This window comes from Syzygium oleosum, unplaced genomic scaffold (genome assembly GCF_021117445.2).
Source record: "Syzygium oleosum isolate NSW1041296 unplaced genomic scaffold, Sole_v2.1 Sole_v2.10, whole genome shotgun sequence".
Lineage (NCBI taxonomy): Eukaryota > Viridiplantae > Streptophyta > Magnoliopsida > Myrtales > Myrtaceae > Syzygium > Syzygium oleosum.
The window spans coordinates 1,095,450-1,156,397 of record NW_026607494.1 but is presented as its reverse complement, the minus strand read 5'-3'; the positions used below and the strand labels follow the sequence as shown (position 1 = coordinate 1,156,397).

Below are 60,948 nucleotides of genomic sequence, written 5' to 3'. Positions count from 1 at the left end.
CAACTTCTCGTAGATAATGATTACTAAATTATAGGAGATAGGAAATCTTGTCTATTGTCTATTGCTTTTAATTTATTATAAGTGCAGATAGGATCAATAAGTTATTCGTAGATTCAAATTCAGTAATTGTTTGTAAGTAGTCGTCGATGGTGGGTTATAAATACCTACGTTATACTCTTTGTAAAGTTTTTCCCGATCAATCACAAAATTCAAATGTTTTTTGCAATTTATCTTTACCTTTAAATTTCCAGTAAATTTATCTTTAATGCGTTTTGATTTCCAACCATTTACTTGCTTGTCCGGGAACCCTATCCGGCCATCTACGCACTGTCACCAAGTTTATTGATCGCGTGCATCATCTGCACGTGTTTTTAATGAGAGTGGACAGCAACTGTAGCATTTTCCAAGAAGCAAATGGTGTATTAGTTAGTTTAGTCAACCACGTTGTATATACTTTACGGACATCACCTGAACAATACTCCCTCTAACTTATTAATGGTGTGCATCACGAGCACGTATCTTCAAAGAGGATGGAGATGGAGAGGGATTGGTTCATGCGTCAGCAGCAGATGTTGCATTTCTCAGGACGCATATGGTGCATCATCTCATTTAGTCAACCGTCTTACATCCATTATGTACATTGGTGAAGTAATGTATCCCCTATGTGCTACATATACGGAAGAAACGGAAGAAGACAAGCTATCGGCCACCGGCCAAAACAGATATTCTCTTCCTAACAACAACGCTTTAGGAAAGAGCGAGCATGGCTTATGCTTTAACTCCGTCTAGAAGGTACTTATATCAGCAAATACAAGCGTGTCTTCATGTAACTCTTTATGTATACATATGTGTATGCGGACGTGCGTTAAGTACGTGTGAGTTAAATGCACATCTTTATCCATTCAAAGCTTTGTTTCGATAACGAGGGTAATTGACATCAAATATCAAATATCGATCGATCATTTATGTTACATGATAGAAGTGCATGAGAAAGTAGATGCTTTTCAACGTGTGATCAAGAGACTACCGTTGACACCTAAATTTTGCCTAGTCATTTAGGATTTAAGTGTATAGAAAATTAGGAATTAAGTTTTAATCCCTATATAAAAATATTTTCATTAAATTACACATTTGCATTAATTGAATTTAGTAGAACGTATTTTCCTTTTTATTTTTTTTTTTTAAAAAAAGGTCATTATAAAAGTTTTAAAAAAGAGAGAAAAAAAAAAGAAAAAAGAAAAGAAAGAAGAAACAAAATAGGGGGGGGGGCTCTCTTCTGGCAAAAAGGAGGCAGGTCCAGAACAAAAACGGAGAAGAGAGGGAAGGCCATCTTTTTCAGAGAGGAGCTGGAAGAGAGAGCGAGAGGGCAAAAGAGAGGATAGCTTTGAAGACTTCCGGAGAGAACAGGCCGGATGGAAGGGGAGCCGAAACCGAGAGAAAATCGAGATAGAGAGTGAGCTTGAGAGAGATCCAGAGAAAGGGAGGAGGGGGTCTCCGAAAAGGAAGAACCTTGCAAACCCCTCATCCTTCATCTCGCCCCACCACCGTCGCCGTTCGACGTCCTCTAGCCGGCAGCACCCTTCTCGCGGCTTCTCACTCCTGGATCCCGACATTCCCGAGGACGAGGACCTGAACGTGAGAGAGGAGCCCCGAAGGAGAGCAAGAGAGACCGAGAAGGAGAACAAGGAAGAGAGAGCAACAGCGAGAGGGGTCGGGGAGAGAGAGAGAGAGAGAGAGAGAGAGAGAGAGAGAGAGAGAGAGAGAGACGTGGGAGGAAGGGAAAAAGTTTCCCGGTAGCCGGCCACGTCAGAACTCCATTCGAAGACCTCCAGGTAACGCCCTCGAGCCCGCGATTTCTTCCACCACGGCGCCAATCTTCCGATGGGTTTTTGGGTTCGATCCATTTCCCCGAGGATCCCGGCTCGGAAATGTTGCGAGGCGACCGGACTAAGTCAGATATATCTCAAGTTCGCCCTCTATTCGCCGTTGCCGAGCCGGGTAGGGCCACTTCCGACAACTGAACTCGTGCTCTTCTTTGCCCCGATTGTTGCTCAGCCTTGCCCTGTCTCGATTCAACCGAGACCGGGATGTGTCGTTCTTTGTTTATGCTCGTGGTGGATGCGAAAGAACCGTTTTCTGAGTTGATGTCGAGCATGGCTTGTTCACTGTATTTTGAGTTTGGGGTCATTTCGTGTGCCGTTTGAGTGGAAGGTTTTCTTTCCAGCACTGCACACCATGGGCTTGCTGAAATGCATCAACTAGATCGGTAAACTTTTTTTTTCTTGAGTCCGGTTTGCTGGGCTGTCGGGATGCATGTTGGTTTGTCATGCTTGAAGATGGTGTTGGGTTATCTGATTTCCTGAACCGTACCGTTTACGGCAGATACTTTCATTGTTCCATATTTGTTCTTCTTTATTCTTCCGTCGTTTGCGTGTTCTCTGATGATATAGCTGCGTATGTTGACGTTTTTGGCTGGTCATTGCGACGGACGATGGTAAGATTTGCTAACTCTGATGGTTGGTTCGGTAGCGAGAAATAGTGTCATTCTTGCCGAGCATGGGATGTTGTTATTGTTCTTGAAGTTATGGCGATTCAGAACAAATGTGCAGCGTTAAAAATTTTCTGGGCAGTGAGAACGCGAAGAAAGTGTTGGAGGAGTTCATTGGAAAATCGGCGGAGGAGGGGTGAAAGTAATTAACTTAATAGGCTTAGCTAATTATGGTGGACTTTAGGGCTCATTTGAGTTTGGTGAACTTTGGGCTTAAATGAAGTTTTGTAGATATGGGATGGATTTAACTTAATTAAGTGATCTTGGACTTAAGTTTTAGTATTTTTGGGCTTGGTTTAGCTAGTCGACCGTGATCTCGGTTAAGTGGGCTAAAATCTGGTTTTGTAGTGGCCGAAATGGACTCATTTTTCAGTAAGCCCTTTCCTTTCTTCAGGCTTTTTGCGTCCGAGGACCCGGATCAGCAAGGCCTGGGTTCGGTCCTGGTCCAAGTCCGGACAGGATCCGCATACCCGACCCGAATCCTTAGTATTATAATATTTTAATATTATTTTAATATTAAAAAATTTCAAAATTTTCAAAAATCGAAAAAATAGTAATTGGGCTTTGGAATTGCCTTTCTTGCCCTTTTTGTGTGATTAGTGTCATGTTTGATTGCATGTTGTTAGATTCACACGTTTTGAATTGCGGGTTTAATTTAATATTGCATGTGGTTGATTAGGCATATTAGGTTCATATATTGGTTGTTAGTTTCCATTTTTAGCGTGACTAGGTGAAATCTTAAGCTTTTTTCGATAGGCTGCTCAGTGCGTTAGTTTGCGAACGTTCAAGTTTATGTACCGAAAGGGCATTAGTTAGATCGCTAGTATAATCAAGTCCCCGATCTTTAGAATGTCTGATTTTCGCGCGTATCGAGACGACACTCCCGCGTCTCGATTAGGGTTTCTAGCCAACCCTTGATCATGGCTAGTGACGACTCCAATCGAATGCATAGTTTAGACAATTCTCATCGTATGAGGTATGATACTTGGGAGTGCCTCGGTCCTTGGATTAATGAACTATTTGGTTTGTCTTTCAAACGAATCAATTAATATTCATATTCATCGACAAATACGTCTCGGCTTAACCGATCGGGACGGGGTAGGTCGCGACAAGTGCTTATTAGAAAGATGTCGCTCTTCATGGGTAGATATCTTAACAATTGATCTAGAGACTGCTTATTAGGGATCTCTACCAAATTATGTTGCATTCTTTCTTTTTTACTCCGTCGTCCTGACACGCACTTTCATCTAACTTATTGATGCGGTGCATCATCTGCACGTATTTTTAATGAGAGTAGACAGTAACTGTAGCGTTTTCCAAGAAGCAAATGGTGTATTATTTAGTTTTTTTTTGTGTATTATTTAGTTTAGTCAACCACGTTGTATATACTTTACGGACATCACCTAAACAATATTCCCTCTAACTTATTGTTGGTGTGCATCACGTGCACGTATTTTCAAAGAGGGTGGAGATGGAGAGGGATTGGTTCATGCGTCAGCAGTAGCAGCAGATGTTGCATTTCTCAAGACGCAAATGGTGCATCATCTCATTTAGTTAACCATTTTACATTCATTTATGTACATTGGTGAAGTAATATTGCTACATATACCGAAGAAACGGAAGAAGACGTGCTTTCGGTCACCGGCCAAAATAGACAACTAGATTTGTCAAACGAATGGGTCGGGTCAAAGATGATTCGATCCAAATTGACCCATTAACTTATTTATGACCCATTTATTCGTAATGTAAATTTATTTACCTATAACTAACCCGACCCATACCCAACCTATACCCGACCCAACCCGACTCATATTGTTAAAACACTTGCATATTTAACTCAATCTAAGAAAACTTGTTTCTTAAGGTTTTTAAATAAATTATACTGCTAAAATATTTTCATGCAATATAAATCTAGTAAAAAAAATTTATAATTATTTTTAAAAATTGAGGCTCCGTTTGTTTCGTGGAAAATATGAAATTTCTAGAAAATGTTTTCCATGAAGTCATTTTCCAAGAAAATTAATGATAGAATTTGACGGAAGCCAACGGAGAGTAAATTTATCACAAGTGTATCAGTTTGGAGTTTTTGGTGATAAAATATTAGTATTGGGTAAATTTATCACAGGTGTGCTAGTTTGGGGGGTTTTTGGTGATTAAAAAATTAGTTTGGGGTAAATTTGTTACAGGTATACCGGTTTGGGATTTTTGGTGGTCAAAATTAATTTGTTGTAAATTTGTTACAGTTGTACCGGTTTAAGATTTTTGGTGGTCAAAATTAATTTGAAGTAAATTTTTCACAAGTATACCAGTTTGGAGTTTTTCATTATATTAACCCTTTATATTAGTTATAGATCCAGTAAATTTAACTTCTAGGTTCCTTACATGTAGATGCAATATTTCGGATTTAAAAATTGACTTGCTGATAATTTAATTTTGCGGTTTCAATATGATAAAACTACTTATCATGTATAAAAGTTCGTGTAATTTTTTTATAATGGGTTATCAACAAACAACGAAATTGTATGAGCAACACAAGGACGCACTAACTTAGCTAGTATCTCTTTCTAAAGTACCATAGTTGAAGGTTATCACATAAATATTTAATTATAGACTAATTAAAAGTAATTATCTGAATGGATTTCCGCCTTGTGCACCTAAATGTTGATTAGTAATATGATATAGTATCCATTCTAAAGTGATAGGATTTTATGAATCGGTTTTATCCATTTCTAGGGAAAATTACCAAAAAAGCCATACACCTATCGTTAATTTAGTTATAAATCTTTCAATTATGTCACTTTTATCCTAAACCTTTCATGTTTGCCAATTGAGTCCATCTGGCCAAATTTTGGCCGCAAATCGCTTACATAGACGCCGGACGTCCTATATGGCATAACTGGCATTAACGTAGACATTTTTTAAAATTATTAATAAATTTTTTTAATATTTTCATTTTTGTTTCTTTTATTTTCTTTGTTTTTTTGACTGAGGGCTAGCAAGGGTTGTCAGTTGTCCCTTGACGGCACTGGACAAGGGAGTTGCAACCCTCACCGGCTTTGGGTGAGGGTGTGGTGGCCCTTGCTTGATGCCCTCACCAGCCACAATAAGGGAGTAGCAGCCCTTACCCTATATGGGCGAGGCCACGAAGCCCAAATCCGGCTATGGCCTGCAAGGGTCGCCAACCAACCCTTGCTGGCTCTCAGTTCAAAAAAAAGGTAAAGAAAATAAAATAAAAATTCAAGAAAATTATTAAAAAATTCAAAAAAATTATTAAGGAATTATAAAAAAAAATATTCACATCAGCACCGGTCAAGTCACGTAGAAGGGCTAGTGTCCACGTTGGCAATTTCTGATTAAAATTGACCGGATGGACTCAATTGGCAAAACTTAGCACAATTGAAATGTTTGCAATAGAATTGACACAAATTCAATAGATTTTGACTTTTTTGATAATTTTCCCTCCAATTCTAAACAATCCTAGTAACTGACCAACTTCTATAAACTTTGAAAAAGAAAGTCTACACTTCATAGTTAGATCAAATTATATAGCTGATCAACCAATGTATACGTAAAAGTACGAGTATTATACTAATACGGGGGTTCGAACCTCTCGTAATAATAAATAGTTATTTTTTTCAAAACTGAAGGCCCTCAACAGTTTTTAGTCCGAGTGATTGGAAGATAAATCATTTCGCTTGAAAAAGTTAGATCCTACACAACAACAAATTTGCTGACGTATTGTCATGCAGACCTTGAGATTTTCGGACGGTCGTTTTCGGAGGAGAGAGCAAAGAACCATTAGCAAGAAACCAAGTCGCATGATGACGGGTGTTGGTTCCCGTCGATGTCACCGAGGATCATTCAACTTCCTTTCGGAAGCGCTACAGATTCTCGTGCACCAAGCAGCTCCAAAGATTCCTAGAACCTGCTCGCGAAAAGCGATGAAACCCCATCACCGTTTCGTCTGGCTACTGGCGGCGGCGGCGGCGGCGACGCTGGCCTACGAGACCACGCGGGCTCTAGGATCCTCGTCGGATGCGGGTTCGGATTTGGAGCTGAGCTCTCTGGGGCGGGAGCTGCTGGCGGCGGCGAGGCAGCCGGAGTTCTTCGGTTGGTTGACGAGCGTCAGGAGGAGGATCCACGAGTGCCCGGAATTGGCTTTCCAAGAAGAAAGGACGAGTGGGCTCGTCCGGTCGGAGCTGGACGCGCTCGGGATCGAGTACAAGTGGCCGGTGGCTGAGACCGGGGTCGTTGCATCGATCGGGTCGGGCGCCCAACCCTGGTTCGGTCTCCGGGCCGACATGGACGCCCTCCCAATTCAGGTTCCTCTCTCTCTCTCTCTCTCTGGTTTCAAAGTCAAACACGGGAGAAGTGACGTCATCGTGAGGGCAAGCCGTTCTCGTTCTCAACAGGTTTTTTAGTTTGGAATTGGCTTGCTACAGTAGAACGATTCCGCCCTGTGGGTCTCGGGTGTCGTCGCATCCAAGACGGCAAAGCATGTTCTTTTAACGCTTGACGACAACCAAAAAGATACCCATCTGTAGCTTTAGAATGCTCTGATCCGATGGATCAGTAAGGGTTCTTCGTCGTGTATGGATCACAACCCTTGAGCAACAGAACTGAAAGAGAAGATGGGGACTGATGAGACCCATTTCTGAAGCCAAGTTTTGTTCCTGGCTTAGTGGGCTGTTGGGTTTGCAGACTCATATTCCTTGCATCAAACAAGGCTAAACGAGACGTAGTCAAATTTGATCATAAGCATTCTAATCTCAGCAAAGAGCACTCTGATTTCTCCTTGATTCCATCATGGTCCTGCAGATATATGGAGTGCTGACCCCTTAAATCTTCGTCTTGTTAAGTAACTGTATCCCAAAATGCGGCAATTTAAATGTCAATAACACCCTTTTCTTTCCCTTGATTGAGCTAAGGAATTGGTCGAGTGGGAACATAAGAGCAAGAACGATGGTAAAATGCATGCTTGTGGTCATGATGCTCATACAACCATGCTTCTAGGAGCAGCCAGATTACTCAGCAGCAAAACGGATTCTTTGAAGGTAAAATTATATTCCCGAGCAACATAGAAGAATTTAGTTACTCGATCCCTAATTCGATCTTTCATGTCTGGTCTCTTTTGGGTATTGTCTTCTGACAGGGCACGATCAAGCTCGTCTTCCAACCTGGAGAAGAAGGCAGTGCCGGTGCGTACCATATGCTACGAGAAGGAGCACTTGATCAGTTCCGTGCCATCTTTGGCTTACATGTCTCGCCACATTTGGAAACCGGCAGCATCGGTTCGAGACCTGGTCCAATGCTAGCGGGGGCTGGTAGATTCTTAGCCACAATACAAGGAAAAGGGGGGCATGCGGCGAGCCCACACGTGACTATCGATCCCATTCTTGCTGCCTCATCTGCAATTACCGCACTCCAGCATATCATTTCGCGCGAAACAGATCCTCTTGAAGCCCGGGTAAATTTAGCATTTTTAAACACATTAACAAAATGACCCCAACCATTCTCTGTTCTTACTTTCTGTAACTTCTATGTCCTTTTGATGTGTTGCTTGAATTCCCCCAATTAGAATTAGTATCTTTGATCTCATGCATAGGTGATCTCGGTGGGCTTCATTGAGGGTGGCCAAGCTTTGAACGTAATACCGGAGTTGGTCCGGTTTGGAGGAACTTTTAGGAGTATGACTTCAGATGGCTTGTATAGTTTGCAACACAGGATCAAAGAGGTGACTGTCGGTCTATACATTTGTTGCTATATTTACCATCAATTTCCAAGTCATCTGGTTTGTATGAGATTGCTCTTTTTTAGATGAGATAAGGGAAAAGGGTCTAAAGCCCATTGTATTGTATGATATTGAAGTTGTTCGACATAGACTGCAACATTCATCTATTGCTTGATTTCTTAATATGAGGATAAGGTTTAACTTCAGCCACCTTGCACTGCAGGTCATAGAGTTGCAAGCAGCTGTGCATCAGTGCAATGCAACGGTCGACTTCATGGAAGAAAAAATGAGGCCTTACCCTGCTACTGTGAATGATGAGACGATGTACATTCATGCAAAAGGCGTTGGTGAAGCCCTGCTGGGGGAATCCCACGTGCACCTTCTGCCCATGAGCATGGGAGCAGAGGATTTCAGCTTCTATTCGGAGAAGATGAAGACCGCATTTTTCATGATCGGCACAAAAAATGGAACCCTGGGATCGGATAAGGGATTGCACTCCCCATACTTTTTCCTCGACGAGGAAGTTCTGCCCATCGGAGCCGCTCTCCATGTGGCGGTCGCTATATCGTACTTGGACGGGCATGCAATTGAGATATGATCCGGTATCGTCTGGCAGTTCTTGTACAGTTCATTTTTCAAGAAAGAAGGACCCGTTTTTTTGGTTTCAGGAAGCTTGGGGCCATGTAATTATGGGGACTGTGTAGTTTTTGCTTTGATGAACCTTGATGTATATGGTATGAAAGTATTCTTCTGCGAAAAATTGTTAGGCAATAAAACGTCAGGAACAAGATCTTGTAATTGGGGATAGGCTAAACCTTCTGGGTGGCACAATGCTCTGGGAGAGAGGCATCAGAAGGTCTGGTGATGGCCATCTATTTGGCCCCCTGCTCAGTAAAATCTCAGCTTGATTAACGTTTGATTCAGACCTTCCTTTGCATGCCAATATCGATGGTTTCGACTGGAGATGGCCAAAGGCAAGACCAGAAGATTTAGCATGTATCCAGTGGCTGTGTTTTGCATGAGGTCATCCATCCGGTCGTTCATGTTTCTGAGATCAGTCGTTATGGTCACCGGTTAAATTCAAATGTTCGTAAGGGTGTTAGGAGAGGGAGAGAAAGGGGGTATTGTTAGAGAGAAGCTCCAAACGCTCACCACGGAACGCCGGAGCATCAATTGGTTGTCCAGCTCGCTAACTCGCACTATCTATCATAACCACAACGCGTCAGTTCAATCGATTGCTTCTCTTGCATCAAGTTTTAGCTTGTCCTGGATTGATTCGTGCATTAATTCTTGGCTGTTTTGCCTCATTCACTTGCTTTCACTGGGTCCTAATTTCTTTCATCGTCCATTGCTTGTGTTGCTTGCATGAAGTACTCATTTATTTCCCGTTCTCAAAGGTTTAAGGTTCTCATCTTGCATCATAGATGAGGAAGCGCACGAGCTTAACCTAGTTAAGCAATAAAGGGTTGAGATAACCCTCGCAGTATAGGTGACAGAACGTAATTAACGTAAAACGCATCGAGCAAATTGGTGCGGAATGGAAAAAATTAACGGGGTAAAGTGTAATTTTCATCTTCGTAAATGCACGACAGTCTCACCTAATGATCGTATCATCCTCCAAAGATTTAAACTGTTTTCTTCTTTCGGGTCCCACCTTCCTTCTTCTCTGTGTTCTCTCTTGACGGTCGCCGTGGCACTTTGATGTGCCATACCTGTTTGAAGGCTTGGCGGCGAAGTTGGGGCTCATAGGCTTTGCTGTCTTGATCTTGGCCTGTTCCTATTAGAAACTCTCTAGGAATTCGAGCAACACCCAAAGAGACGAAGTAATAGAAGCGAAGCAAAGACGCGCGAGGGAAAAGGGCACAGCAAGGGCTGTGAAGATGTACGAAGAGAAGACAGGGGTGATAATGATTGGCAAGGAGACACTTTCCTTCGCCGCGCCTATGTAACAGAGGCCGTTCTTCTGGCGATTCTCAAGGCGACAATAATGACAATCGTCAGAGCCTTGATGCGAGGGACGAGAAGGAAGACAATTTCAACAAGACCAAGGAGGTCAATAACATTAACAATGACGATGACGGTGAGGATGGCGGTAGTCATGTTGTTCATTGTCATTATTAAAAGGTGAAGAAACGAGCGCTCCAACCTTCGCCTAGCGGGGACGACAAGCTTCTGCCAGAAGCCTCTCCAGTCGACAACCAACCAAAACCAAAGCCAAAGCTTGAGAGGATTGAAATCAAGATCTCACCAATTAGAAAAAAGCATTGTGACATGAAGTGTTTTGGCTATTGTGGAAGTAAAAATGCGCGGCCGATTAGAAAACATTGATTTCTCAAATTTTTTTCTTCCTTCCGCTATCCTTGCATAAAATAACGAGAAAGACCTTGACAAATAAGTTTCACGCCGGGGATGGAGACAGGACAGCTGAGATGTTGGTTCATTCCTCGACATTTTTCAAAAGTCAAAGCGTTGTAACTGAGTTACTGTCATCGAGACGAGAGGAACCACACTATCACTTCAAGATCCCAAACACACAGAGATGAGGCAGCGCATGGGGTTTGTCTTAGTTGATTAATTAAAGGGTTGAGATAACCCTAGAATATAGGTGGCACAGTGTAATTAATGTAAAACGTAGAGAGCAAAACTGAAAAATAACACCACCCGCCTGGGTGGCGCTGCTGGAGCGCGCACTCTTCCTCTCGCAAAAGGTTGAGTGTTCGAATCCCGGGTGCCGCAGGGTGACTTAACCGGTGGCACGCGTGTGGTGGCTAGCACGTGTCGCCCCCAGGGTTTACTCCCCGGCTGTCGGCCGTGCGGGGGTTCCCTGGGTTACCAAAAAAAAAAAAAAAAACTGAAAAATAACGGGGTAAAAATATTGTAATTTTGCCCCCCATGAATGCATGACAGTCCCACCTAATAATGATCGGATCATCCTACAAAGATTAACTGTATAAATACTTATTTTATAATTAGAAAGCATCATTTTCTCAAAAAAAAGAAATTCTTTTTTTGCAAAGCTACCTTGCTTAAAATAACAAGAAAAACTTGACTAATAAATTTCATTCAAACCCACTTTCTTTCGTTCAAGAAAATAACTCTCTCTCATTTTTTTATCGCTCAAAAAAATAATTATTACCATCTTTGTTTAAGATAACTCTCGATCTATTAATATTGGGTTAATATCATAAAAAACTCAAAACTAGTAAATTCGTGACAAATTTACCATAAACTAATTATTTTACCGTAAAAAACCCCAAATTAGTACACTTGTGGCAAATATGCCCCATGCTAATTTTTTTACTACAAAAAATTCCAAGCTAGTATATTTGTGACAAATTTATCTTCCGTCAATTTCCGTTAAATTGGATTAATACCACGAAAAATCACAAATTGGAGTAAAACCTCAAACTGATAAACCTGTCGATTGTCACGTGTCATCCAATTCAGTAATTTTGACAGTAAAATTTAAAGAAAACTAACGGACAGTAAATTTATTACGAATGTACCAATTTGAGATTTTAGATGGTCAAAAAGTTAATTTGAGATGGATTTATTATAAATTTCGAGATTTTGGTGGTATTAGCCCGTTAATATTTTTTTTCCTTTTGCGCATATCCATGCAGTTTCGTCGTCACATGTTGAGCGGGGTCCACCCTAGTCGAGTTGAACGCACGACACGTCGACGCGTGCAACCGGACCTCGGCTTATGATACTGAGATTCGTGTGAAACGTGCAAGAATTATTATATAGTAAATGACGGAGCTAACGGCAATAATTTGCGAAGACATGGAGCGTTTTGAAATGCGCGGGGTCCGTATCATGTCCGCTCTCAAAGCGCAGTTCCTCAGTTTATAGAACGACGTCCCTCTCCATCTCTCCCGTACTTGTCTCCTCCGTGCGAGAAGGGACAGAGCAGCGAGGCTCGTGCACGCATCTCGACCTGCCCCCACTTCTATTTCATCGCCCATCTGGTTCTCACTCTTCCAAGCTTGTAATCGTGCTGAGTTTCGGAGCCGTTCCTGCAAATGGGGCTCGCTCACCTGCTGCTGTTGTCGCTCTCCCTGTTTGTCGCCAGTGGGTCGCGCGCTGTGGAGCTCAAATCCGAGGCCGAGCTCAAGTCCTTGACCCGAGACTTGCTGGAATCGGCCAGGGACCCGGAGTTCTTCCGGTGGATGCGGGACGTCAGGAGGAGGATCCACGAGTACCCGGAGCTCGGGTTCGAAGAGCACCGGACGAGTCAACTCGTTAGGGACGAGCTCGACTCGCTCGGGATCAAGTACAAGTGGCCCGTCGCCAAGACCGGCGTCGTCGCTTTCATGGGGTCCGGAGAGAAGCCGGTGTTCGCTCTCAGAGCCGACATGGATGCTCTGCCGTTGCAGGTGAGCGATTTTTCATGACATAGCCGAGTAAATTTATGGAACACTGGGAATTTGGGATTTTCATGTCGCATTGTTCCGAAGCCCGAGAAGTTTGTCTGTCAGTGTTATGGGTTTTGGGTCATGTTCTTTGGTGTACAGAGGAAAACGAGGCGAAGTGTTTGTTCTTTTGTCAGAGCGAGTGAAAAGCAGGTCAACTGTGGGCAAGTTGTCGAGTAAAAGTAATTAATAGGTGATGTCTGATAGTAGAAACTGGGCCGTTGGTTTCGGGTATATACATGTGGCTAATCTGATTGATTTACCTGTAAGTATCGCAGGTAAGCCTAGAGTAGATGCGGTCTTTGCTGACATTTAGTAATTGGAAGGACGGTGTTTTGAAATGTTATGTGAACGATGAATAAATGCAGGGTTGTTCTTGTATTGACTCCTCGCTGTCTTTATAATATGCGTTGATGATCACATGAAGGAACTGGTGGACTGGGAGCACAAAAGCAAGATTGACGGGAAAATGCATGCCTGCGGCCACGATACCCATGTAGCTATGCTTCTCGGAGCAGCCAAATTGCTCAAAGAGAGGGAAAATCAGATCAAGGTACTTCTCATCTCACCCTTCACTTTCTTAAACTTAAATGCTAAAGCAGTTGGCAATTTTCACCTTCAAGACAATTTATGCATTTTTGTTGTGTCGTGAATTCTTAAGGGAACCGTAAAGCTTGTATTCCAGCCTGGAGAAGAAGGTTACTCTGGTGCTTATTACATGTTGCAAGATGGAGTTCTCGACGACCTTGACGGAATCCTTAGCATCCATGTTTTGCCTAATGTACCGACGGGGTTCATTGCTTCCCGGCCTGGCCCGATACTTGCAGGTGCTGGGGTGTTTTCGGCCACTATTCAGGGGAAAGGCGGGCATGCAGCACTTCCTCATCACAATATAGACCCCATTGTTGCAGCTTCATCTGCAATCCTCGGTCTTCAGCAAATCGTATCTCGAGAGACCGATCCTCTTGAGGCACAGGTAGTTTCCTTCTAGTCCGTTTTATTCATTATCTGAAGCTTCTGGATGTTGGATGGGAATATGGTTATGCATGTGCAAGTGATTGCAATCATACGGGAGTATTGCAACTGCAGCAATTTCATATCATGGCCAAACTTGTCATCCGGAGATACTTTTTTGTTTGTTAACCATGCATTGTACTCTTAGAGTAGGGAAACAGAAGGCCTAAATCTGTCGTGCCCTCTCCTATTTTTCCAGTTACCACAATAAAGTTGTATGAGCATCACAGACTACCACAGAAAGTATCTCTTGTTTGAAGCTATCATTGTAGAATGCTAAACTCCTCTCCATGAAATTTCTTATTTTTTAGTGCCCAAATGTGACAGCTTGTTTCGTATGAACTTCCTTGCAAGATATTTATCTGACTAGTGACTTTTCCAGAGATGCATGCATGTTATGGTCTAGCTTTAGCATCATCTCAAATTTTCGTACTTTAAATGGACAGGTGGTGACAGTCGGGTATATCAAAGGAGGCCATGCCGCTAACGTGATTCCTGAGTCTGTTAAATTTGGAGGAACCTTTAGAAGTTTGAGTTCCAACGGTCTCTTATTCCTTCAGAAGAGGATAAAAGAGGTAATTGATGAATTCGTCAGCCAGTCTTTTATCTTCAAGGTGGTTGTGTTTTAATTCTTACAAATTCTCTGTGTTGTGGTTACAGGTCATAGAAATGCAGGCGGCTGTTCACAGATGTAAAGCTGTGGTGGACTTCGGAGAGGACAAAGTGCCTCTTCACCCTGTAATGGTTAATGACGAGGTCCTATATGAACACACCAAAAGGGTCGGAGAGATCCTGCTCGGTGAAGGCAAAGTGCAGCTTCTGCCAGTGACAATGGGAGCTGAGGACTTCAGCTTCTTCGCTGACAAGACCTCTTCTCTGATTTTCGTGGTGGGGATACAGAACGAGACTCTGAAATCGCATCACGTGCTGCACTCGCCTTACTTCTTCGTCGACGAGGAGGCTTTCCCGATTGGAGCGGCTCTTCATTCAGCTGTTGCAATGTCCTACTTGGAGGAGCACGCGGATGCAGCCAGCGCGTGTCCTAACTATGGTTACCCCTAAGCTCCAACCTGCGTAGGATAGTTTTAAAGGATTCCCTTAAGATCTCTGGTCTATCTTTCTGACCAGAGATTCCTAGATTCGGAAGCTACTCTGCTGGTCTGTTGCCTCGACGAAAGAGACATCTTCATCTCCCGATCGCCAGGAATAAACTGAGATGTATATCGAGCAGCAGTAGAGTATTGCATTCACCAAAATTTGCTTTGACTTGCTTTCACAATCCTACCCGCGATGGTCTTAGAATCCAGCTCGACAGTAATCTTCGACAAACCCTGCTCTTGTGCACATCATGCTTGTGATGTGGCTAAGCTTGAGCAGAAAATAAGCTTACAAGCACGTAATTGTAATCTTCGACAAACCCTGCTCTGGTGCCACGACTCCAAAGTACAATTGCCGAGGCGCAACTAAGAAGATAATGAAGATTATCGAATAAGATTGGCTATTGTAATCCTGATTAGCCCCGCAAAACTGGAGCAACTTTTTCTTAGCAATGGTATTAATTTTTTTGCTAGCAACTTATGGACCAAACATGTAACAATTTGGTCCTGCGAGGGGGGAGTGGTAGCCGGGGCTAGACGGTCCTGGACAAGGAACGGCTCTTGACAGGTTTCGAGGATGGTGAAGATAATAGGAATGAACCGAATCTCACGTCGCTGAGGTAAAGTGTCATATATGTGGTGGCACTTGTCCTAACTTATAATGAGGCCTTTTCTGAGCAAAGCCCAAAAGAACAAAACCGTACGGGCTTCGACCCAAAGAGGACTATCGTTATGAGTGGGCCTTGAGCGTCACAAAACAAACAAATAGTGCAGATGAAAAGCTAACTTCAAAACTTGAACGCCGAGCTCCTGTGAAACAACTGCTGATCTAGCACATTCTTCAACAGTGCCGGTGTGATGAACATTCCCAAGAGACGAGATCTCCTTGATGCTTTCTCATTATTGTCTTTGCTGCAACAACTCCAAAGCTATACACATCACATTTTTCAGTTGAAATTGTAGAATAAGCTAGCTCTGCAAGTGAACAATTTAAAACTTGTACATAATTTTCTCAAGCACACTTAAGTTAACGACATTGCTTCCTCTTCATGTGATGCGTATAGGTAAAAAATTACAAGCAGATACCATTTGATTACACAAACTTAGTATCCTTGAACTAGCCAGATAAAATAATGCCTTTCTTGATCCTAAATGTCATCGAAAAGGAAAAATAAAATTCCTAAAGGACATAAATACCTGGAGCGATGTAACCAATAATGCCGGCTATTGCAGCCCAATTTGATAAATTTGACATCAATAGTCTCGCAATGCCAAAACCGGAAACCCGAGCCTCATAATCGGCATCCAACAAAACATTGTTATTGGTCAAGTCTCGATGAATCCACAAAGGAAAAGAATCGTGATGCATATAGGACAATGCATCCGCCACTCCTTGAACTCTGTTTACCCTTTTTTCTTTCTCATCATCATTTAATATTGTTCTCAAGCTTCCTCTTTCGATGTACTCATACACTTAAAAAAAGAACACTGTGCATGAGAGCAAAACCCATAAAGTTTGACGATGTTGCCATGGCAGATATTTAATAAGGCTTGAATCTCCATCTCGAAAGATACAAAATCGGGGAACTCCTCTTCGGGGGATGAAGAAATTTACTTGACAGCAACAATTTGAACTATCGGTACGTAGTTCAGCTTCATAAAACAATGCCGGATGCTCTTTCTCCCTCATAGAACTTGGAGTTAAATCCTCCTGTGGCCTCCAGGATTTGCTCATAGAAAGCTCTGCCGGAATAACATTTCTGTAAAACCAACAACATTCCCACAGAGTCTCTTGTTATGTTGAATTGACTCAAATGGAGCCTCATAAAAGAAACTTTGACATTTGGGAGATGGCCTCCAAGGTTATTGTAGGACACATCAGCAATAGTTAATGCTAACATATCACCCAAAGTATGCGGGGGACCAAACAAGCTATTGTGAGAGACATTCATGGTTTCTAGGAGGAATTCTTCTCTCAAGTTTATTTTTGGTCAAGGTCAATCTCAACAAGTTTTGTGCATAAAACAAGTTCCACTGGGATTGATCCGCTCAAACTGTTTGATGCCAAGTTGAGATGTTTCAGTTTGGACAAAAGTCCCGCTTATTTCACCTGTGATCCGATTATTGTTCAAGATGAGATACAGCAAAAATCGCGAGCTTGCCAATTCCCTTAGAATCACTCCACTCAAATTGTTCGAAGACAAGTCCAATTCTTGTAACCGAGTCATCCTTCCAAATTGAGGGTATCTCACCAGAAATGTTGTTGTTTAATATTTTTAAGCTCGTCAAATTACGACAATGCTCCCATTTCCATGAAAGCTCACCATAAAAAATAATTGTCGCTCAAGTCTATAAAGTTTAGCCGCGGATAAATTCCAAAAGCATCCTAAATGAGCTTATAGATAAAAATGAGTACGGAGAGGTTCTTAAAATATATGAAGATTTGTTTCTCTTTCAAGTGGCTTTTCTTTTGAAAGCGCTTGATAATCTAATGATCTATATTGTTCCTATACGATAGATGACTTTGCAAATGATGTAAAACCACACATAATCGCGGGTTCCAATGCGCCGGTATGCCGGGAATGAAACGCGCGACGACGAGCAGCTTGAACAAGGTGGATACAACGTGGAATCTTTCGGTTGAGTCAAAACTATCATGTCGTGGTTTCTGGTCGTCTTTGTAGGAAATCGGGAAAAACTTAATTGAAAGAGAAAGTAGATTCATAAGAGAAAAGAAACTAACTACTTAATTCATGGACTAAACCGAGTTCGGAAGAGCATAGTCACACGAATGAATCATGTACCGTTCGAATGGCATTGTTTCAAACTGGTTTTCAAAAGCCTCTTTTTTCTATTTATTTTTTTCGGTTATACATCCGACGCACAACAAGTATTTTAAGAAAAATCTAATCCTCTTCTCTGACCTTTTATGGCGTCTCCAAAATGCTCTAAAATTTCTTTATCCGGTATTTAAGCGTTTCTTTCTACGCTTAAGATATGATTTTTCTTTTATTTAATCTCGCTGGAGATCTCAAAAGCATAATTAAAATATGACTAAAATGCAGATTACTTCATTTTCCATAATTTCATTTTCGAATCCTTTTTAAATCACAACACGCCACATATATCTAAGTTTTCAGCAGTATTACTAGGGTTGAAATTTCATTTAGAATTTTCCATAATAGAACGAAGCGGCGCACGCGCTCAGTTGGCACCACCCGTTCACCCATCTCCCGCCCGGTCGAGCCGCCCCGCCGCCGCCGCATCTCCGTCGATCTCCGCCGCCGCTTCCGTGGCCTTGAGCTCGGCGTAGCACGTCGCTTACGCAGCGAAGCTCCGCCTCTCGAGTCCGTTGCCGTCGATCGTCCTCCTTTCGCGTCCATGCAGGAGGAAGAATCAGTGGAAGTAGGACTGGAGACGATGAACGAAGGGGTTGAAGAAGGAGAAGAAGACGAGGCGGTGGAGGTGGAGGAGGAGGAGGAGGAGGCGTGGTCGTCGGATTCGGAAATCGACAGCGCTTTGGAATGGCTGGACTTGAAAGACGGCGGGAAAGCAGCGGACGGAGCCTTCGCCCCCAATTCGCGGCGTCCGAACGCTCACGGGGGGCTCCACGTGCCCGCCCGGTCGTCCGCGCTTCAGCCCCTGTCCAACCGGAGCCAGAAGCTCTCCACTCATGTCCGCGCTTCGCCTCTGGAGGTCCTGGAATCCTTCTCCATTGTTGCTTGCTCATCCTTTTTTGTCCATTTCGTTTGACGAATTCGCAATGCCCGTGTGTAGTTTGTAAATTGAGAGGCATGCTTGTTCTTATATGTGGCTAAGTTCCTTGGACCAATCTGTAGGCTTGCCCGGGAATGAAATTCGATGTCTCCTTTCTGCTGTCGGAGATTAGGGATTTTCTTGGATGATTAGAACATGCTTGGCTTGATTGAAAAGCCTAAAGCTACTCTCTTTCTTTTCCGCTTTGAATCGGATGTGATAAGAAGGGAGGTTAGAACATCACTTTATGCTTGAATAAATTGGTGGAGAGAAATGCGACCACATCGTTACAACAAGATTAGATTTTGAAGCACTGGGTTAGCATCCTAAATGCTTATAGATTAAAATTATCGAGGAGTTTTTCGAAATATACGATGATTGGTTTCTCTTTTCGGTGGCTGTTCTTTTGGAAGGGCTGGATGATCCGGTGATTAATCTGTACTGATACAGTGTGGCTAGAGCAATATGCTGGTCAGAATGGTTGCTTTCCTAGATTGCACATCTTTTTATCAATTACCTGAGAAGCCAAGACTTCTTGTTGAAGTTCATAAATCCTGCCTTTGTGCGACCAGAGATTATCTATAGGCTTCACTAGCATTTTCTACAAATGATATCTTGAGTGCTGATGCTTGTCGTGTGGCAATGCTTGAAAGATATACCTTGTGTGCACCAGACCAGGTCTACCTGCGGTAGCAGTTAGATAAACGACACTAGTGAATCTCCTTTTCACTGTCTCCCTATTTCAGCTGTCTACACTTTTGAGTTTCACCGACCTACATAATTGTGATAGAACTTAACAAGAATTTTCAATTTTCAAACTTTTTCCACTTTTCACCAAAATAAAAGAATGTTGAGCTACCACTCGCCTGGGTGGCGCTGCTGGAGCGCGCACTCTTCCTCTCGCAAAAGGTTGAGTGTTCGAATCCCGGGTGCCGTAGGGTGACTTAACCGGTGCACGTGTGTGGTGGCTAGCTCGTGTTGCCCCCGGGGTTTACCTCCTGGCTGTCGGCCGTGCGGGGGTTCCCTGGGTCATCAAAAAAAAAAAAAAAGAATGTTGAGCTCATGCTGTCATCAATTTGGTTGGCACACAAAGATAAGCTGTTTTACATTTTTGATAGTTTGGGTCGGAACTTTGACTTGTATAAGCATGTGTTGGATACTATATCTACCACTTCCTTCTGCATCTAAACATGTTTTGGTGGACACTTATATGTTATCTAGCTTCGTAGTGTGTTGCTGAGTATATAACTTGTTGAAAGAATGAATTGTATGAATGAATACTGCAGGAGTGGGAGGGAAGGGTGAATGTTGGCATGTCTAGCACAGTGACAGCTTCAATTCGAGAAAGTGTACGCGATATGGCTATTGGCAAAATTAAAAGTCATGAGAAAGCTGACCGTGCAACTGTCGAGCAGGTAATGTACATTTAGTCAAAGATTGATATGTTGTATACTAAGTATCTGGTAAAATATTTCCATTAAAATTCTCCATGCTGTAGTTGTAACAACAGCCACAATAAGGTCTCTTTATACTAAGTGTAATCTGCTGCTTGGATTATCTCAAGACAATATGTCCCCTGTTAATATGTGTCCATTTCAAGGATCTATTAGGATTTTTGACAATTTCTTCTTTGGCCTCCTTCCTCTTGCTTTGCATCTCTATGCCAGGGTCAAATCATTTCTACTCGGCATGAACCACGAGTGGAATTAATTTTCAGAATTTATCGTTCTTCATGGATATAGGAAAGCAAAATATAATTGCTTTATTTTAATCATCAGAAGTTCTGAAGTTGCAACGAACTCTATTGCAGGCTTTATCCGTCTCTTTGCTAAATCATTATTTCAGTTTGACTTAACCATAGCTGAGTAAACTGTTTGATGGGTGTTTTCATTGTTCATGGCCCCTCTTACAATAATTGTTCAGAAGTAAGACCACTTCCAAAAGTTATTGCGGTTACAGTGCCCAAGCCCCACTCCTAAAAGTTAGTGAAGCTATGGTAGAATCTCTGAAGAATTCTCATGGAATTGTTTATATGGTTGTGCAGGCCATTGATCAGAGGACTCGGATGGTTCTCTTCAAGATGCTGAACCGTCAAGTGTTTAATGATATAAATGGTTGCATTTCCACTGGCAAAGAAGTACGTTATCATCTACGGTCAGCAGTACTCACTTCTTCTTTTTTTTCTACCATTTGATTGTAGGTGGAACTTCTCCAAATCATTGTTATAATTTCACGATTTTACCTGTGATTGGTCATAGTTTTTGCTACTACTGCATAGTCTCTTGACCCTTCTGTCACTCTGACTTTTATAGGCAAATGTCTATCATGCAACAAAATCTGATGGGCAAGAATTGGCAATCAAAGTCTACAAGACTTCAGTTCTGGTGTTCAAGTAAGGGCGATAGTTTTAAGTTGTTTGCAAGGCCCCTGCATGGGTGCTTGAAAGTGCAATACTGCATTTACTACAAGTTTGTGATTATGTTCTTTCTAGAATTGACAATTGATATACATATTCTGTTTGTTGTGATAGCTGTCACTGCTAGATTGTGGAGAATGTTGGCTTATTTTGTCTGGTGGTTACTTTTGTTTTTTTTCTTTTCTTAGGAGCTACTGTAAGCTTTGTCTGCAATACTACAGTGTTGATTTTGTAGGTGTATTTCGTACATTTTTTATCTTTTCTTTTATGTTTCTTAATGATCAAAGGCAAAGGATTGCTTGTATCTCTTATAAGATTTAGTTTATGGTAGGTTTTACTTTTCTTGTCCTTCTATTTGTTATTTTATGATTTTCTTCCATCGGGGCATGAGTCCATGGACACAGCCTCATCAGTGTAAAGGAGTTACAAATCTGAGATCTCAGGATTGCTCTGATGCCAAGAAAATTTCTCAACTATATGCGCTGGTCCAGTTTCTGTTTCTTTCATCTCGCTCTCCTCCAATGGAATGGGCTCTCTTGATTCTTTTTGCCACAGCAGTAAGAACCTTTAATTCTTCTGGATCAAAGCCTAGGTTATCGAGTTATCGAAGTTGAGTTGTTCTTCTGCTGCAAAAAGGTCTTAATATTAGATGCCTCCTCTGAAGTTGATATCATGAAAAGCTACCAATGTTGAAGATAAGAAACTGGAGCAGGTGGGGGCGGTTCTTACTGGCTATGGTGGTCTGACTTCTAAGTCGTGGAGCATTCCAGCCATATAGCTACCTATATTTGAATGCCAGACTGTACTGTCACTTACACCCACAAACATAAACCATTGGAGGAGAGCTGTGCTAATTGACTTCCTTTGAATTCTGCACCTCACCTCCTGGAATTCTCAACTGACCGGTTATCCGCATTTGTTCGCTTGAATTAACTCGTGTCATGCAACTCACTATTGACTCGACTGATTAACACCATGCAATTACTCCTTTTGTTACAGATCATTTGTCTTACCATGATAAACATTTAATTAACTCCTTTGGTCCTATAGCCTCTTCCATAATGAGTCGTCAGAAATTAATGTAAGCGAAAGGAAATGGGAAAAGACAAGCAAAAATGAGTATAGCAAGGGAGTCAGCAGGCTGACTGGTATGGAGGAGAGATTGTGCCAACATTATGAGAGCTGATGGGAATCCGGATCTAATTGTCTCTCTCAGCTAGTCAATAATCGGCATACTTTTAAGCTAATCTGTATGAACTTGGCCTTCTGCCATAGCTAAGATGGCTTTCTAACTTTTATGGGCATTCATTTAATAGATTATATCTGACAAAGTTAATTCGCATGTGAGTTTGGTCTGCTGCTGCTAATTTTATAATAAACTGCTCTATTGTGAATTCATGAAGGGATCGAGATCGGTATGTTCAAGGGGATTTTCGGTTCAGACATGCGTATGGCAAGCATAATCCGAGGAAAATGGTAAAAACATGGGCTGAAAAGGAAATGAGGAATCTTATGAGGTGAGTGCTGTTCTTTTACAGTTGAACAATTTCATCTTCTGTTATTTTTTAGCAAAAATTGATGAACAAGATGATGCCATCATTTGAATAATGTAGTACTTGTAATTCTTTTGCCTTGCATAATACTTGTTTTACAAATTGGTTCTCAGACATGTAAGAAGAAATTTGATTTGGCAGGCTGTTTAGGTGTTGTTTTTCTTAAAAGAGTTGATTCGAGCATCAGTCATGTTTGATATATGACGACTTTGGTAACACATGCAGGCTGAAGGCAGCTGGAATTAGATGTCCAACTCCTCATCTTTTGAAACTTCATGTTCTTGTCATGGATTTCATAGGTATTCTTTCTGGATCTGTATCCATGATTTTGTGCATATCCTTTTTCACTTCCAAAAGTGGCAATTGGAATTTATGTGTAGATGACTCAAGAACTGCAGGACTCATCATCTTCTTGTTTTAAAGTTTTGCTCTTAGTAATGCTCATGGATTCAGTTTGAGCATTTGCAGATGGCTGGTTGTTCCTACAACTTATCGTCATAAGCTAAGACTATAGTGATGTCTTCGATGTCTTCAGGAGCATATTTCGAAAACTACTAACATGGATCGTCATAGGTTGAGAAGCATTTTGGGCCTAGTATTCATAGAAATGAGCATTATCACCTTCTATAAGAATCTCCTTAAACATGTGGCTTTTTTCTTACCAATAAAGCAGAGTGGACTTTACCCCCAAAAAAAAAAAAAAGAAGAGCAAAATTTAGATTCCCCTCTTTAATAATTTGATGATTTTGTACCCACTTTATTCGAGCTTATAAGCATTCTACTGAGTACCAATGATAGTATCTGGGAAGCTCATGAACATATGGTGGATGCCTCTGTTCTAGTCAATGGATTTTCAGTCTTTTCAAGTTACAATACAGTTTTCCTCTTTTCATTTTTGCTTTCAGGTTTATTTATTGTTTTATTTCCTCATTGTAGGCAAGGCAGGTTGGGCTGCACCTCGTCTTAAAGATGCTGCTTTGTCTCTGGACAAGTTGCGTGAATGTTATCGGGAGGTTTGTCAGAATTAATGTTGCGCTATACAATGATTTGGTAACTATGGGTCATCTCACTGTAAACTGTGATGGTTAATGTGAAGTAGATGCACTGTGAGCAACTGAGAGACGCCATTTCATGTTCTGTGAGAGATTGTGCGGTTTCCTTTTCTTATACTTTCTCTCTTTTTTTGTTCTTTTGAGAAGAGAAAAAGGGGGGTGGGTGGATGTGGAAGAGGGTAGTTGGCGTCTTTTACTTATTGGGATATATGATTAATGACCTTATCACTTGCAAAAACCTAGGTCCTTACTTCTACTTTGAGGCTTCATTTTAAAGGAATTTATGTTGCATTTTGCTGGAGGCTTGTTAACTATAACTGACATAAGTTTTCTTTTGTCAGCTGATTATTGCTATGAGAACATTATATCAGAATTGCAAACTTGTGCATGGAGATCTGAGTGAATATAACATACTTTATTTCGAGGTCAGCATACCTTTCTATTCTTTGCTTACTGTTTTGACACAGTCATGTAACTTAAGAATGCGGTAGGTGCCGGAAAACTTACTGGATTTCCCATCTATTTGGCAGGAGCACCTTTACATCATTGATGTCTCTCAAGCTGTTGATCTTGATCATCCTCATGCTCTTGATTTCCTGCGAGAAGACTGCCTTCATGTTTCTGTAAGATTTTTCCTACTGAACAAATAGTTTTCTTGTTTGTAAGGGTATTTTTTATTTCTTCCGTTTGGAGACATGGGTTAATGAGTTGGTAATATACAGGACTTCTTCAAGAAACATGGCGTTGGTGTAATGACAATCCGGGAACTCTTTGATTTTATTGTTGATGCATCCATAACTGATGATTCAGTGGATTGTTATTTGGAAGAGGTTTTTTCTTTATGATCTTAATTTCACAATCTTATGCCGGCATTATCTTTAAAACTCGAGTCTGGTCTTTCATTTAACACTTTGATTCCATTACAGATTCAGCAAAGAATTTCGGCGAGAGGAAATGTGTTATCACCAGAAGATGAAATTGCGGACTCTGTTTTTATACAGGTTATTGGACATCGGCATTTTCTCAACTATTGCATTATGCTTAACTCCTTAATTGTCAATTATATGACGAGATAGTTGTCAATATACACATGTGGGCTCATCAATTCTGATGCTGGTGCGCTGGTCAGAAAGCATGTAAAGTTCATGTTCCGGGCTATTTATCTGTGATTTTACTTTTAGATATGGTCTTTTAAGGGATGAAAAAAGAAGTAGGAAATTCCGACATTTACATACCTGGTGCAAAGTAGAAAAAGGGTGTTTTCTCACCGTTGTGCACGTGCAGTGCTACTAGCACATGGTAGTTTAACTGATAGAATTGTGACTAGAGTTGATACTCCATCTGAACTGGTTATGAGAGTGAACTATGACTCTTAGCTCTTTAAGGTCTATATGTATAACAGTAGGTGTCTGGTGCTATATTCACGCAAAACTCCCATAGATGTGGAACTATCATACTCATCTGAATGTGGGCCAGCGTTAACATGGAGAATATTCCTTGGAGAAGTCTCACTGGAATAAAGAAATAACTGTAAGGAAAAATTTTCTGTCTCCTTAGTTATTCCATATGCCTTAACCTTCGTTTTGGATTGAAAAGATAGTCAGGGTAAACAAGCTCCTTGCTTCTGTCAATGTCACTCCATGAATTTTAGGCAATAAATGAATATCAGTATAACATCTTGCAGAGCTTTTGATGCAGGATGTAACTGTACTGAGGGTATGAATGTTCAACAGGCTATGTAGTGAACTGTATACCGTGATGTTTTCCTGTCAAACAAAATAATATATAGCCCCGGGACCAAATTTGCAAGGCACCTAGGAATTACTAGATCAAGTGGAAGCCACATGTGACCACTTGATGTTTGTAGGTTGCTGGTGCACTTGCTTCTTGGTGCACCCAAATTTTACTTCTCATGTGAGGCTTTTTCTTATGGAAACCCTATGCATATATTTATGATGCCGAGAAAATGCTTCACGCAGTTGTGGTCGCAGGGAGATGTTATATGCGGTCTACAGGGAGTAGCAATCTAAATTTGCATTGTTCATTAGATGAGGTGACACTGCAGGTTTGCTGTTATTTATACTAGAGCATCAGTTAATAACAGTTTATTTTCTTTCAGTCATATATACCGAAGACACTAGATTCGGTGACAAATGTGGAAGAGGATGTGATTCGGATAACAAGTGGGAAGGACACTGGAGACATGTACTACAAGACTATTACGGGTTTACATCAGTCTCTCGCGAAGGAGGAAGCTAATGCTATAGAAAAGCCGACCGATCCTGGCAATAATACAAAAGCATGCGGTAGCGAGTCCACGTCCGATACAGATGAAGATTCGGAAGGAAATGAGTCGGCTTCCGAAACTGAGGTGCAGACTCCTGTTGACAAGAAGGCTGCTAGGAAGGAGAACAAAAAGAAGGTCAAAGAGGAAAAAAGGGAAGGGAGGAAAAAAAAAGTCCCCAAGGCTGTGAAGAAAAGAAGGGAGAAGTTGGCCAAAGCCCACAAGACTAGGTAGTCGTTTCAAGCATGTTATTGCTGTGCGTGTTTTTCGGCATTTGTCAATCGAGAGAGAGAGAGAGTGAGTCACTTATAGGATAAGTTTAATTTACCAGATGTGGAGATGACTTTGCAATTTTCAGCAGTAGCCCAGTTTTAGCTTTGAGGGCAAAGCGAGAGGGGATAATTTTATGCTGTCTTGTATTGTGTCAGGCTATTGTTACAAGACGATGCCGGTATAGGCTTCCAAGCTAAATTGTATAGCAGTTTATTTTTTTGCTAGTTATTTTGAGGAAGGAGGTCTTGGTAGGAGTTTCTGTTTTTTTTTTTTTTTGGGTCGGAGTCTCGGTAGCAGTTGGCTATGACCTAATCGAATCCCAGTTCCGATCCACTATCGTTAGTTAGATACCTTCTGTAATCTTATTGATTTATTTTCACATACCTTTGGGGGTGAGAGAATGAATAGATTTTATCTGTTTGATTGAGAATGCTTGGTTGGCTTGGTTTGGAATTGCCATCATGAGATTAATGGCCCATTGCTTGGCTGAGACTTGCTGTGCAATCACAAGGCTTGCCAAACCAAGAGCTCGGTCAGCAGTATTTGGGGACTCGGCTTGCAATCACATTGGCTGTGGCAACTGGTAGTGGTTGGGGCCTGTGTTCACCGATGGTTGGTTGACAGTCGTGGGAAGCCGGTGGCGGGGCGACTGCAATGGTTGCTAGCTATGCAATGGCGACTGTTGCGATGGTTATAAGCAATGGTCCCATCGTCTGTGGAGGGAGTATTACATCTAAGTTGTAATGGATAAGGAGTAGTTACTACGCAAGCCACCGGAGAAAGTCCATTGTCCCTCGAGGAGCTCTTCTCGCAGCAATGAATCTCGCCATTTTTTGTGAATTTTCGAAGTGTTTGTTTGCGACGCGTTATGACTCCCGAGTGGGTGTAGGTAACCCTTAGGTGACTATGTATAACTATTACGACTGTGGTTGTTATTGCAATTGTAGTCATAATAGCCGTAAGTCCGATCAATGTTGTACGTTATAGATAACCAATACACTCAATATGTGATAATCATTACTTGAAGTATATACAATGGGTGTCTAATCCGTTCAATTCCCCTACATATTCGTGTCAATGTATTTATGATCAATTTAAAGTCGTAAGCAAGCAAATTTTGATATGGAGCACGACAAGCGCGAATGTTTCCTGGCGTCTGGCGATTAGCTCCCTTGTTCATCTTCTTCCTCTTGAACGCGACTCCGACCCTCTGCAGCACTGCCCTCCTTTGATGACAATGCGACGACGACGACGACTACAACAAGGCGGTGGTGTTAGGAGCTTAGGTGGGTGATTAACGTTGGCATCCGCGACCGAGTCCCTTTCAGGCGTGCCTTAGAACATAAGCTTTGGCGCGTTTCGGTGACGTTACAACTCGGCAAAGCGAGGCGGCGAGTCTCGGCATCCGTCGGTGTGACGTTATCAATTGACGTGATGCACTAATAATCAAATCACTTGCTTCCTCTAATTGAAGCCACCGTGCACAGCTTGTTGAAAGTCAATATCTTGATTAGTTTCTTTGCAAGAATTAAAATTCATAGTATCCATAGCTGTACTTTCTTTTGCCTTTTCTTATTTTTGGTTCTCTACTTTAACGAGTATTTAGAGCTATGCAAAGCTATAAGTAATTCCTTGTAATAACATTACTTAAAGAAGGCCTTAATTAAATTACTAATCGATGGCGCGCTTGTTGCCCTCAGAAAATTAATCGTCTTCGGGCGATCATTCTTAAAAGTAGATAAGAAATTTACACTTATTTTCTCTTTTGAAAGAGGATAGATAGATTCCGAGAAACTTGCAAAATAATTATAAATCCATATTTATATTTTTTTTCCATTAAAGAGAATATAAGGGTCTTGTTCTTTTTATGTTATCCAGTGTTTTAAGCCAACTTGTCGAGCATCTATAATAAGAAGTGTTTTAATCCTTAAAAGCACTGATTACAGCCTATTATGAGAAAAGTCGATATATTTACCATTTCATCTTGGCATTTAACATTAAAATCATGTGAATGTAAATGATATTAACACGTTGCGGTTTGAATGTGAATATAAATTTCTCAGAAAAGTCCATGATTTAAAAGAAAAATTTTCACGCATGTTAGTAAGGGTCACGCTATCACCAACTTATCTGTTAATCCTTTATCTTTTAATACATTAATCACAATATTGCCCCACAAAAAAAATTTATGAGCACATAATCCGTTGAAATTATGAATGAATGTATTTTTGAAAATTTTGAATAACCTTTTTATGGGAAATAAATCTGAAACTCTCTAGCTGCATTTGATCGTCCGGATTTGGATTGGGATAGGACAGGATAAAGCAGGAAATCCTCTCAATATCCACTGGATTGTAAAAAAATTTATCATATGTTTGGTGTAACCTGAATTGAATTTTTAAAAATCTTTCAAAATCCTCCAAATATCTCTCTTGGATCATCCTCGTACCTCCTCCAATCTTTACGCCTTCACTGTTTCGCTAACGACCGGAGGAAGCTCCTCTCTCCCAAGACATGACGTTGTTGTAGTCTCGCGTTCTTATCCCCGGTAACACTCATACACATGGTGGTGACCCCTCAGAATTGTCATGCCCCGAGACAAGGCCGTGGCACTTGATCCAGGCTTGGCCGTGATTCACGTGGGTTCCGGGGATTTGTCTCAATGTCTCGTTATTGTTTTCTTGATTAAGCAAAAGCGGAATCATATACCAAACAATAACGAGAACACCAAGTGAGCCAAGCGACATGTTAAACAAACACACTATATTTACATGATAATGGATTATTTATTTTATAAGTCCTTTTTACTTCGGGCCTATTTTGTTTACTAGATTACACCCGGATCACGTCCGGTGCTATCCGCTCACATACTCCGTATGGCTGGGTTAAGCTTAACTTCACTAACGTTCCTTGACAAAAAGAACAAAAGGTTAGTCTCCTTCCCAAGCTTGGTCATTACATTATGGTTCATCCACTTCGGCCCCGGGTGGTCTACCATACCCCTCAATGGGTCCGATCACATCTCCATCCATCAAAACGAATCATGCTAAGTAACGGTAGGGGACCATCTCATTCGCATTTACTTGAACCCAAACGGTCGTGCTATATTTCGATATGTGACACCGGCCTCTACGTCGACGATATCTACAACCCGCACATGCATTTCTATGGGATGACCAAAACGTACGGGAGATGGCGTGGCCATACCTACAAAGCTGAAAATAAATAAAAATGAGTCGACACTTAGTAAGTTAAATTCACTATGCTCCGGCTAGGAAATAGCCTCGCATAGGACAAGAGAAATACACGTTACCGTTGGCTTATTGATGGCAGATCAATATCAAATGCATATTTCCTTGCCTTTGTATTAAACATAGCATGTTCAACAAGCAAGAAAACATCAAGTATGGTTTTCAAAATTGCATGCAAAGATCAACACACGGAATTCATCATTTCATGATCGAAATCCATCGATCCTTCCGGCTTACCACCGAGCATCCGAGTACTCCCTTGGGCATCACCTCGAAATCCATTGAATAGCGGCATCGTCTCGAAATCCATCGAAGACGGCATCGCCCCGAAATCTATCGGCGGCGGCAACGTCCCAAAATCCATCAGTGACGGCCATAGTCCCTCGTGTGATCATGCAACAAGCAACACACATTTCCGGTTCTTATCTTGATCTTATTAACCTGTGCAAACACGCGGTGCTTGTGTAATTCATGCTCTCTAGGACAATTTGTCTAACATGCAGGGCGCGGTTGAAGGCATGTGACTCGGTCCACCATGCCGAGTGCCGACTCGAATCCGGACTTAGCCCGGTTCTACACGCCTCAATGTAAAACCCGCACCAAGCCGAGCTCATCCCGAAACACCATAACATAAGTGCGAGATCATATGACACCCCGTTTCGTGCCTCGGTTGTGCCATGACTCACGGCCACATGCAAAACAACAAGACATGTGCAAACTCTATGAATCACAAACATAGTCGCTTCTCGAGTCCAAACGCGCAACACCACGCCCTAACCAAAGTATAGGGAATTCACTTACAACTCGGGACTCTAGGGTATTTGGTGATGGTGTGGCGGTGAGAATGAGTGACTGGAGAAGAAATGGCCAAGAATGAGAGAGGTGGAGGCTGAGGGAGTGAGAGGTCGAGAGAGTAGGGAGAGACAGAGAGAGGCTTGCTCGGTTTTGGGGAAAAGAAGAGTATGACTTGGTGTCTCTCTATTTATAGGCCAAGACTTCAATAATTGCCATGCCAAATGATCCAATGAAATTCATTTAAGTGACACTTAATAATGAGAGGCAATCTTGGGAAATCTTAGGGATATTTTGACCAAATCCTAGGCCTAATTATTTGATGGCCCAATCAACTACCAAGTGTCCATCTAGGATCATGATGCCCTATCTTAGGGTATATGAGTCACCATATGCATTAAATTTCTAGAGGACACTTAAGCCTATACATTAATGATCTAGAGGACACATAAGCCTCTATTATTGGTCTCTTCATTAATTGCCCTTGTCTTGGCTCTCATTATTGCCCTACATCTAGAGATTTTAAGATCACATTCATTAATGAAGATCTTATCTTATAAGATTCTTCTAATGGTGGCCCTCCAATTATTGATTCAAACCTTGGCTTAGTCAACTTTCGCTTCTTGCTCGAAATATGCATGTTCTTGTCCTTCTAGAACATCTAATTGATCGCTAAAGATAATCGGCTTATAATCCTCTAAAATCAATAAGTATACTTAGCAAAATGCCTAAGTAAATGGGGAAATTCCGAGTTTAAAACGATCGATCATCCTGCCCGGGTCGAGGTTCGGTGTAAATATTCCTCCAAATATGACCTAACATAATCAAACCAAAGCCCAAGTTCAATGGTGTAAGCTTGGGCCGGTTGGGTTACTCAAGCACATGGCCTGTACAATCGGGCCTGACCGAGCGCAGGGCCGGGCACACTGCAGGGCCACACGGGCACATGGCCGAGTGCACGGGCGTGGTACCGGGCTGCACGAGCGGTGCGCCGAGCACAATGCCGAGCCACACGAGCAAAGGGCCGGTTCATGAACCGAACACATGCATTAGCTCATGAATGGGCACAATACATGGCTCATAGCCAAGTTCATTGGGCATGGAACTAGGTCAGAGCCGGATCTGATGGGCACATTGCTTGGCACAAGGGTCAGGCACAATGACTAGCACACAGCTGGGCACGTAGTCGGTCCGTGGCCTAGCTGACGAGTACAATGGCCAGTCATGTCCGGGCACAAAGCCTGGCGGGCGCGGCTGGCACAATGCCTAGCCACAACCAAGCCATTAGGCTCATGGCCTGGCACGTGACTCGTCCATGGCCTACCCGACTCAACGCGACGATCCGTGGCCGATTCACGACCAATCCACGTTCGAGTGTCAATGACCCATGGTCGACCCTCGGTTGTCATGTAGCATCGTGGAATCCAGTATCTCGGAATCAACTCATGGTCATCCGTGACCGATGCATGGCCGTACGGTATCACTAACGATCGACACATGCCGACACGGAACTGATCCATAGCTATCCCGGACAGTCCCACTACCAGCCCTTATGGTCAAAAGGTCAATCCACAGTCGTAACACTCTAATCGACTTGCGTGATCAAGGAGTCATTCCACTGTCGATCCCTAGGCCAATTCATGAATAATCTGTCGATCGAACCATGACCAACCCTCAATATACTCGTTCCGACCATTTTATCTATTCCATTACCGACCCTCGGCTTGCCTACTCACCCATTCTTTCACCATTTATCTTTGGCTATCTTGGTCCCAAATTTGGGGATGTCACAAGAATCGTCAGGTTAGTCTTGAACAAACTTGACCATGTGATGCTCTGTTTTGGCGCAAACCATAGTTGCCAACACAATAGAGCGCAAGGATTGCGTATATATGCAATCGAGACCTATACTCGTAGGCGTGAAAAATCCAGACCAAAATCAAAAGCTTAATCACTAGTCGGAGCGAAGTAGAGTGAATTTCGGGGATTTTTCAAAGCTTTCTTGTCTTCATGTGGTGGTGGGCAAGTTGTGAATGTGCACAGAGCGTAAACAAGTGGAAGAAGAAGAGGGAGAGAGATGATGGGAAGAGAGGGCAAAAGTTGCAGAAGATTTTGCATATATTATGAAAATTAGTTTTCTTTTTTTTTTTAAAAAAAGTTTCCATATTTACATATCCGATATGTGGGATTTTTTTATTCGGACTATATCCGGTTATATTCAAATTTCGCATCACTCCAAACACCGAATAGGATATTATCCGGAATTTGATCCGGCCCACCAAACACAACCTCTCTATCTCCCTCTATCGGATTGATTTGCCGTGTTGTCTTTTTTTTTGGTTAACAGATATATTGTCTTGATTAGGTTGTCATGAGTGTGCACATCTTTTGTTGACGGTTCATTTACATTCAAGTACTCTTGGAAAGCTATAATCATACCATTTTGACTGATCCATAAAAGAATTATTCTTGATTAACTATTTCTATTGTAACGACCCGGTCCGACGAGGGCGGGGAGTGGTTGCCGGGGCCAGAGGGCCTGGACAAGGAGCGGCTCCTGGCAGGCTTCTAGGATGGCAAGGGGGGCATGTCTCTTGTCCCACATCGCTTGGGGGAGTCCCGGCCTAGTTTATAAGGCTTGGGTTCTCTACTGCGTAACGCGTTTTAAAGCCGTGAGGGTCCGGTGGGCCCAAAGCGATAATATTACACAAGTGTAGACCCGGGTCCTTACAAATGGTATCGTAGCCGACTTCCGATCACAGGGGCCACGGCCGAGGACGCCTGTGCTCGAAGGAGGGGAGAATGTAATGACCCTGGTCCGACGAGGGCGGGAGTGGTCGCCGGGGCCGAGGGCCCGGACAAGGAGCGGCTCTAAGCAGTTTCTAGGATGGCAAGGGGGGCATGTCTCTTATCCCACATCGCTTGGGGAGTCCCGGCTAGTTTATAAGGCTTGAGTTCTCTACTCGTGTAACGCGTTTTAAAGCCGTGAGGGTTAGTGGGCCCAAAGCGGACAATATTACACAGTGTAGACCCCAGGTCCTTACATCTATTTCATCCGCCAACAATTCGTTTATTTTCAAACTGATTCATTTATGTCGATTATTTGATTGACTTATCCTGTATATTGAAATGGATGAAGAGTCGAATCTTTTGGCACTTCCTCATGAGGATAAATCAAATCTTTTAGACTAAGCCCGGTCATGTGTAGCTATAATGTAATAAATAGCATAGAATCCATTTCACATCATGACAGTGTACGTATATATTTTAATACAAAATCTAAAACTGACGATTATTCGTAAAATTTTTCATTTCATAAAGATTTGTTGTGTTCTTGGTATATTTATTCTAAGTAGTGGACTAATTATCAACTTTCTTGGAAATTTTATTAATTCATTAGGTCACAATTACGTGCATCATCACATGCCAATTCGTTTTTTTTCTTTTCCTTTTGCCCTTATAACTTACAATCACCTCCCTGTCATCAAGTAAAAAAAAAAGGCCCTAGACAATTAAAATTAATAATTATTTCCAAATTGATTAAAAAAAACAAATGCACTAGAGAAAAAACTTAGTAATTATATTGAATATTAATTGTATATAAATAAGTCGCGATCCGTTATTGCCTGATCAAGATATCAAATCATTTGAGATTCTACGAGACACAAGCAAATACCAATTAATTTCGTCCCGAAATAATTAAATTATGTAATTCGAAGCTACTAAAAGAGGATATAGTGGTCGACCAAAAATAAATAAAAAGATATAGCAGAACATTCTTTTGTTAATATAGGATTAATCTACATTATAATTTCTTTGTTCATCCCTTATCTATAAATTAACGTTCTTTCCTTTCTTGACAGTCAACACGCAAACCAGCTATACGACTGAAGAAACACAACGGTCACTTCTCTCTCTTCTGTCTGTCTCTCTGTTTTGCACTGGAGAGAACAGACTCACCGACATTCGCCTCTGTGCTCTGTCTCTCTCTGTTATCGAATTGCAGAGCGACAAAATCTTGGTGAGCGCTTTCTCTCTCCAATCTACGTAGTTCTGTGGTGCTCGATGGACTAAGATCTTGGCCTTTTTTTTCTTAGGGTTAATACTATGAAAAATTCTAAACTATTATATCTATGATAATTTTATCCTAAATTAATTTTTTGATCACAAAAAATTCCAAACTGGTATACTTGTGATAAATTTACTCTCAGTTTATTTCTGTTAAATTTTGCTGTCAAATTGCTTTGTTAAATGACACGCGACAGTTAACTGATGTATCGATTTTATGTTATACCTTCCATTTATCACAAGTTTACTAGTTTGTGATTTTTTATGGTATTAATTCAATTTAACGGAAATTAACGGAGGGTAAATTTGTCACAAATGTACCAGTTTGAATCTTTAATGGTTAAAAAATTAGTTTGGGGTGAATTTATCATAGGTATACCAGTTTGGGGTTTTTCGTAGTATTAACCATTTTTCTTGTTTTTGAAAAGTTTTGATGAAGAATCGCTCCCAACCTTTTTCCCTCTCTCTCCGTGGAATTGCTCTGAAATTTTCATGCGACCCCTTCTCGAGAATGTTTTTCTTTCCATTGTGTTTATTTCTCGGAGTTCTTCTGGATCCTGACAGTCCGAGGTGACTCTTGATTACATCCTTTGACGGTGTTCCATTAGGGCAAGACATTGAAGGGAAAAAGGAAACAGGCCAAGAAAGAAGCGATGATGTCGTTTGACGTGAATACAAACCATTAACTTCTTTCCCTTTTCTTCTTGTTCTACACGATCTCATAGATTATTCTTTTAGGCGTTGATCGTGCGGAGGAAACCCTCCATTGAGGTTGTCGCTTAAAGTAACACTATACTATCAGTTTAAGATATTGAACTAACTTTAACTGTCTTTTATTATTTTTTGCTTTAATATATGCTTGAATCTTGGAGTTCTCCTGTGTTGTGTTGGTGACTTCATCTGGTTTTTCCATGAGCTCTTCCAAAAAATCAAGATCCTTTTCGAATTCTATTTTTTGATATTAGACATAATCACGAGTCAGCACTCGAGGATTGCTTGGTGATCAATATCATAATATCTTTTAAGACATGGTGTAGATTGACTTTTATAATATGTTTCATGCAAAATTACATAGTAATCTTTTTATTTGGTTGAAAAATGTTTTTTCTCACTCTATCTTTTTCAATATTTCTTGTCTTTATGTCAGCAAGAACTCTTGCTCTAATATGTACAAGTCAATTTTTCCTTTCTAATTGTTGCTGTCTACGTTGCACCGACACTGACACCGACACGCGAGACAACACGACACGCCGAGACGTCATTTTTCAAAAAGTAGAGAAGTCCGACACGTTGGAACACATTATATATTAAATGTATATTTTTATATATACATGATAAATTATCAATTTTTTAATTATTTTAATCAAATTAATTTGATACAAATTCACAAATAAAAAAAATCAAATTAATTTGATAAATTATATATGACATATTTTATTATGCCATGTGATATAGTAAAAATTCCTTTGTTTGGCCATATATATTTTTCTCTTGGAGTACCCATATTCGTTTTTATTTTCTGGCAGTCCTTTTTATTATTCCTCTTTCTCCATCAATTTTTTGAAGCTTTTAATAAGTCGTCTTCGTCCTTTTTATTAAGGACAGGCAGAAAGCTTTTATTATTCCTCTTTCTCCATCAAGTACTCTCTTGACTCTCTCTCGCTCTCTCTCTCTCGTCTCTACAACTGCAACAATCCCTCCCTCTCTCTCCCTCTCTCTTCCTCTCCTCCAATCAGATCTCCGACAGCTCTCGCTGCGGAAACTACGATTTGCTCAGCTCGCTCATCCATGACACTCGGCTAGGGAGGATCGGGGGTTGTCGGTGAGTTCTCAAAACCCTTCCCGACCTAGAATTCCAGATCGTCCCTCCCCGGGGCAAATTCTCTCCCCCGATCCCGACCGATTCCCAGATCCCACACCTCCCCGTTCCCCATTCCTCCGAGAGGATTCGTCGTGGGATTCGCAGCATCCGAGCCTCAATTTGTGGAAATTTGAAACAACGGGTACTCGCTGTCGAAATTCCCAGATCCCCCACCTCCCCATTCCCCACTTCCAGATCAACGGGTACTCGCTGTCGACAGGGATTGGGATTATGCGGTATGTGTCCTTGTTCATTGCTCTGGCGAGCGAGAGATCTGACGAGAGGGGGTTTTTCTTTCTTCTTTCTCCCTTTTGCTTCGGACTCGCGTGTCGCCGGCATGTCCGACGCGTTGACCGATCTGACACACATTGACCGCGTGTTCGAGCGTGTCCACCGTGTGTCGGACACGGACATGGTGGCCTCCGGAACGTGTCGGTGCAACATAGTTTGCTGTTGGGAAAAACTCATTCCCCAATCGACATATTTGAATAACACAGAAAACGTGTCCAATAATCATCAACTTGTATCACCGATCGTACATGCATATCACATAACGAACATACCTTGTATTTCTACAGATTAAATGCACCCTTTTGTAGGCTCGAGAGACGTTGTATACGACGTTCTTCAGAGAAATGTAATATCAAAGTAGAGAACAGAATGTCGTATCCTCCAAAAGATCACACACTTTATTGAAGATAAATTCTCTCATTCCTTTTGAACTGCCAAGGGCAGTTATTATTTTATCTGCAACTGCCCTATCCACAAATCACTGCTCGAAAGAAGATGGGCCGGCATGATGGATCATGGGCCGGGTTAGCCCAACATGGGCGGCCCACATAAAAACTATCAGTTGCTATTTCTACTTTGTTGCAGGATTTATACACAAAAAAATAAAGAACTTTGAGACATGTAGGGGTGTGCAACCAGACCGAGTTTACTCAGAAACCATATCGGCCCACCCGAAAAACGGGTCTGGGAATTGGTTTCCGTTTGAACCTGTTCCCGAACCGATTCCATTTTTTGGGAACTAATTAGAACCAATCCAGTTTGTGGTTCCAAGTGAAAACCCACCCCGGAATCAGACTAGTTTTAGAACTGCTTTTATATGGAGGTCCACTTGCAATATTATAGAGCCATAATTCAAAGCATAATATGAGGAAGAATGAGGGAGGCAATCATTATTTGCGGATAGTCTAACTTAAAGGCTTGTAAGCATTATAGAGAGCAAATTCCTTTTTCTTAAAATTTTTGTTCTGTAACAAAGAAACTACATATCCAACTGAAGCTTATGCTATTTTATCATATCCATTAAATTATTGGGACTAAGATAATCTACTTTTGTATGAATACTTAAGATTGTTTGCACAATCAAACTTATAACCTTTGATTTGAGTTATAAATTTCCTATTTGCTACATGGAAAAAATGAATCTAGAAAAAGGAACCAAAAAAAAAAAAAGGTTCTCGAGTAGACCCTGGAATCGGAACGAAAAAATAGGGTAAGTTCTAAAACAGGTCCAGGCAAACAAAGTAAGTTCCAAGTTCCAAAAATTAGGAACCGGTTATAACATAATCGGTTTCAGGTTTTGGGTCTGGAATAGACCCACCCTAAAACCAATCACCCATACTGACATGTGTCATCGCAAATTACCTCTAGAACTTATTCCCAATGAGAAAGCACGTAGGATCACTACTGAGAAGAGGAAGAGGAGCATGATGAAGAAGGCCCAAGAGTTCACCACCCTATGTGGCGTCAACATGTGCATGATTATCTATGGCTCCACAAGATTGGCTGCCACCGAGCCCGAGGTCTGACCCGCGAGCCCTGAGAAGGTCAAGTGCATCATCGAGCGATCCATGAGCGAGGGGCCGGACCGTCGTGCCAAGAGGACGATCGGGTTGCACGAATTCTTCGTGAATCGAAAGAGGAAGGTAGACGCCGAGCTCGCCAAGGCTCGACTGGCAAACTGGGAGGCCAAGCACCCAATCTCGAAGGAGCTGATTGGTTGCCTCTCCAAAGAGGACTTGAAGAGGCTATTGAGCTCTCTGGGGCATAAGCTCGAGGTGGCCAAGGCGAGGCTGGCCATGATGAAAGAGGACGCAATGAGGAGATTGAGCCATATGTATGATCAACACGTACATGCAAATGATCATATTTATGATCATCATCACATGAGGGGCTTGTTTCAGGACCACTGCCTTTTTGGTGACGCCCGACCTAGGCAAAACTTCCATTTCGCCACCCCAGAGGGGATGATGCTTTCGTAGACGTCCTCGTATGGCCCCATCATGGGCAACGTGTCAATGGAAGATACTCCGAGCTTTGGGATGTGCTACAAAGCGCTGATGGTCCAGCTAGTCCCTCCCCCGTGCCGCTCTCGGTGATGTAGGGGATCCGCTCCCAACCCAAAGGATGCAGGCTTTTTCATCTTGATTATCAACCGAGCTTTTGAGCAAGAAGAATACAGGGTCTGAGTTGCTTCTTCAAGCATAATTGCGTGATTTTAGCTCTTCCATTAGTTGGTTGCATTTCAATATGCGATACATTAATATTTTTACTGCAATATGGTTGTTACTATTAGGGGTGAAATACTTTGTTTCTTTCCTCATTGAATTGTTCATATTGGCAAGCGAGGAGTCTTGTAATTTTTTGTTACTACAAGAATCTACAAGGATTTGAGCAAAATGTGTTTTGCTGGAAAATCATTGACGGTGCCATTCTAATATATTGCCCTTATTTATCTATCTATTTGTATACTTTGCAATAAACATAGGCATATCAACTATTCATACCATAAAGTTCCCTAAACTTTATATGTGTTGCAACCGGTCATTCTATTTCACACCTCAAGCTCATAATTAGTTCGCAGCAATTTAGTCGGACTTGTGGATCATATGGGCTCGTGTTGTCCTAACAGAAAGTATGGTTGCTAGAGTCCATTCCTGATATGAGGTAACCTCTTTGCCCACGTTATGACTTGTTTCAGAACCACAAATTCAGACAACATATAGATAGATGTAAGGCTTCGAAGGACAAAGATAAACATAACAACACACTCTGAAGGAGTAATCTTCAAGGGGAGAAGAACACTAGAAGTGCCAAAACTTGTATACGGCGCTCACTTTAGTGCCAAAAGTTTTCGCCGGCTCACTTAAGTGCCAAATTAGAAGGAAAAACGACACTTAAGTGTTAACGGCGAGAAATTCCGGCCAAATTAATATGTGGCTTTTATAATTAAAATTTTAATCTTAGTTGGATTTTTTTTTAAAAATAAGTCTACGTGGCATTTTCATGTGTACATTTAGATTTTTAAAATATTTTTTCTAATTTTTTTCCTTCTTTTCTTTTTTTCTTCTTCTTCTTCCTCTGGTCACCGGCGGTGACCGGAGGCCGGCCACGGCCAGTCGCCTGGCCTCGCCCGGACGAGGCCGCCATCGCCCTCCACAGGCGAGGCCCGGCCGACCCTCAGATGGGCGAGGGCGGGCGAGGCCCGGCGAGGGTCGAACTCACCTCACCTGGGCGAAGGTCGAACTCACCTCGCCTAAGCGAGGGGGAGCCCCGGCGAGGCGAGGCTGGCCGTCGCCGTGGCCACGGCGTCGGCCGACCTCGCCGGATCTGGCAAGGGTCGGCCTCGCCTCGCCTGGGCGAGGGCGAACCTTGCCAGATTCGGCGAGGCCGGCCGTCGCCCATACCATGACGTCTTCCCCAGGCGTCGCCTGGGGGAAGGCGACGCCCGGCGAGGCCGTCGTGATATAGGCGACGGCCGGCCTCACCCGATCTAGCGAGGGGAGCCCTCGCCGAGGCTCGCCTTCGCCCCGGCGAAGCGAGGCCAACCTTCGCAGGGGTTCGCCCGCCATGCCCAGGCAAGGGTCGCCCGGGTCTCGCCTGTGGCGAGCGAGGGTCAGCCGGGCCTTGCCTGTGGCGAGCGAGGGTCAGCCAGGCCTCGCTTGTGGCGGGCGGCGGTGGCCTCATCCAGGCGAGGCCAGGTAGTTGGTCGTGGCCGGTGGTCGACCTCCGGTCACCGGCGGTGACCGGAGGTAGAAGAAGAAGAAAGAGAAGAAAAAAAGAAAAGAACGAAAAAAAATCAGAAAAAAATATTTAAAAAATCTAAGTGTACATGCTAAACTACATCGTTTTGATATGTACATGCTGACTATACATGCTGACTAAACCTCCAGCGAGCCACATCAGCTTCATAAATTAATAAAAAAGTGCTACGTCGGATTTCCGGCCAAACTGACCGAAGTTGGCACTTAAGTGATCGTTTTTCAAAAAATTTGGCACTGAAGTGATCCAAAAAAAACTTTTGGCACTAAAGTGAGCACCGTACACAAGTTTTGGCACTTTTGTTGTTCTTCTCCCAATCTTCAAGTGACGGAGGTTCCTTATTAGGCTGATGCACACACCAGTACCTAGTACTTGACTCGATCCATAGACTTTGCCCTTCCAAGCTTGCGCTCTTTGGCGTGCACTTGCGCACACTCATAGCTTTTGTAATTGTGTCAATTCAGTCCTAAACCTTTCATGTACCATAGAAACTATTTCGCCGGAATTGCTCCCACGACGAATATAATTCACCGAAAGTGGTTCTTTGGCTTTTAATGAGAGGAGACCGGGTTCTGTGGCGACTCTGGACAGGAGATATCTAGGCGTGAACAAAGAACTTACTTGTTCTGATCGATAATGCAAATTCAAATAGTGACAAGATTTGATTAATGAGAACTTCAAACTTTATAAACTATTCATATAAATCCGTCCAGCTACCGGCTGGCGTCATTCGAACTTTATCGATACTATATTACAGAGCTACTGTGCTCGGGACATGCCTACTTATAGCTAAGGAAATTAAAAGTACAATGCTCGAAAGTAAAGATAATTGAAAGATAGCATTTTGATTGTGTGTTCGCGCGGGGGGCCTTTTTTGGCTATCAAGAAATATTTATACTAGGAATGAGATAACCGTTTTGCCAATCTCCACCATTGATCCCATCTTTACCGTACCTCGCATGACACCTGTCTTCTTAACCGTTTGTTTGACTTGGTCCTGACTTTGACACTCATCTCTCTTCATGAAGTAACTGTTGTCGACATTACTCTATTTTGACATCTATCCATTCGTAAAAATAACTGTTATCGATCTCATCTCATTTTGACTCATGTTCTGCCATTGGTACTATTCCTTCTTACCACTTGTCTTTTACTGATGAGATAACTGTCATTAATTTCTATCTTGTTCTTCTTAATGGGATAACCATCGTCGATGCGTTCTGACATCTATCCTTTTTAGTGAGATAACCGTCATCGATGCTTTATCCTGTTTTGACATCTGTCCTTTTAGTGAGATAACCATCATCGATGCTTATCTTGTTCTGACACCTGTCCCGTCATCAATGCTTATCCTGTTCCGACATCTATATATCCTTTTAGTGAGATAACCGTCATCGATGCTTATCCTGTTCTGACACTTGTGCTGTCATTGATGCTTATCCTGTTCCGATACCTGTCCTTTTAGTGAGATAACCATCATCGATGCTTATCCTGTTCTGACACTTGTCCTCCTACGTGTATTAAGCTATTTATCGCGCACTGCCACGTGCCTCTTTCTTATCGATAACTTTGATGGCTTGGCCTTCTCATAATAATTTCCATCGATAATCCACAGTACAAACGATTCCCGTCGATAATCCACAGTATGAAACTTCTGGCGGTATTTTTCCCCTTAGTGACCTGAATCCTCTCAATTTCGAATTTCCGAATTTCCCGCCAGGACATTTTATTGGTTGTCAGCTGTCTGCTGTCGTAATCAAATCTTTGTGACTCACTTCATCTTTTAATAGTCTTTATTTTTTTCCTTTGACCCCTGTATATTTTTCTTAATATGATTTTATCTTACTGTCGACAACCTAATTAATTATGGGTGTCAATAGAAACATCTTTTTTTTTTTGGTAAGGAAGTCAATAGAAACATCTTTACTTCCATATTTTTTCATTTTTGTTTACGATGCTCACGATGCAAATCCTGCTTGTTCCGTAGGTCTAGTAAGTTGAGGGTCTGCAGAGAAAAACCATCCAATGGTGATTAACGTCAGTTTGCTTGCATGCGCAACTGTAGCCAAGAACTAGCCAACTAATGAATCTATTAGTATATGCAAGAGCATTCGAGATCACAGAACCAACGCATACCTAGGGAAGTGAGATCTCGAGACAAAACCTGGGACCGTCATAGCGATGCAAGACTGGCCTAAATGAATCTTTCCTCCAATACTTTACAAAGTTTCCTAGTACGAATCCTCGCCTGTCGAACTTGGGCAGCGAGAAAAAGAGAGAATGAGATGTTGCAACGAAAACAACTATCTTCATAAGATGCAATGCAATGCAATGCCCCGAGATAAATGATTATAGCCAAACCAACTTTGTTATAGTCATAAGTTGTCACCGAGACAATAGCTTCTTTCCCGTCACCACGCGTAGCTCTAATTATTCCAGTAACACGGACATCATGGCAAGAGCAACTGATGTTTTCAAGAACTATTCCGGCATCAGGGATGGAGGATAAGTGCAGTGGATGGAAATCGACTCTAGTCAGGATGGAACTGATGATAACCAAACTTCTACACACAGCTCGGATATGTATCGTCCTACAAATCTTTGCACTCTGTGCAAAGCATTGATATGATCAACCCAAAGTGATCGGGAGTAGGCAGTGATTTTACCTTTTTATGGTGATTGGTGAGTGACTCTATCCTTAGCTGATTGCAAGCAGCGAAGACAGCGAAGAGGGAGGAGCAGCAACAGCAAGAGCAATGCGAGAAACGGGTTGATGATGACTTTGGGCTTGATGGGCCAAGGAAGATCACTCGTTTGGTTGAGCCGTAGGGCTCAGTGCCAGTGGAAGCCCATCTTTCGGTCAATTTTATGAGTACTAGCCCACATATATATATATATATATATATATATATATATATATATATATATATATATAATGTGTTCTTGTGGTATCAGAGCCAAGGGGGAGATATAGTAACTCTTTTTAAGGTCATTTGTCACTTGAGATGATTTCCTTCGTGGAGATCTTTCTATTGTTCTTAGTGTGTCTATTGTGGTCCTAGCAGTAAATCCTAGAAAGGTAATGAGACCGTTGGTCAGTATTAGTTGAAGAACTATAGAAAAAAGAAAGTAGTCTCATGCAATAAACTTATTAAAAAGATCCATGTCTTCTTCAAGTTATATATCACAAGCGTCCTCAGATCAATGACCCATAAATAGAGAAGAAATCAGTGTAGAAGATTTTAATAAATTCATAGAAAATTGGATTATTCCAAAGGTTAAATTCAACCAAATTTATGAACACTCAAATTTTAAAATTTTTGAAAAAAATGATTACATAATAGTTACCGAAGAAAGAGATGTTGCTCTTTCTAACTCTTTTGCTTCAATACAACTATTAAATAAAGATTCTATAAAGAAACATGCTCAGAAATGGCATTATATTCATAAAGGCTTAGTCCAAGTAGGAGCCAAACCTCTTACTAAAGAAGGGCTAGACACTTCCTTACTCCTTGTATTAAGAGATGCAAGACTTTTGAAATATGATGAATCTATACTTAGGGCTGTAGAAACCAGTCTTTACAGTGGTCCAATACATTCTAATAGTCATTCAGGATTTACGATCTCTCTTAAAGACAAAAATATTTTAAAATCTCTTACTCTTCAAATAAAAACCCATAATTACTCAATAACCGAAGGGTCAATTCCCCTTGCACTTGTTTATAGAGTTTATTACAAAGTTATGAACTTTGCCTTTGGTAGTAAAGCTTTTAAACTTAGTTCTAAAAGAGAAACACTTCTCTTACAAACTGACATTTCAAGAGCCAATATTACTATCCCAAAAACAATTCCATGGAATCAGATAACCCTCCCTAAACAATGGGAATTAGAGAACCAAATTCCTTAACAAGTTGTTCATAATTTTGATCTCACAAATATCATCGAACATCCAGAAGGAAGAGTGATGATACAGTTCTCCATAAGATCTTGCGATATTCCCAGAAGATCTTGTGATATTAGGTCAATTCCTTCATGGCATTCTACTTCTTCCAGAAGATCAGTAGATCTAAGTCCAAATCTACCTCCTATAATCGTTCCAGATACAGGACAATCAAGTGCTCCTCCTCTTACCAATATTAGTGGTATAGACAACAGATCAGGTATATCTAGGCCTGTTTATCAGCAAGAACAGAACCTAGAATATCCTGAACCCACATCTTCCGAAATGGCAGATCCTGAGATCAATGTCTTAGAGAAAGAATTTGTGCCAAATAGGATCTTTCTGAATCAAGAATTTAATTCTTTTAAAAATACTCAAATCAAAAGTTAGTTCTTTGCAAACTTCCAAGATCAAACAAAACAGATCCAGGAAGAATACTATAGATACATGCAAGATCATGAAATTCAAATGTCCTTTTTTCACTGGTTTGAAGAATGTTTTTTACTAAACAAAGAAATAAGTGTTTTAGATCAATTCTACGAGTGGAAATTAGACAATGGCAAACCATAGAATCTAATCATCCTCCACTTATAAAAATAAAACTACAACACCGAGAAGCTGAAATAATAGCTTCCCCTTTTAAAACATCTTCAGAAATGGAGGGCATAGGTATAAAAAAGATAGTTGAACAAAATAATTATTCTAATCAACATCTTCACACTATAGGAAAACAATTAGATAGGACAGAATCTTATGTCCAATCCAATTTGACCCAAATCACTACTAAACTCAATATTTTAAAGACACCTTTTTAGAATTTTTCAACTCCCTAAAAATTCTAGCATAGATTTTACTGGAGCCTTAGAAGAAAGGAAAAGAATAATTAAGGGAAAATCAATTTCTAAAGAAGAATCTAAATCTTCCATAATATTAGATATCCCCAAAATAGGAAGTACCAATCGTATAGTAAAAGATACTCCAGACCAACTCAATGTTCTTAATGAATTTGAAAATGAATCCATCACTGAAATTAATAAAATTACGTGGAAAGACTCATAAAAATTATATTTCTCCAGAGCCACACCGCCTGATGTAGCTTTAGAAGAATCATCTTCTAAAATCCAAAATAAATATTCATCAGGATTGATTTATGAATGGAACATAGATGGGATCTTTGAACATAATCTTTTGAACATACTTAGCCAAATGGTCATACTTGCCAATACCTATAAAACGATCCCTGACACCACAGATCATTCTGTTGCTTTATCTTATAATAGTAGGATTTATTGGCAAGTTAAAAGGATGGTGGGATAATTATCTTACTGACGAGTAAAGAATATAGATTCTTAATGCTTATAAGTTAGATGATCATGGTCAAAGGATTATTGATGAGGAAGATCAACCCATCCAAGATACTATTAATACCTTGATATATTCCATATCCCAGCATTTCCTAGGAGACTCATCTTATATTCATGATAAGAATTTAGACCTCTTATCTAATATGAAATGCAAGACTCTAGAAGAATTTAGAGAATATAAAGAAATCTTCTTACAAAGAGTTTTCCTTAGACCATATTATAATCAACCTTTTTGGAAAGAAAAGTTTCTTGCTGGTCTACCAAAATTTATAGGAGAACAAGTTCGTAATAAGATAAGAGAAGAATATGGGGACCAAATCCCATATAACCTCATTTCTTATGGAAAATTAACCTCTTATGTTTATAAAATAGGAACACAATTGTGTACTAATATACGTTTACAAAAACGAGTCAAAAAGGAACAAAAGAACTCTAACAAAGGATTAGGAGATTTTTGTGCCGAATATGACCCTTCCTTTAAAATTTCCAAATCTTCAAAATCTAAATGTTCAGGCAAATGTCCTCCAGAACATGAAGTTAAAAGGACTAGGAGAAAATTTAATAAAAAGAAAGATACACAGAACATTAGAAAAGGTTATGACAAAAATAAATCCTTTAAAAAACCCTTCAAAACTATTGAATGCTACAATTGTGAGAAGAAAGGACATACTTTGCAAAATAAGTAAAAAACTTAACGAATTAAATCTAGATGAGGAAACTCTTAATCATCTTAGTCAAATCATGGCTGAGACTAATAGCAATTCCTCTGATGAATATGAAGAAAATGGACTTCAGGTTAATGATATTGAAACCACTTCCTCTTCAAAATCAGAAGAATCTCAAGATCTTTTTGAAATAAATGTCCCAACAAAGAAGAAGAAATTCTTTTACAAACAGTTGATCAAATCGCTGACCCTAATGATAGAATTAAATATCTTAGTATCTTCAATCTTCTATAACATCCGAACAGCACTCTGATGCCCCTTATAATCTTTCTACCATTCTCAATAGAGGGAAGAACATTGTTTCTCGACCTATTTCCATAAATGATCTTAATCAAGAGATCAACCACCAGAAACAAGAAATTCAAAATTTTAAGCTTACCCAAATTGAGATGCAAAAAGAAATTCTAGAGATAAAATCCAATTTTATGAAAGGAAAAGAAAAAATTTAAGAATCTTTAGAATCTTAATTCAATTCTAGCCCTAACCCCTCCGATCAAAACTTCTTGCTCATGCTTTCAGAAATAACCACCAGAAAATGGTTTATAAATATCACTATAAAAATCAATAATGAGTTCATTTTAAATACAACAGCACTCTTTGATATAGGAACAGATCTCAACTATATTAGAAAAGGTCTTATACCAATCAAATATTTTGAGAAAACAACCCAATCACTCAAATCAGTATCAGGAAATAAATTACATATTAATTATAAGATTCCAGAAGCTAAAATAGTAAAAGGTAATACTTCTTATAAAACTTCGTTCCTTCTTGTTAAAAACATTAAATAGATTGTCATCTTAGGGACTCCTTTTATAGGACTTATACAACCTTTTAAAGTTACTAATAATGGTATTGATACCAAGTTTTTAAAAAGAAAAATAATTTTTAATTTTATCAGTAAACCTCAAACCAAGAACTTAAATACACTTCAGGAACAATCCATTTCTGAAATAAATTGCATTATCCAAAATAATATAAAAGAAAACCTTGAACATAAAAAGATCAAGCAAAATCTTTCTGATCCTACTATTAAGAAAAGAATTGCTAATCTTGAAACTTTCATAAAAAGTTCCATATGTTCGACACTTCCTAATGCTTTTTGGTCTAGAAAATGTAATAGAGTTGACCTACCTTATGAATCAGGATTTTCTGAAAAAGAAGTCCGGACCAAGGCAGGACCTTCCCAAATGAATCATGAAGTCATGAACTTTTGTCAGAATGAAATCCAGGAACTTCTTGATAAAAATATCATTAGGAAGAGCCAATCACCTTGGAGTTGCTCTGCTTTTTATGTCAACAAAAATGCTCAGTTAGAAAGGGGAGTTCCAAGATTGGTAATCAACTATAAACCTTTAAATACAGCTCTGAAATGGATAAAATATCCAATTCCTAATAAAAAAACTTATTAAATAGACTACACAATTCAAAAGTATTTTCTAAATTTGATATGAAATCAGGATTTTGGCAAATACAAATCAATGAAAAGGATAGATATAAGACTGTCTTCACTATTCCCTTTGGACAGTATGAATGGAATGTCATGGCCTTTGGATTAAAAAATACCCCATTTGAATTCCAGAGAATCATGAATGACATTTTTAACCCACATTTTGATTATATCATTGTATACATAGATGATGTTCTCATCTTCTTCTCCAACATTGACCAACATTTTAAACATATTAATCATTTTATTAACATTGTTAAGAAAAATGGTTTGGTAGTTTCGCTAATCAAAATATCCCTTTTTCAAACCAAAATCAGATTTCTAAGACATCATATTCATTTAGGAACCATTATACTCATTGAGAGATCAATACTTTTTACTGAAAAATTTCCTCATGAATTCAGAGATAAAAATCAATTACAAAGATTTCTTGGGAGTCTTGTTATAAATTTTTTCCCAAATATCAATATAATTTGCAAACCCCTCCACCAGAGACTTAAAAAGGAACCCCCACCTTGGACCTCGATTCATACTAATATTGTGAAGCAAATCAAACATAGCATTAAAGAGATTTCTTGTTTACATCTCACTGACCCATTTGCTTTTAAAATTGTTGAAACAGATGCTTCAAACATAGGATACGAAGGAATTCTAAAACAGTCAAAAGACAACAAAGAACAAATTGTTCAATTTGTCTCCAAATACTTGAATGACTACCAAAAGAATTACTCCACTGTAAAAAAAGGAAATTCTTGCCATTGTGTTATTATCTATATCCAAGTTTCAAGGAGATCTTTTGAACCAAAAATTTTTATTGCGAATTGATTGTAAATCAGCAAAAGACGTTTTACAAAAGGATGTTCAAAATATTGCTTCAAAACAGATTTTCAAAAACCATATTATCTGTTTTTTATTTTGATATTGAATTTTTAAATGGTACCTCCAATTTCTTACCAGATTTTCTCACATGAGAATTCTTACAGGGAAAATGCCTCCCAAAAACCCCACTAGAAGAGACAAAAGAAAAAAAATTGCCAAGTCTCCAGAAGTAAAGCCCAAAGGCTTGACCAATATCAAGAGTTGGCTACAAGCAGCTCAACTGTCACGCCCCGCACCCTACGGCGCGCCACATCCCTGCCGCGGTCGATTCAAGTGCGACGTCCCAGGACGCGTCGCCGACCCAACGCCCAACACAGAGATTAAAGCATACGAGGAAGCAATATGATACCCGAACAATTTAAAAATCTCATAACCAGGGATAGCCACACCACAACCAACATGAACAATTATACACTTGCATTAATAGGGAGAACATATACACTATCCATATACAGCATGAGCCCAAAAATCAAAAGCGGGTCAATGGCCACTACTAACAAAAAGGGGTAAGTGGCCCGGGCGGTCAGGGGTACTAGAACTAGGTGGGGCTTCGGTCAAAAAGGTACTAGCCCGACCTAACTAGGGTCTAAGGTCTACTCTAGGGCTCCCAGCCTGGGTCAGAACTCGACTAGTCAGAAGAACTCTCGGACAACTCCGACTCGGACTCCATGGACTCCAACTCGGTATCGATCCCGGATGACTCTTCGTCTGAACCGTCCTCCTCTGGTGCTGCCTCCAGCTCGAGATCCTGTTCCATCGGCTCTGGCTCATCCTCCGAATCCATCGGCTTCGGGTCTGAGTCCCCATCCTTCGGCTCCTCCATCTGCTCTGGTTCGTCCATCTCCCAAACATACGGCCCGTGCCCTAAGTCAGCACTAGAGCTATCCTCGGACGCACGGTCAGGGCTCGCCAAGTCCCCATCGGGACACTGAGGGTCAACATTCCCTGACTCGGTAAACGGGACCTCAAAAGATCGAAGGGGTCCGTAAGTCCCTGTAAGATCCCTGATACACCACCCTATGTACATGTGGGTTTGGTCTAGCTGCTCGCCCGCATCAACCCAAACTGTAGTCAGATATCTAACATATGTATCCCTGTTCCCTACGGGGTACTCCGTCTCCTCCCGGTCTATCCGGTAAGGGATCCCAAAACGAATAGGTACTGCGGACATCTCAAGGCCGGGGGTCTGAAAAGTTGGATTTATACAACAGTGAGAATAAATCTCAGCGAGTGGGCCCCCTAAACCTAAACTAGGCTAACATGCATCTCCTGACAAACACCAAACAACACTCAATCTAGAATATAAAAGACTTAGGCCCTCAAGCTCAAATCCAATACTTACTTGGCCCTGCAGGTTAGGCACTTATAAATCACAATAATAACACAGAACCCAATCGTGGCACATGTACACCTCACTTGGTTACAACGCATGTCATGCATATGCTCGTGCTCATACTCGTGCTCATGTCTCATCAATGCACTTTCGCACACTTGTACTCTTGCACACTTGCAATTTACCAAATTCACCGACCTGCGTAAAACGCATCAGGTCTAACACTTTGAGATCGATCTCCGGCCCGCGTAAAACGCATCAGGCTCATGACACAACTCGTGTAAAACGCATCAGGTTTGTCATCTTCCGGTAGTCCGGGCATTGTCCTGCGTAAAACGCATCAGGACGGGTTCAGTACCCCGCGTAAAACGCATCAGGGCTTTATGTGATCACACGTACACAATCACCAATTATTATCTTAACCCCGCGTAAAACGCATCAGGGCGATTTAAGTGATCACAAGCTCATGCCGTTCGTGCACACACGCATAATGTACATGTTATGCCCATACTCAGTATGCACGCTCATGGCCACAATATCCACACTCGGCATTCGTGAATTTCACACTAGGCACTCAAATGATTTGTCTATTTATTCAAATAATGCCACCACATGCTCGATTCACATTTCAATATGCCCAATAGACCAATTAGTCCCAATCAATCACTACATACAATTTGGCACCCAAATTCACGCAATTAAAACACCCAAACTACACATGCCGATAGTCTACCAAGCAATTCATGAATTGGCCACGCCGAGCACATCATAGGGCATTACACAATCACGAACAAGCCATGTTTAATTTAGTCTCCTCATAGGCCGATCACCATTCCCTTAACGATTCACACTAAAACTTCAATTAACCAATTATGGTCCGAATCGACCCAACACCAAATCAGCCAAGAACAGTCCACCTTGGGCCACTAAATCACTTCCAAAACATCACATTAGGCCACAAGAATCACCATGAAAGCAGCCACCACTCGGCCCACAAATTACACCCACCAAATTCACATTTTTGCCCCAATCAAGGCACCTATGCTCAGCCACCATACAGCACACTATAAGCCACTAAACCTCAATTAAATTATCACACTAAGCCACCAAATTAGCCGCAAGGTCAGCCCCTAACATCCTCCACAAGCTAACCCCTAAATTACCCTAATTAACCCCTAAAATTCATCTAGAAATGCACATTAGCCTAACTAGGGTTTAGGGTTGTACTCACCAAGGTTCCTAAGCTCCTAATGAAGGCTGGACAAGTGGCAAGGGCGGCTGAGCAGTGGCGGTTCCGCGCCGGACCAGTGGCGGCGAGCGGCGGCTCCCTCGGCGGCGCTTGGCGGTGGCAACGGCAAGCGGTCCTAGGCGGGGGCTGATCGGTGGTGGATGGGAAGAGGAGAGGGAGAAAGAGAGAGCTGGTCGGGTGAGAGGTGGTGATGAGGCGAGGTGGGCGGACGGCGGTCTCAGCTCTGGCGTGCGGCGGTGGTCCGGCGAGCTTGGCGGCCCACACGGCCGAGAGAGGAGAACGGCGAGAGGGAGAAGGAGAGCTCACAGGAGAGGGAGAGAGGAGGGGATGGCCGGTGAGTGAGGGTGAGAATGAGGGAGAGAGAGAGAGACTAGAGTGTATATGGTTTGGGCTAAGTGGGGTGGTTGACCAAACACCCTATAATGATCAACATGCCCTTCATCTAAGGGCTTGGATTGATTCTAGACAAAATATCTAAGGGCACTAATGTCCAAGGATTCTAACAACAATAATAATAATAAGCAAGACCATATTATCCACTAATAATTCTCTAAAATTCGGAATTTAAGCTTAAGGGTCCAGGGGCAATTTGGTAATTTTCCGGTCCCAGGTCAAATTTCTAATTTTCGGCTCTATTGATCCCAAATATGAGTGGCCACACTTATACGACGTTGTCCTTGCAAAATAGTCGCGTACGCCCACGAAATTCGACACCGAAGACCAGACTCAATTCCATGATCGATTTCGCTCAATTTGCGATTTTAGCGTCTCTCACTAACGGGCGGCTGTTTAGGGGTTACGCGTATCGACCTAGGGTTACTCGAGTCATGACGGTCTCGATTTCCTAGAGAACACGAGAATTTATCACTAGTTCCAGGGGTCGCGATTGTTCGGATTAAGTTCGGGATCGTTCACCGCGCGTACTCTCGGTCGTGCGGAATCACCCGCTATCCGATCGTACGTCGATGGCCAAACCAAATCCGTCACTCTCCTTGGATTGGCCCACGTTGGCACAAAATATTCCCTCGTTGTTTCTCGGAATCGGACTCAATTCACGGTCAAGTTCTTGGGTCCATGTACCATTTTTCCTAGTTAGCCATTCCCTACTGTTCAGTACCCCGAGAATAATCAGTTCCGGGCGAGACTCACTAAAACGCTATGAGAAATACATATTCATTTTATTGATCACGAAAATGGGCCGAATTCAGGACGTTACATCAACAACCAGAGCAAACCTTCAATACTACTATATCACATCAAGCCAATATGCCTTTGAAAAAAGGAACCTGAATCACCATATTCAAGTTCTCCTTTTGACATATCCAAAATATCGCATAAAGAAGCAATAAAACTTCTTAAGGAAGCCTTCAATAACCAACACCCCAATCAGATTAAGGTAAGTTTGAATCATTCACCCATAAAGTCAATGGGAAAAAGAATTTCGAGTGAGGTGGTCATTCAACCTACAAAGGCAACCCCTCCAAGATCAAAATTCTTTTCTAAAACAATATTTCAAAACATATGTACTATTGAAAATGGGTTCTATCATGAAGATCCCAAAATATTTGCAAAAAATATGTTTTCTGATAAATTTAACTAAACTCCGCAGATCCATACAAGACAGTGAAATTTTATGAAAAAATATTGACAGAAACCAAATATGTCGTTTTTAAGCATTTTTCTGATAAAACCCATATAAATTATTCAACAGCAAAGATCCATAAAATAATCCATCATTCCCAGTGGAAACCAATCCCCATAACTCTGATCAAATTTGATATCAAGGTTGTTGAACCCACACCATATAGGCCCTTCTATTCATATTTTGCTTATTAACAAGCCTGGTGAAATGCCTTTCTAAGGAAAAATGCCAATAATACCCATACATGGCTGTTCTTCTTTGAAGAATTTGATACTCGCCTGATGCCATTCTGGTTCATCAGATGGTGGGAATATTTTGGATCTACCAATGAAATACTACACCCATTAGTGCAACCCAGCTACAAAAAATTTTCTAGCCAATTTACATCTCTTTCATATGAAGCTGAAATCCCAAACCTAATGCTCTTTTTCATATACTTTGGAGTATCATGGGTAACGACTTAGAGTTTTGATTACCGAAAAACCATAGACTCAGATACCTTTACCTTTATAAGAAGAGTTTTAAATTTTCGATAAGGTTGATGAGCAATCAGTAACAGAATGATTGAGCAAGAGAAACCCTAACAATATCAGTCCAAATAATGTCACTCCTTTTCTCCATGACAAAGGAGTTGTTTTATCGAGGCTGGCATCAGCACAATACCAGCAACAACTAATGAAATTTTTAAAACAAGCTCTTGTTGAATTGGAAGAATCAAGCTCCTTCCATTCACATTATAGTGGGAACACAAATTAGGATGACTGCTATGGCATACGCCTTGGTGATGATGATGATGATGAAAACTAAAAGACAAAGATGAGACGACTATTGTCAAAGTTTTCAACAATTCCATAATGAGAGAAAAGACTAACGACAATTGTCTTTTTCTTTTTGCTGCACAATATCTTTTCACTGTAACACTGTGCACCTTTTCGTGCTCACACTAACTGAAAGATACAGTAATATCACGTGAATCTAAAACAATTCAATACCTTTTGAAGGTTCCTTCTGCCTATAAAAGCAATCATTTTCTAACCAAACAAGCAGGTTTTTCCGAAACAAAATCCTCTTCTTTCAGAAATCATAGGAAACTAGAGAAACCTCTCAATCTCTCTCATCTCTTCTGAAACTAAAGAATCCTCTCAAACTTTCCACATCTCATACCCTGATCCTACCTCTTGAATATTTTCACTCCTCTTCCTGGAATCCAAAATCCAGTAAGTTTTATATCCACATATCCATATTATCCGTGAAACACCTTTATGTTCCTGATCTTATTCATAATTTGAGGATACAAAGGCTTTTATTTTCTATAATTTGCACCTGTACTTTTAATATATCCACTTGTAATCTTTCGATATTATTTAAACGTCAGTAATTATCATAATCTTTGTTTGATCTTTTCTTATCTGTAATTTATATTATAGTAATTTAATTTACATACCCCACAATCGGCAAGTTGTTCTACCTGTGGTTGGTCTGCTCCTTATTTAATTTTGATGTAATTTTCTACCTTTATTATATATAATTACTTCTTCTTACCGTTTTACCCTTTTTGTTTTAATGCTCGTTATTTTATTTAGTTTTATATTATTTCTGATTGTGGAATACTTTACTTTCATTTTAGACCATTACATTGAATTTATAGATTTAATTGACAACATAATACATTGTTTAGAGTTATTTCATAATGCTATGTTTAATCTTAAAAGAAGATGTTTCGGTTAAATCTTATGTTTATCTTCTCTTTAAATAGTACCCTTAGATCTTGTGTCCTTATGGTATATATATATACTGATATCAAAATTATTCCACTGCAAAAATACTAATATCGTCACTTATTCCACTGCAAAAATAGTGAGGATCATCCATCCTTCTGAGTGGAATCCCAACCCCATGACTCCAGTCAAATTCAATATTAGAATTACCCAACCCATTCCATACAGATCCAGCTACACCTATTTTGACTACCAACAAACTTGGTAGAATGTCTTTTTCAAACAAAATATAAATTTCAGGCATACCTAGCTTTTTTATTTTGAAGAAAACTTTGACATTCACCAAATTTCATACTGGTTCAATAGATGGTGGTAAGGTTTTGGCCCCCTTCCAGGAATCTTACATACTGCAGCCCAACCTGGTTACAAGATGTTTTTGAGAAAATACAAACCATTGCCCGTTGAAGAGGCGTTCCCTCCTCTTATGATTTATTTCATAAATTTCAGAGTCTTCTAGGTCATTGCTTGGGAATTTGGATACACAAAATCCACATATGATCCCATGCACACGCGCACACGCACATGCGCGCACGCACAGGCGCACACTCTCCCACACGCGCGCCCACACACGCGCGCGCGCACACACGCACGCGCACACATGCACACACAATGAGAGTTCCGGTAACTACTTGAGCCAGTGAATTCTTGCCTCTAACGTTCACATAAATCGGGTCCATCACAACTTTTGATCATATAGAGTCCATATTATCATCATTTGTGATCTCGTTGGATTCATGAATCCGAGTCTAGACAAGAATTTCTTCTTTGAGTCTCATATCACATTGACTTCCACATGATCAGTTTTTGTGATTGCATTGGATTCATAAACATGGGTTCAGACAAGAACCTCTCCTTTGAGTCTCATGCCACGTCGGCCACAGGCGATAGCTACCGTGGCATGGTCACCGTCCTCTGTGAGAGAAAAGGACCACTAATCTCAATTCTGAAGAAATGGCCACCGTCGCAAGGTGGTCTTGCTTTTATTTTCCGAGCCTGGGGCCACGGTGGCCATAGCATGGTGTCCATTGTCACCTTGCAAGCATCAAATCGGGATGGCTGCTGCGTGGCGTCCATCATGTTGACTGGGTCCACCTTATGTGGGCCCCAACCAGCATAAAACAAAATAAAAGAGAAAAGAAACAAAAGTCAAAAAAAGAAAAGAACAAAAAGAAGTGCTTTGTGCGTGGAGTGTGCGCCCACAGAAGAGAGAGAAAAACAGAGGGTCCTCACCGAGAGCACGAGAGAACAGGGGAGAAGAAAAGGGGCTGAGGCTTGTGGTCCCGATTGGAGGGCCAAATGTTATCGAAATTGGCTCAAATTTTAGTATGTTGTTCGTGAGATCGAAGGCTACGAGTTGATTGGTTTCGTTCATTGAGAATCTCTTCCGAACTCTCCATTTACGGTTAGGGTTGTCTCCTTTGTTTTATGTAAATCCATCTTCGTGGTGATGAAAATGATGTTGTAATGTTGATGTTATACTTCTAGTGTGTGACTATAGAAGAACTTGATGTATCCTATTATTCTTGGTGATTAGTGGAAGTTTTTGGGGCGGTCCGTGATTTTTCCCGCATTGGGTTTCCATATTAAATCTTGGTGTCATTGTTGCATTTGTCTCCTTATTATTTCAAGGTTGAATTGCTGGAATATTGTTGGTTGTTGCTAGGATTAAGTCGATTTCGGTCGGTTCAATTGTGGGGGAGATATTGATCCTGGATTGGGTTTTGCTCTTGGTGAATTGTTGCTCGGTTGTCCCCAACAAAATGGTATCAAAGCTAGCGTTGATATTCTAGTATTGGATGGAGGAAACTAGTGACACCATGTTTAAGTTAAATGCCTCGAATTACAACATTTGGAAGCCTCGGATGGAAACCTTGTTATATTGCAAAGATTTATTTGATCCCGTTGAGAGTGATGAGGCTAAAGGAGATAAGAAAGACAAAGAATGGGAGCGAATGAATCGGAAAACGGTTAGGTTTATTCGACAATGGATTGATGATAGTATGTTTCATCATGTAGCTCAAGATATGAAAGCAGACATTTTGTGGAAGAAATTGCAAGATCTCTATGAGAGGAGAACCCCACAAAATAAAGCTTTTCTAGTTAAAAGACTTGTGAATTTGAGATATAAGGAGGGAAGTAGCATGTTGGAACACTTGAGTGAATTTCAAAATGTTGTAAATCAATTGACAAATCTTGAGATTGACTTAGGTGATGAATTGCAAGCATGTCTATTGCTTGGTACTCTTCCCGATAGTTGGGACACTTTAGTTGTGGCACTAAACAATTCGGCTCCTTCCATTGTGCTTTCCATGAGCATGGTCAAAGAAAGCCTATTCAATAAAGAAACAAGGAGAAAAGGCTTGAATTATGCTTCTAAATCGGAGGCTCTTGTCATAGAAAACAGGGTGAGAACTCAATCAAGAAAGCTTCAGAGTAATGATGATAGGGGCAAGTCAAGAGGAATATCGAAGTCAAGGCCGAGGAGGAGTGTGAAGTGCTACAATTGTGGTAAGATGGGACATTATGCTACGGAATGTAGGTTGCCAAAAAGAGAAAAATCCCATGATAGAAATGGAGATCGAAAGAAAGAAGAAAAGCAAGTTACAATGGTAGTTGCATCCGATGGCGATATTGTGTTCATTTGTGATGATACTTGTGTGAACCTTACATGCAAAGACTCTAGTTGGGTTGTTGATTTTGGAGCTTCATTTCATGTCACCTCACGACGTGACTATTTTACTTCCTATCGTAGCGGTGATTTTAGTTGTGTTAGGATGTGAAACAGCAGTGTTTCCAAGGTTATCGGCATGTGAGACGTTCATTTGGAGACCGACGTTGGATGTAGTTTGCTTTTGAAAAATGTGTGACATGTTCCGGATATTCGACTTCACTTGATCTTCACAGGTGCCTTAGATGATGATGGTTATTGCAATACCTTCAGTGACGGCAAATGGAAATTGACCAAGAGTTCCATGATAGTGGCTAAGGATAAGAAGACATGCACTCTCTACACCATGCAAGCAAAGTTGGTTAAGGAAGATGTGAATATAGTGGATGACTCCTCAGTTGACCTATGGCATATGAGACTTGGTCATCTCAGCGAGAAGGGGCTTGAAACTCTTGTGAGAAAGAATCTCCTACCATTAAAGGAGAGAAATCCGAAGGAATGTACTCATTGGCTTTCAAGTAAACAACATAGGTTCTCATTTCATAGTTCCTCTCCACATACGAAATCAAATGTACTTGATTTAGTTCACACTGATGTTTGTTGCATGGATGCTAGAACACTTGGTGGTGCATTGTACTTTGTGACATTTATTGATGATTACTCTAGAAAAGTGTGAGCTATTGCTTTGAAATCTAAAGATCAGGTGCTTGTGGCTTTCAAACAATTTCATGTCATTGTGGAAAGAGAAACCGAGAAGAAGTTGAAATGTGTTCGAGCTGACAATGGTGGTGAATATAGAGGCCCGTTTGAACGTTATTGCAGGGATTATGGTATCAAGCTTGAGAAGATTGTTCCAAAAACACCACAACAAAATGGAGTGGTGGAGAGAATGAACCAGACAATTAATGATCGGATTTGGTGTATGCTCTCTCATGCGAAGTTGCCCAAGTCATTTTGGGGTGAAGCGATGAGAACAGCAGTGGACTTGATAAATCTTTCTCCATCAGTTCCTCTTAAGGGGGATGTTCCGCAAAGAGTTTGGAGTCGGAAAGATGTTTCTTATAATTACCTGAAAGTGTTCGGTTGCCGGGCATTTGTGCATGTTCCAAGAGATGAAAGATCGAAGCTTGATGACAAGTCTAAACAGTGTATCTTCTTGGGTTATGAACATGAAGAGTTTGGCTACAGGTTATGGGATCCAGTTGCAAAGAAAGTCATTAGAAGCTGAGATGTGGTATTCTTTGAGCGTCAAACCATTGAAGACATTAACAAGCCAAGGAGGCCAAAGAATGTAGCTCAACATTATGTTAGTTTCAGTCCAAGTCCTCATACCGTATTGGGTGGAAATCATAGGAGAGAAGTACATGGAAATCATGAAAATGGTGAATCCTCACAAAATGTTGATTCTTCAGTTGAGATGGGTGAAACAGTTGAGCAAGAACAACCAGTTGAGCCAGTGGAGCCAATTGAGCAAGAAGAGCCGGTTCTACCTCAGGTTAGAAGATCTGAAAGAGAACGTAGGCCCTCACAGAAATATTAGCCGCGTGAATATGTGTTACTCACCGATGTAGGAGAGCCAGAAACTTATGAAGAGGCTATGTCATGTGATCAAAAGAATAAGTGGTATGAAGCCATGCAAGAGAAGCTCAAATCATTGCATGAGAATCACACATTTGAATTGGTGAAATTGCCTAAAGGCAAGAGAACAATCACAAATAAGTGGGTGTATAAGTTGAAGACGGATGAAAGTAGTTTGCAACCACGATACAAGGTTAGGTTTGTTATGAAAGGCTTTCGTCAAAAGAAAGGAATTGACTTTGAAGAGATATTTTCACCGGTTGTAAAAATGCCTTCTATTCGAGTTGTTATTGGGTTGGCCACCACCTTGAATTTAGAAATTGAACAACTTGATGTAAAGACGGCTTTTCTTCATGAAGACTTAGAGGAAGAAATATATATGGAGCAACCGGAGGGTTTTATAGTCAAAGGCAAGGAGCATCTTGTATGTAGATTGAGAAAAAGTTTGTACGGTCTCAAGCAAGCGCCAAGGCAATGGTATATGAAGTTCAAATCATTCATGGAAGATCACGGGTATGGTAAGACCAACTTCGATTCTTGTGTCTTCATGAAAAGATTCTCGGATAATGATTTTCTTATCCTCCTACTTTGTGTGGATGATATGTTGATTGTCGGGCATGATGTTAAGAAAATCAAGAGCTTAAAAAATGAGTTGAGTAAAGCTTTTGCAATAAAGGATCTAGGTCCGGCTAAGCAAATCCTTGGCATGAAAATTACTCGTGATAGGTTGACCAAGAAATTTTGGCTATCTCAAGAGAAGTACATTGATAAGGTGTTGGAAAGATTCAATATGAGCACATGTAAACCGGTAAATACTCCACTTGCTAGTCATTTCAAGTTGAGTAGTGACGAGTGTCCTATAAGTGAGAAAGAGAAGGAAGAGATGATGAAAATTCATTATGCATCGGCCGTGAGTAGTTTGATGTATGCCATGGTTTGTACAAGACCAGACATTGCTCATGCAGTTGGTGTTGTGAGTAGGTTTCTCTCAAATCCAGATAAAGAGCATTGAGCTGCTGTTAAATGGATTTTGAGATATCTTAGAGGCACTTTCAGATTCTGTTTGTGTTATGGAAATGGAAAGCCTGAGTTGAGTGCTATTCAGATGCGGACTATGCCGGTGATGTTGACTCTCGAAAGTTCACATCGGGTTACATGATGATTTTTGCAGGGGGGCGGTTTCATGGCAGTCAAGATTGTAAAAATATGTTACTTTGTCTACGACTGAAGCGGAGTATATCACTCTTACCGAAGGAGGTAAGGAACTCTTGTGGATGCAGAAATTCCTACAAGAGTTGGGCTTGAAGCAAGAGAAGACCGTTCTATATTGTGATAGCATGAGTGCTATCTATCTTAGCAAAAATCCAGTGTTGCATGCAAGATCGAAGCATATTAATGTGAAGTATCATTGGGTCCGAGAAAAATTAGAAGAGAAGCTCTTTCTACTCGAGAAAGTCCACACCGACGATAATGGATCCAATATGATGACCAAAGCCTTGCCCGTGATGAAACTTGACTATTGTAGAAGCAAAGCGAGCATGATGGATCTTCCCACATGAGGTGGAGGGGGAGATTTGTTGACTGGGTCCACCTTATGTGGGGCCCAGCCAGTATAAAACAAAATAAAAGAGAAAAGAAACAAAAGTCAAAAAAAGAAAAGAACAAAAAGAAGTACTTCGTGCATGGAGTGTGTGCCCACAGAAGAGAGAGAAAAATAGAGGGTCGTCACCGAGAGCACAAGAGAACAGGGGAGAAGAAAAGGGATTGCAGCTTATGATCCCGATTGGAGGGCCAAACGTTGTCGGAATTGACTCAAATTTTAGTATGTTGTTCGTGAGATCGAGGGCTACGAGTTGATCGGTTTCGTTTGTTGAGAATCTCTTCCGAATTCTCCATTCACAGTTAAGGTTTTGTCCTCTGTTTTATGTAAATTCACCTTCGTGATGATAAAAATGATGTTGTAATGTTGATGTTGTGCCTCTAGTGTCTGACTAGAGAAGAACTTGATGTATCCTACTATTCTTGGTGATTAGTGGAAGTTTTTGGGGTGGTCCGTGGTTTTTCCCGCATTGGATTTCCACGTTAAATCTTGGTGTCATTGTTGCATTTGTCTCCTTATTATTTCAAGGTTGAATTGCTGGAATATTATTGGTTGTTGCTAGGATTAAGTCGATTTTGGTC

At 41.0% G+C, this 60,948-nt stretch overlaps 3 protein-coding genes across 4 annotated transcripts; all 3 read left to right on the top strand.

Annotated features, from left to right (window-relative positions):
- Window positions 1-6,318: 6,318 nt before the first annotated feature.
- On the top strand, window positions 6,319-9,077 carry LOC115687938 (IAA-amino acid hydrolase ILR1-like 4). The gene is made up of 5 exons (XM_030613648.2): window positions 6,319-6,870; window positions 7,477-7,602; window positions 7,701-8,015; window positions 8,154-8,282; window positions 8,503-9,077. Exons 1-5 carry the CDS (start codon window positions 6,367-6,369, stop codon window positions 8,875-8,877), a joined length of 1,449 nt encoding a protein of 482 aa, XP_030469508.2. The 5' UTR covers window positions 6,319-6,366; the 3' UTR covers window positions 8,878-9,077.
- Window positions 9,078-12,160: 3,083 nt separating this feature from the next.
- Window positions 12,161-14,964, top strand: LOC115687939 (IAA-amino acid hydrolase ILR1-like). The gene is made up of 5 exons (XM_056315216.1): window positions 12,161-12,658; window positions 13,122-13,247; window positions 13,356-13,670; window positions 14,155-14,283; window positions 14,369-14,964. Exons 1-5 carry the CDS (start codon window positions 12,305-12,307, stop codon window positions 14,768-14,770), a joined length of 1,326 nt encoding a protein of 441 aa, XP_056171191.1. The 5' UTR covers window positions 12,161-12,304; the 3' UTR covers window positions 14,771-14,964.
- Window positions 14,965-17,984: 3,020 nt separating this feature from the next.
- LOC115687937 (uncharacterized) lies at window positions 17,985-26,569 on the top strand. 2 transcript variants are annotated; one of them, XM_030613647.2, is made up of 12 exons: window positions 17,986-18,501; window positions 19,848-19,976; window positions 20,606-20,698; window positions 20,874-20,953; window positions 22,381-22,494; window positions 22,756-22,829; window positions 23,467-23,543; window positions 23,924-24,007; window positions 24,113-24,205; window positions 24,305-24,412; window positions 24,509-24,583; window positions 25,702-26,569. In XM_030613647.2, exons 1-12 carry the CDS (start codon window positions 18,187-18,189, stop codon window positions 26,098-26,100), a joined length of 1,641 nt encoding a protein of 546 aa, XP_030469507.2. In that variant the 5' UTR covers window positions 17,986-18,186; the 3' UTR covers window positions 26,101-26,569. The 2 variants fall into 2 exon arrangements, with proteins under 2 accessions (XP_056171190.1, XP_030469507.2); XM_056315215.1 differs by lacking the exon at window positions 20,606-20,698 and having other exon boundaries at window positions 17,985-18,501.
- The last annotated feature ends 34,379 nt before the right edge of the window (window positions 26,570-60,948 follow it).

What these genes read in the sequence shown, in the direction of transcription:
- LOC115687937 (XM_030613647.2), top strand. Translation starts at nt 18,187, where the DNA reads ATGCAGGAGGAAGAATCAGTGGAAGTAGGACTGGAGACGATGAACGAA. An exon ending in GCATTTCCACTGGCAAAGAA is followed by an intron (nt 20,699 to 20,873) that starts GTACGTTATCAT and finishes TGACTTTTATAG; the next exon opens with GCAAATGTCTATCATGCAAC. An exon ending in TCTTGTCATGGATTTCATAG is followed by an intron (nt 22,830 to 23,466) that starts GTATTCTTTCTG and finishes TCCTCATTGTAG; the next exon opens with GCAAGGCAGGTTGGGCTGCA.
- LOC115687938 (XM_030613648.2), top strand. Translation starts at nt 6,367, where the DNA reads ATGATGACGGGTGTTGGTTCCCGTCGATGTCACCGAGGATCATTCAAC. An exon ending in GCAAAACGGATTCTTTGAAG is followed by an intron (nt 7,603 to 7,700) that starts GTAAAATTATAT and finishes GTCTTCTGACAG; the next exon opens with GGCACGATCAAGCTCGTCTT. An exon ending in TGCAACACAGGATCAAAGAG is followed by an intron (nt 8,283 to 8,502) that starts GTGACTGTCGGT and finishes CTTGCACTGCAG; the next exon opens with GTCATAGAGTTGCAAGCAGC.
- LOC115687939 (XM_056315216.1), top strand. Translation starts at nt 12,305, where the DNA reads ATGGGGCTCGCTCACCTGCTGCTGTTGTCGCTCTCCCTGTTTGTCGCC. An exon ending in TGGATGCTCTGCCGTTGCAG is followed by an intron (nt 12,659 to 13,121) that starts GTGAGCGATTTT and finishes GATCACATGAAG; the next exon opens with GAACTGGTGGACTGGGAGCA. An exon ending in CCGATCCTCTTGAGGCACAG is followed by an intron (nt 13,671 to 14,154) that starts GTAGTTTCCTTC and finishes TTAAATGGACAG; the next exon opens with GTGGTGACAGTCGGGTATAT.